The sequence below is a fragment of the Nicotiana tabacum genome, chromosome 2 (assembly GCF_000715075.1).
Source record: "Nicotiana tabacum cultivar K326 chromosome 2, ASM71507v2, whole genome shotgun sequence".
Lineage (NCBI taxonomy): Eukaryota > Viridiplantae > Streptophyta > Magnoliopsida > Solanales > Solanaceae > Nicotiana > Nicotiana tabacum.
The window spans coordinates 95,883,429-95,949,796 of record NC_134081.1 but is presented as its reverse complement, the minus strand read 5'-3'; the positions used below and the strand labels follow the sequence as shown (position 1 = coordinate 95,949,796).

The 66,368-nt window shown below is 37.9% G+C and overlaps 1 protein-coding gene, 1 long non-coding RNA gene and 1 pseudogene across 3 annotated transcripts; 2 read left to right on the top strand and 1 right to left on the bottom strand.

Moving 5' to 3' along the window:
- The first annotated feature begins 5,979 nt into the window (after positions 1-5,979).
- Positions 5,980-31,230, top strand: LOC142172732 (uncharacterized). 2 transcript variants are annotated; one of them, XM_075236408.1, is made up of 7 exons: positions 5,980-6,500; positions 14,972-15,021; positions 29,204-29,796; positions 29,881-30,007; positions 30,085-30,363; positions 30,440-30,559; positions 30,641-31,230. In XM_075236408.1, exons 2-7 carry the CDS (start codon positions 14,989-14,991, stop codon positions 31,199-31,201), a joined length of 1,713 nt encoding a protein of 570 aa, XP_075092509.1. In that variant the 5' UTR covers positions 5,980-6,500; positions 14,972-14,988; the 3' UTR covers positions 31,202-31,230. The 2 variants fall into 2 exon arrangements, with proteins under 2 accessions (XP_075092509.1, XP_075092507.1); XM_075236406.1 differs by lacking the exon at positions 5,980-6,500 and having other exon boundaries at positions 14,280-15,021.
- On the top strand, positions 15,029-19,265 carry LOC142172735 (uncharacterized). Its single transcript, XR_012701761.1, has 2 exons — positions 15,029-16,435; positions 17,034-19,265. It is a non-coding gene; the product is annotated as an uncharacterized LOC142172735 (long non-coding RNA).
- A 24,171-nt stretch (positions 31,231-55,401) lies between the features above and the next one.
- LOC142167441 (sinapine esterase-like) lies at positions 55,402-56,304 on the bottom strand (annotated as a pseudogene).
- Between the last annotated feature and the right edge of the window lie 10,064 nt (positions 56,305-66,368).

Below are 66,368 nucleotides of genomic sequence, written 5' to 3'. Positions count from 1 at the left end.
GGAATGTGTTAAAGATGTGTTAAAGATGGAATAGGGATCATAACACGGGACTAAAAAATAGCAATCATTAACTAATATAGCCCGTGGCAAGGCAGGACAGACTTTCCCTCACCATAAAAGAAGAAAACAAAAGATTTTATTTACATTAATCTTTTGACAGGAAACGGAAGGCCAGCATGTAGGAACACCACTACTTGCAGCTAGACATCATATGACCTAATACAAAAGTTCTCTAATAACTAAATAAGCCCACATACGTCAACTCTCTTGTTGGTTGAGATGTTAAACACGAAATGGAATACTTAATTGACCAAAAAGTGTAACCCTTGGCTCAAATAATTAAACTTATGTATTAAGGGGTTAAACCTAATTAATAATAATATTTCTAGATGCGAGTTTCGAAAGCGTGACTAATATTGGACAGATCCGGTAAAAATATAATAATGGTGCGCAATAATCATTTCAAGTGATGTGGGCAATAATAGAGCATTAAATAGCAACGACCAATAATAAATGGCATTTAAGTAAATAGAAGGAACGATTCACCCAATAAAGGGGGAACTAGGTGGTTATTTCTCCAGACAATGATAGATGACAGACAAATTCTTGAATGTTCGAATTATCCCCGGATCTGGTGGAAAGTATAGAATAATATGGACAAAAATCTTGGTGAAAAGGTGATATTTGTGTCTTAGTAAGAGAGAGAGAAAAGATCTTTTGTCAAAGTGTGTTCTTACAAAATGAATATCACATGCCTTACACCATTGTCTTCCTTTTCTATTTATATGAGTCATTTCCTTAACAAACCCTAATAGTAGAAGTGCAGAAGATATTCACTAGAATATTCTCTTTAATATCCTATTTTGAAAACTAGCCGTTACAACTTTGCAAACGGTGCTCGACGTCGACCCTTATTGACATCTCGGCCATGAAACTTGCTGCTTCCTGGTCGACCTCGACTGATAACGGCTTGAAGACTCTTCCTTTAGCATTATCTTGTCCTAAATATTCTAGGGCAGATTTTGACTTATACAGTTAGTCCCTCCGCTTATTAAGGTCGGCCTCAGGCGGGCTTGATGAGCGGATTCTGTTTGTCGTGGTCGAGATGATTGGACGAGTGGGCAACGTAGCCTTTCATGATCCGCAACTTTTGGGGTTACGTTGTTTCTGGATCAAAGTGACGTCGTGACGTCATACGTCATTTATGGTGCGTTTTTCCGATGCGTTGCGTCATTTCGCATGTGTTTATTGGTTGGATCTGTCACTTCGATAGTTGTGCTAAGTAATGATGACCTAATTTCTCAGTTTCGATGCCTAAGCTCTTACAAATAGGCATGTGAAGACACACACTCGAGTTTTACAGATTTCCCATATCGAAACCTTGTGCCTTCTTCTTCTTATTCCATTGTTGTGCATCTTCTTTCCCTGCCCTAGCAATCCCTGTTGTTTTTAACTCCTTGTTACTTTGAATACCCTCTCTTTCGTTATAACTATGTCTAATCTATCTTCTGTTCCCAGCGAGGAAAGTTACCCGGTACCTTTAGTGATGGTTTTCCCTACTCACGCAGAGGGCATCTCCGCTGCCGTCGAGGATGAGAACTTCCCTATAGTGGAGGAGATAGTTCCTTGTGGTGAGAAAGGCAGGTCTGATTTTTCAAAGGCTCCTGAAGCTGAACTCGAAATCTTCATGTCCGCGATGAAGGAGGCCAATTTATTAGAGTTTCACTATATTAGTAACAGAAACTGTGGATCTTTATACAAGTCATGGAAATAGCTGCACATAACCTGTCGCAATTGCAATGTCTAAAGTGACAAGGGGTGGAAGGACGACAAAATTTCCAATTGTAGCAAAGAATACTGAGTCATTCCTCTGAGAAACTTCATTCAAGTAGGCTTGTCTTTTGATGTTTCTCTTCTATGAAACAATTAAGAACTTGGTGCTAACCTTCTTCAGATTCTTCAAGGGAATGCTGAAGTAATCATCACGATCTCCAACCAACTTAGCAAGCTGATTACGAATTGTAGGGATTACAAGATCTACTATCACTTTCATAACCTGAACAAGGATCTAGTTAGTGATGGTAAGGAATAACTAAAGGGGTATTCCGCTCTCAATAACAAAAGCAGAAAGGAAGCAAAGATCTAGTCAGTTGCAATTCGTCTCACGTTAATATAATAAAAAAAGTATTTTAAAATATTGAATTTTGAGAAGCGAAAAACGACATAATTTGGGACGGATGAAGTATATCATACAATAATATTCTTTATACATGGGTGATGTTTGGCCATAATTCATTATTTACCTTACATTTTGGTGTTTTACTCTTAAATTGTGCGACACTTGAGCTTAATTGAGTTATTTTTATGTGTAGTGTGGGGTCCATCCCATGAATGTGAAAGGAAGACAAACTTCCTTTGACATAAAGTACCATGCTGCCAAATCTACAGGAAATGTGATTTGGGTTGGCAGATTTTTCATTGCTTTCACAAGGTGAAAGTTTGACATTTATATTATGATAATGTCATCCATGATGCAAGCAAGGAGAATTAGACGTCTATAAATAGATAGCTCCTGATTCAGTTGAAGATACACAAAACAAAGAGAGAAAGAAAGAGTGAGGTTTCATAAACAAGGTATAAGAAAATAGTCTGTGAGAAAAATAGAGAGTGAGCGATATTGTAGTAAGGTGGAAATATCAAAAGAGAGTTATTTCTTTTGAGTGTTGTAGTGGTCTTTGGAGTATTTTACTCGGACTTACAAAGTGTAAAATTTCTTGCTATAGTGATATCAATTGCTCGTCTCGGGGCCGTATAGAGTTTTTCTCTTACTCAAAAGGGTTTTTCACGTAAATATCTTGGTGTCGTTATCACTCTTTTATTCTTGCTAATTACCGTATCTCGGTGCTACATTATTATTTTGCTTTTATTACCGTTAATATTATTTCTGTAGGGAGTTTATTCCCAACAACTGGTATCGGAGCATAGGTTCTGCTCGTTAAATGAAATACTATTCACTGTCAGTAGTACTATACTCGGTGAAAAACAAAAATGTCCGAGTAAAGTATGATTTAACGGAGATAGCGATTTCTCAACATGACAAATACGGATGAGAGATTTTCTCATTCAATAAAGATTACACAAGGTACTAGATGCTGATGCCAAAATGCCTGATACCATGAAAGCTGAGGATTGTGCTGACTTGGATGAAAGGGCTGCTAGTGTAATCAGGTAGCACTTATAAGATGATGTGGTAAATAACATAATTGATGAAGACACCGCACGTGCCATTTGGACAAGTTTGGAAAGCCTATACAAGTCCAAAATTCTAACAAATAAATTGTACATAAAGAAGCAGCTATACGCCATACACATGGGTGAAGGTACGGATTTTTTGTCACATTTAAATGTATTTAACGGACTAATCACACAGTTCGCCAATCTCGGAGTGAAAATCGAGGAAGAAGATAAAGCCATCTTGCTATTGAACTCGTTTCCATATTCGTACGATAATCTGGCAACAACCATCCTGCACGGTAAGACTACCATTGAGTTGATAGATGTCACATCGATTCTTCTACTCAATGAGAAGATGAGAAAGAAGCCTGAAAATCAAGGACATGCTCTCATCATAGAAGGTAGAGGCAGGAGTTATCAAAGGAGTTCGAGCAACTATGATAGATCCGGAGCTCGTGGAAAGTCTAAGAACCGATCCAAATCAAGAGCGAGAAATTGCTACAATTTTGATCAACCAAGTCACTAAAAAAGAGATTGCCCAAATCCAAGGAAGGGTAAAGATGAAACTAGTGGCCAGAAGAATGATGACAACACAACCGCCATGGTGCAAAACAATGATAATGTTGTCCTCTTTATAAACGAGAAAGAGGAATGCATGCACTTATTAGCTCCAGAGTCGGAATGGGTGGTTGATACAACATCTTACCATGCCACACCGATAAGAGATCTTTTTTGCAGATATGTAGTAGGTGATTTCGGCCTTGTTAGAATGGGTAACACAAGTTATTCAAAGATTACGGGGATTGGTGACATTTGTATCAAGACAAATGTCGGATGCACATTGGATCTGAAGGACGTGCGACATGTACTAGATTTGCGGATGAACTTGATCTCGAAAATTGCTTTAGACCGAGATGGATACGATAACTATTTTGCAAATCAAAAGTGGAGACTCACCAAGGGATCATTGGTGATTTCAAAGGGAGTTGCACATGGCACGTTGTACAGGACAAATGCAGAAATATGCCAAGGTGACTTGAACGCGACACAAGATGAGATTTTTGCATATTTGTGGCACAAAAGAATGGGTCATATGAGTGAGAAGGGATTGCAGATTCTTTCCAAGAAATCACTCATTTCTTACACCAAATGTACAACGGTAAAACCTTGTGACTACTGTTTATTTGGTAAGCAGCATAGAGTCTCATTTCAGACATCGTTTGAAAAAAAAATTGAATATATTTGATTTGTTATATTCTGATGTTTGTGGTCTAATGGAAATTGAATCGATGGGCAGTAACAAATATTTTGTTACTTTTATTGATGATGCTTCACGAAAATTATGGGTTTATATTTTGAATACGAAAGATCAGGTATTTCAAGTTTTCCAGAAGTTTCATGCTATGGTGATAAGGGAGATAGGCCAAAAGGTAAAGCATCTCTGAAGTGACAATGGAGGTAAGTACACTTCAAGGGAATTTGAAGAGTATTGTTCGAGTCAGACATGAAAAGACAGTTCTTGGAACCCCACAACACAATGGCGTAGCCGAAAGGATGAACCGCACCATTATGGAGAAGGTGAGAAGCATGCTCAGAATTGCTAAACTGCCTAAGTCATTTTAGGGTGAAGCAGTTCAGACAGCCTGTTACCTGATCAATATGAGTCTATCAGTTCCGTTGGCGTTTGACATCCTAGAGAGAGTTTGGACCAACAAGGAAGTGTCCTACTTGCATCTGAAGGTGTTCGGTTGCAGAGCTTTTGCACATGTACCAAAGGAGCAGAGAACAAAGCTGGATAATAAATTTGTTCCTTGCATATTCATCGGATATGGAGATGAAGATTTCAGATACAGATTGTGGGATCCTGTAAAGAAGAAGGTCATCATAAGCAGAGATGTAGTCTTTTGAGAAAGTGAAGTTGGAACTGCTAATGATATGCCAGAGAAGGCCAAGAATGGTATAATTCTTAACCTTGTTACTATTCCTTCTACTTCTAATAATCCCACAAGTACAGAAAGTAGGACCGATGAGGTTGCCGAGCAGGGGGAGCAACCTGGTGAGGTTATTGAGCAGGGGGGCAACTTGATGATGGTGCCAAGCAAGTGTAGCACCCCACTCAGGAAGAAGAAAAACCTCAACCTCTGAGGAGATCAGAGAGACCAAGGGTAGAGTCATGTAGGTACCCTTCCACAGAGTATGTCCATATTAGTGATGAAAGGGAGCGAGAAAGTCTTAAGGAGGTATTGTCTCATCTATAAAAGAACCAGTGGATGAAAGCCATGCAAGAAGAGATGGAATCTCTACAGAAAAATTGCACGTACAAGCTGGTTGAACTTTCAAAGTGTAAAAGACCACTCAAATGCAAATGGGTCTTTAAACTCAAGAAATATGGAAATGCCAAGCTTGTCAGATACAAAGCTCGATCGGTGGTAAAAGGCTTCGAGCAGAAGAAAGGTATTGATTTTGACAAAATTTTCTCACATGTTGTTAAAATGACTTCTATTCGAACAATTTTGAGTTTAGCAGCTGTGAGCACCTAATTTTTGACTATGTGTGAATATTTTTCCACTCACACTCTTACTTTCCCCATGCACTTCCCTCACATAATCCCTCCACCAACACACATGAATACTTACAAAAAAAAAGAAGGAGATTCATCTCTAACCCAAACACATACAACAAAAAGTCAAAAGGGGAGGAGAAAAATCAAAAAGGGAGGAGGAAAGTCAAAAAGGGGAGGAGGAAAATAAAAAAGTGGAAGAGGAAAGTCAAAAAAGAGGGGAGGGAAAATAGAGGGACGTTCTCTTCGCAAAGGAGGGAGAAGGAATCGGATAAAAATTAGCAACTAAGAGCTAAAGGGGCATAAAAAACACAATAGGAGGAGCCGCGCTTTCTCTTCTTCCTAACCACACACTCATCTTCTTCCCTTCTCATTTTTCACCATTAACGTCAAAGCCCACAATTAAGCTCGTCATCTTCATATAAAATAAGTAACTTTCTTCTACTCCCCTTAATCACCAGCTACTAGTTTCAACCACAAAAAAGTCAAACAACCTCTCAAACCGAGCAAAAAACCAGTAGGAAAAACCCAATTTTTGGTGTTTCAAATCTGAGCGAAAAATATTACAACAAAAGAGTGGTCTCCGGTGGGATCACGTTTGAGTTCCGGCGGGCTGTCTTTGTTAGACTCCATTCGGCATCGATTTTAGTTGTTGTAACTTCATTGGAGGAGTTTGCTAATAAAGGAATATTTGTTGTTGCTAAAGGTTCAATCTCTTATCTCAAGTCTTTGTTTCACGTATCTGTTGGTGTTTTGCTTAAATGTGGGTTTGTGTTTATTATGGAGAAATTCTTCCCTGAAATATCCTGCTGCATATTTGCTCAAATTAACTATGTATTGCTTGGATGGTGATTTCGTTGGTTTACGCTTTAATCTATTAGTTTAGGTTTGAAGTACTTCCTTAAGAATTCGCTGTTTGAGCTTAGATTTAATTATTTTTTTTAACCTTTCCAATAATGACATGAATTTTTTATTGTTTAATGGATTTGAGTGGGTCAAGGTTCCTAGAGAGACATGATTTAGATTATATCTTTATATAAAAGTGTATTATTTAATGGGTTAGGAACTCAATCATTGACTTACACATTTATTCTTAGTTGCTGCTGTATGTCTAATTTGATACATTGATTTGAGAGTTAGTTTAAATAATTTAGTGTATTTATATTGTTAGTGGGCTTGTGGATTTCTATTTGTTATTTTACTAATGGCGTATCCATTTTCTTAATTAATAAAGAAAATTCTGTAATAAATAATCATCAATAACTAAATACTATATTTTTCCACAACTACTTCATAATTCACAACCTCACAATAATCTCAAAGTTTAGGAAGAATAATGAACACCGCTAGTATACTTTTAGGCGCGCTTTTAATCTATTATCGTGATTGTGTACACGTTCGCGGGACATAATTGTGATTCTCAAAATAAATCAAGGTACGCGTTCGCGCGACTTTGGCCAAACAATCTTAAGTAAGTGTTGTGAATTGTGTACACGTATGCGTGACATGATTCTTGACACGCCTAATGAGACGAGTACACGTACGCGTGACATGATTCTTGACACGCCAAATGAGATGAGTACACGTACGCGTGACTTATTTCAAGATTATTTTCGTAAATCTAATCAAGCAATAAAAGCGGACATAGGTAAAACATGAAAACTAATACAACACACTTTATCCAAAAATAATTAAAGCCAAATATAGTCAATAAAGCGACCGTGCTAGAACCACGGGACTCTGAGAATTCCTTACACCTTCTCCCCAGTCAACAGAATTTCTCCCCGAATTTTATTTTCGCAGACCAATAATAATAGAGTCAAACCTTCCTTTGATTAGGGATTCAAATAAAAGGTGACTTGGAACACCCAAAAACTCAATTCCAAGTGGCGACTCTGTAAATAAAACAATCCCTACTCAAGTTTGTCACTTTAATTGGAAAAACTCTTTAACCCACAATCCATAACTATACATCTTTTGGGGTAGAAAAGGGGTGTGACATCTCTGGCGACTCTGCTGGGGATATCAGAATTCGAGCTTGTAAATGTTGACTTTTATTTGCCTTTATTAATTTTGTATATGCTGTGATTTATTTGGGTCTAATGTGCTACTTGCCTGCTTTTTACTGCTTTGATATTATTGAACTGTATATATAAATTGTCTTCTCACGCACCCCCTCTAAGTCTTCTTGAAATTAAAATTGGGCATTTGCTTGACATAACCCGCTTTCTTTGAGATAGCCGAGGTGCTTGCCACCCGGTGAAGGATTTTTAGTCACACATATTTTAGGCAAGGAGCACCACCAGCTAAGACGAAAAGTAATGCTACCGGTACGGTGACCCTCCTCGGCTCGAGTTGTCCGTTCGAGTAAGCCAGTCTAGATACCTTTCTCCACTATGATTTAAACATAGAAGAACGAACCTCATGCGGGATCCCTAGTAGGTATGTTTGTTTGCATCACGTGCATTTGACTTTGGGGACTCAACACACGGGTTGGGTCCGTCTAGGACAGGTGTACCCAATTTAAAAGACCATCCTAATGCATTTAACGTGTTACTTGTGCACTTGTTTGTTTCGGCTTGCATGTTGAACATCTTCTAGAATAGGGAAAGAAAATCAAGAAAAAACAAGAGTGAGGAGAAAGAAACTTACCCAGTTCTAAAAAATCTAGGTATTTGAAAAGTCCTGAAACTCTGCCGTAATTTTGAAAAAAACAAAGAAGAGTCATTTAAAAAATAAGCCAAATATTTTAAAAAAAAAAAAACAAAAAGAAAATCATGTTTTCTGTTATGTCAACACCGACCAAACTACGCATGTCTGATTCTCACCGGATGTGAGATACGTAGGCAAACCTCATCGGTTCCGGTCCCCAATTTTCACAAATCCAAAAAGATATTTTCCTTTAATTCCTTCTTTAGAAGTTTTTCTTTGAGACGTTATCACAACCCGAAATTTTTCACCGACGGGATCGTGATGGCGCCTAACATTTCACTTGCTAGGTAAGCCAACGTTAGAGAATCATTAAACCAATTCCTTATTCCCATTCAGTAATTAACAATAATTAACAAAGATTAAATATAATAAGTGCAAAATATCATAAAACTGTATTAATTACTACCACCCGGATCTGAAGTCACAATTCATGAGCATTCTAGAATATTCTACAAGTAATGGTCAAAAAGAAATACAATTGTCTGAATGAAAGAAACAATAGAACAGAAAAGATAGACGAGAACTTCAAGGTGTGTGAACGCCGACAGATCTACCTTGAGTCTCCGGACAGCGGACCAATAGAAAAATCTCGATCAACCAGAGCCGGTATCAAAATCTGCACAGAAAGTGCAGAGTTCAGTATCAGTACAACCGACCACATGTACTGGTGAGTGTCGAGCCTAACCTCGACGAAGTAGTGACGATGCTAAGGCAAGGCACCTACAAATCAACCTGTACAATTTAACAGTGTATATACAAATAACAGAAATGAAGAACTAAATAGCAAATGTCGGGAGGAGAACATACTGTGGGGAATACAAGATAAAGAACTATAATAAAATGATCACCGAAGCAGTCAATATATCATGAATCAACAGGAATAGTGAATACGGTAAGGAAAAATGCACGACATCACTCTTCGTGCTTTTACTCTCAATCTCATCATAAAATTAATAGAAATGGCACGTCATCACCCTTCGTGCATTAACTCTCATATCATGGCACGACATCACCCTTCGTGCATTAACACTCACAATATGGCACGACATCACCCTTCGTGCATTAACACTCACAATATGGCACAACATCACCCTTCGTGCATTAACACTCACAATATGGAACGACATCACCCTTCGTGCATTGACACTCACAATATGACACGGCATCACCCTTCGTGCATTAACCCTCTCCCTTACTATAATGCAATGCATAAATAATAACAGGGAGATAGAATAACAAGTACAAACCTTACTTCAACATTTGGTTCCATAATATCAATCTCAACTTTGAAATAAAAACTCAATTATCACCAGAAAATCCGTAAACATGATAAGAACGATAAATTGAACAACACTAGTATAACACGTAGCAATTAGGCATAGGAATGAGACAATATAAGAAAAACAGAGAAATATGAAAAACAGGTAAATTGGCGGCGCATAAGTACTCGTTACCTCACATATACGCCGCTCACATGAATTTCACTTAGCAAGTAATCTAAGGTTCCTAATTCCCTTAAGTCAGGGTTAGACACAACACTTACCTCGCTTTGAAAGCCACTTAATTCTCAATCACAGCGTTTCCTTTTGAATTCACCTCCAAACCACTCGTATCTATTCAAAAATGACTCAATAAAATCAAATATTTCTAAAGGAATCAATGATATTTCATAAATTAAATTTCCCAAATTTTCCTCCAAAAAGTCAAAATATCGACCCCGGGCCAGCTTGGTCAAAACCCGAGGTTCGGACCAAAATCCATTTACCCAATCACCCCCGAGCCTGAATATATAATTGGTTTTGGAATCCGACCTTAAATTGAGGTCTAAATCCCCAAATTTCCGAAATTCCTAATTTCTACCCTAACCCTTAATTCTACCATGAAAACTCTAGATTTTAGGTTGATAATTCAAGAAATGTAATGGTTAATTGAAAGAAAATGGTTTAGAATCACTTACCGGCACTTTGGGGAAGAAAACGACCCTTGAAAATCGCTTCTACCCGTTTGGTTCTTGAAAAATGTTGAAGAAATGTCTTAAGCCCGTGTTTGATTCTGTTTTATGCACTGGGCGACAGTGTGCATCGCGTTCGCGAGGCCACTGTCGCATTTGCGAAGGGTACTGGCTGCCAAGCCTTCGCGTGCCCGAGACCCTACTCGTGTTCGCAATGGTTACTCTCCCCTGGCCTTCGCGTTCGCGATGAAGGAACGACCAACCCTCCCATAGGTCCCCAAGTGCTTCGCGTTCGCGATGAGCCGGTCGCGTTCGCGGAGGGTAAATCCCAATCACTTCGCGTTCGTGACCATGCCTTCACATTCGCGAAGAATAAATCTCAGCCTTACCAGTTTACTCTTCGCGTTCGCGAGAGGACTTTCGCGAACGCGAAGAAGGATATGTCACACACAAGAATCTGCAGAAAATCAAATTTTTTCCAAGACCAAAACATCCCGTGGCCTATCCGAAACTCACTCGAGCCCTCGGGGCTCCAAGCCAAACATGCACACAAGTCTAAAAATATCATACGGACCAGATCGCGCGATCAAATCGCCAAAATAACACCTAGAACTCCGAATTTAGCACCAAATCATATGAGATTCTCAAGAACACTTTAAAACTTTTATTTTCTCAACTGGACGTCCGAATTATGTCAAATCAACTCGTTTCTCACCAAATTTCACAGACAAGTCTTAAATATCATAATGAACCTGTACCGGGCTCCGGAACTAAAATATGGACCCGGTACTAACAATTCCAAATATCAATCATTTCTTTAAAACAAATAATTTTCAGACTTTTAATGTTCATCAAAAATTCATAACTTGAGCTAGGGACCTTCGAATTCGATTCCGGGCATACGCCCAGGTCCCATAATTTGATACGGACCCATCGAGACCGTCAAAATACGGATCCGGGCCCGTTTACCAAATATATTGACCGAAGTCAACTAAAATTAACTTTTAAGGCATAAATTCTTATTTTCATTAATTTTCAACATAAAAGCTTTCCGGAAACCTGTCTGGACTGCGTACGCAAATCGAGGGGGTAAAAATTAGATTTTTAAGGCTTAAGTGCGCAGATTTGAGTTCTAAAACATAAGATGACCTTTTGGGTCATCACAGACGTCAAATCCAAAAATTCAAAACTATTTTCTTCCTTTCAAAAAAAAAGAAAGTCTTTCTCCCAAAATTAAAATATAATTAAAATCCTAAAAAATATTTTCTTTCTTTTGAAATTTACAAAAAAAAAAAATTCAAAATCCAAAAATATTTTCTCTCTTCTTTAGAAGTATTTCTTTCACCAATTCCCAAAAAACAAATTAAAATTATTAAAGTTGCTAGGAGATTTTGTCGGATTATTTGTATATGAGTAAAAAAAAAGAGTTAGTTTATCTATTTTATTTTTGATCTTTCCGAACTACACAAGATCTGATTCATGTTCCCACATGATACGTAGGCAACCCACATCAGATTCGATCGAATGATTTTGAAAAAAAAAAGAAGAAAGAGAGGAAGAGTGTGTGCATTCTAACATGCTTGTTATTTTGAAATAAAAGCTAGTTAAATGTGGTTGGTTTATTGGTTTACAATGGTGAATCACGAAAATAATCCAGGATCACTCTATCATCTTCTCAACTGAAGGAACAAGAACCACTATTATTGATCCAACTAAGGTCACGAAAAGGCAAGTAGACAAGTTGGTGATAAAAATGAAGGCAAATGTTGGCTGACTTTTACCAGTTTTGAGCAACAAGACATGTTCTGCTTGGCTGATCTGTGATGATAGGGAGACATGCGAATTCGTCGAAGTCCTTTGGAAAATTAGTTATTGTGAAAGTTCACATGTTGTAAGTCCTAAAATCTGATAGCCAATATGGGGAGCGGTTTAATCAAAAGTCAAAATTTGAGTGCTGAATCCATAGCAATAAAAATGGTTGAATGTCGTAGTAATGCTGATGTGCAAGTCCGTGGTTAAGATGTCACTTAGTAACTGCAAAGTCACTCATCTTTTATCCATTAAGGAGACATGGTAGCTTATTTTGTCGTCATTTCTTCTTCTTTTTATGTTATCAGATCCCGCTATCCTTTATTCAATAAAAGAACAGTCAGTCAATTTGTGTCCATTTTGTGCATAGTTCTTTTCATGCTAGTCCTAGTGACATGACATGCAAGCGAAATATTTGGTCAGATCCTAGATAACTGATTTAGTCTTGAACTAGTTAACTGAGAACAAGACACTTTTAAGGATGAATACACAGTCGAAACACTTTGGAATTAAGCTAGGTTCAAATTCATGTGGAACTAGAATAGTCATACCCGTGGGGTTAATGATCTTTACCTTCAAATCATTGTGAAGATTGGGTTTGAGAAAGAATTAAATAAAGTTTGGTGGAAAATTTGACATTAATTGATGGAAAGTGTCTTTTGACCAAGACACACCAAAAAGACAGACATGTTCATCAATGTTGTGATCACAAAAGGATACTATATTTGGCGTTCTCGAGGCTGGGAGGCCCTTTTTCTGCTATTCAAACACTTTATACCCTTCGTTATCCCTTTTGAGCTTGTGTTATTTTCTTTGACCACCCTCTTTTGGAATCAAGTTTAGAGTCAAAAGTCAAAATAAAAATGAAATAAAAAAAATAAAAAGAAAAGTTCATGCCCCAAGAGTACAAACTGGGGAAACTCTTAAAAAGTTCAAGTGAAAAAAAAGAATAAGAAAAGAACAGTCAAAGATCCATGCCCCAAGGAAATAAAAGTTGGGGAAACTTATTTTGAAAAAAAAAGGAAAAAAAAAAAAGAAAAGAAGAAAAAGAGAAAAAGAAAAAAGGAAAAAGAAAGATAAAAAAAATAGTTAGGTCAGATGTTTGAATTACGTTTGACCTGACTCCTTAGAAAAAGGGATACGTAGGCAGCCTTACACGGTTCGGTCCAACTAAATAAGAACTCCAAAAATTAAAAATAAACAAAAAATCCAGTATCTAAAACTGGGGCATGAGTTTGTTTTAGTTTTTTTTTTAAAATAATCGATTCCAAGAGTTGTAAATGTAAAACCCATCATATTGAGTCTACTTTAAGCCTTCATGTAGTCCTTTCTTTCTAACTATATCCAAAAGCCTTCCAAACAAGACCTCCTGATCTGTTTTGAGAATGCCAATGGAAATCCGCAATGAGCAATGGATGTCATATGGAGGACATGGTCATCGTTCTCACTCAAGGAATCAAGAAAAGAAAAAAAAAAGAAAAAAAAATGAGAGATTCTTATTAGTGAAAACCCTCACAGGCACTGTAAAACGACGGTAAGTAGAGATAAATAAATGAGAGAGTCTTACTAGTAAAAACCCTCACAGGCACTGTAAGACGACTGTAAATAGAGATAAATAAATGAGAGAGACTTGTCGATGAAAATATCTCGGGGCACCACTAGTCGAAAGTAAGTCGTGAAACTGATGCAAAGAATTAATACAAACAAGCACGACTTCAAGGCCCGAAGGAATAACGGAAGGAATGATTAGATCAGTTTAATAGATCAGGCCGTTGAGTCCAAAATGCATGTCATGATCATTAAGGCTACTTACCTCATTGGCACGAACAAGCCCGACTTCAAGATCATAAGAATGGTAAAATAGAAGATTGGATTAGTTTGATAGATCAGGCCGTTGAGTCCAAAATGCATGTCATGATCATTAAGGCTAGTTATTAAAAAAAAGAAAAAATGTCATGATCATTAAGGCTAGTTACCTCATTCAAAAAAAAAAACAAAGCCTCTTCCATATATATATAAATTCTTCCTTCTTTCCTTCCTCATGAAGGAATCTCTTGTAAATATTGTTTCTTCCCATCATTATATCCTTTGCTTTGAGTCAGTCCTTGTCAAAACAAGTAAGAAAGGATTTCAAAATCTGCTACCAGCTTTTTAGTTTCACAAAGCAAATTCTCGCTTGAACATTCAAGATAACATTATCAGAGAAGTAACAAGCACACATAGTTGTTACAGTCGACAAGTCTTGAGGATTCGTGCTATACAAAGGTTCCCCGAAAGATATTTATGTCTGCCTACTTGTCAAAAACAAGCAAAGAAAAGATTGCAAGATTGATTACGGGTTCCCTGTAGTACTGGACAGAGACTATGAAGTGTGCACATCACGCAAAAGGCACATACCCAGTTGCGATTCTCTCTGACAAACAAATTGCTCTAAAAGCAAGAAGTTATTCAAGATATCAGAAAAGGTCACCTAAGCAAAGATCTCTAGTTGGGATAAGGCTGATTGAGCCACAAACACAATCAGGGTTGGTACAGAGAGCAAAAGTCTCTTGAAAGCAATAACAGAGTCTACCAGCAGTGTAGCCAACTACCAATACAGTCGGTCTTCCTGAAACAAATGGGAACAAAGCCAAGCTGCCAAAGACATCAAGGCCACAAACTAACCACCACTTCTAAAACTCACAATTTTCCTTTGTTTGAAGCAGGAACAAAGCAGTACAAAATGGCGATTCTTAAAGGACGAAAGTCATCAAAGGTAAGTTTTCGCAAAATCTTAATTTTTTTTATTTTCAGCATGCATCACTATTGTTCATACAAATCATTTTTTTAGCTTAACCCAGGTAGAACCATTTCGCCTAGGGGGATCCAGCTCATAATTCCGGGTAGAAGTACTCTTCGCTCAGGGTGTTTTACGTAGCTTAACTCAGGTAGAACCGTTTTGCCTAGGGGGATCCAGCTCATAGTTTCGGGTAGAAGTACTCTTCGCTCAGGTTGTTTTACGTAGCTTAACTCAGGTAGAATCATTTCGCCTAGGGGGATCCAGCTCATAGTTCCGGGTAGAAGTACTCTTCACTCAGGTTGTTTTGCTTAGCTTAACCCAGGTAGAACCTTTTCGCCTAGGGGGATATAGCTCATACTTCTGAGTAGAAGTACTCTTCGCCCAGGCTGTTTTACGTAGCATAACCCAGGTATAGCATTTTCGCCTAGGGGATCCAGCTCATAGTTCCGGGTAGAAGTACTCTTCGCTCAGGATGTTTTACGTAGCTTAATCCATGTAGAACCTTTTCACCTAGGGGATCCAGCTTATATCTCCAAGTAGAAGCACTCTTCCCTCAGGCTGTTTTACATAGTTTAACCCAGGTAGAACCTTTTCGCCTAGGGGGATCCAACTCATAGTTCCGGGTAGAAGTACTTTTCGCCCAAGCTGCTTTTACTAATATTTTTGACTGTGCGTGAATATTATTTCATTCACACTCTCACTTTCCCCATGCACTTCCCTCACATAATCCCTCAACCAACACACAAGGATACTCACAAAAAAAAGAAGGAGATTCATCTCTACCCCAAACACATACAACAAAAAGTCAAAAAGGGGAGGAGAAAAATTAAAAAGGGAGGAGGAAAGTCAAAAAGAGGAGGGAGGAGGAAAATAAAAAAGTGGAAGAGGAAAGTCAAAAAAGAGGGGAGAGAAAATAGGGGGACGTTCTCTTCGCAAAGGAGGGAGAAGGAATCGGATAAAAATTAGCACCTAAGAGCTAAAGGGGCATAAAAAACACAAAAGGAGGAGCCGAGCTTTCTCTTCTTCCTAACCACACACTCATCTTCTTCCCTTTTCATTTTTCACCATTAACGTCAAAGCCCACAATTAAGCTCGTCATCTTAACACAAAATAAGTAGCTTTCTTCTACTCCCCTTAATCACCAGCTACTAGTTTCAACCACAAAAAACAGTCAAACAACCTCTCAAACCGAGCAAAAAACCAGCAGGAAAAACCCAATTTTTGGTATTTCAAATCTGAGCGAAAAAAGTACAAAAAAGGGGGGCCTCCAGTGGGATCACGTTTGAGTTCCGGTAGGCTGTCTTTGTTTGAGTCCATTCGACATCGATATTAGCTGTTGTAACTTCATTGGAGGAGTTTGCTAATAAAGGAATATTTGTTGTTGTTAAAGGTTCAATCTCTTATCTCAAGTCTTTGTTTCACGTATCTGTTGGTGTTTTGCTTAGATGTGGGTTTGCATTTATTATGGCAAAATTCTTGCCTGAAATACCCTGCTGCATATTTGCTCAAATTAACTATGTATTGCTTGGATGGTGATTCCGCTGGTTTACGCTTTAATCTATTAGTTTAGGTATGAAGCACTTACTTAAGAATTCGCTGTTTGAGCTCAAATCTGATTGTTTTTTAACCTTTCCAATAATGACATGAATTTTTTATTGTTTAATGAATTTAAGTGACCAAGGATCTAGTCAGTGATGGTATGGAATAACTAAAGGGTTATTCCGCTCTCAATAACAAAAGCAGAAAGGAAGCAAAGATCTAGTCAGTTGCAATTCTTCTCACGTTAATATAATAAAATAAAAAAATTAAAATATTGAATTTTGAGAAGCGAAAAACAACATAATTTGGGACGGATGGAGTATATCATACAATAATTTTCTTCATGCATGGGTGATGTTTGGCCGTAATTCATTATTTAGCTTACATTTTGTTGTTTTACTATTAAATTGTGCGACACTTGAGCTTAATTGAGTTGTTTTTATGTGTAGTGTGGGGTCCATTCCATGAATGTGAAAGGAAGACAAACTTCCTTTGATATAAAGTACCATGCTGCCAAATCTACAGGAAATGTGATTTGGGTTAGCAGATTTTTCATTGCTTTCTCAAGGTGAAAGTTTGACATTTATATTATGATAATGTCATCCATGATGCAAGCAAGGAGAATTAGATGTCTGTAAATAGATAGCTCCTGATTCAGTTGAAGATACACAAAACAAAGAGAGAAAGAAAGAGTGAGGTTTCACAGAGAAGGTATAAGAAAATAGTCTGTGAGAAAAATAAATAGTGAGCGATATTATAGTAAGGTGGGAATATCAAAAGAGAGTTATTTCTTTTGAGTGTTGTAGTGGTCTTCGGAGTATTTTACTCGGACCTACAAATAGTAAAATTCCTTGCTATAGTGATATCACTTGCTCGTCTCGGGGCCGTAGTTTTTTCCTTATTCAAAAGGGCTTTCCACGTAAATATCTTGGTGTCGTTATCACTCTTTTATTCTTGCTAATTACCGTATCTCGGTGCTACATTATTATTTCTCTTTTAATACCGTGAATATTATTTATGTAGGGAGTTTATTCCCAACAACTGGTATCAGAGCACAGGTTCTACTCGTTCAATGAAATACTATTCACTGTCAGTAGTACTATACTCGGTAAAAAACAAAAATGTCCGAGTAAAGTACGAGGTAGTAAAATATAACGTAGATAGCGGTTTCTCAACATGGTAAATAAGGATGAGGGATATCCTCATCCAACAAGGATTACACAAGGTACTAGATGCTAATGCCAAAATGCCTGATACCATGAAAGTTGAGGATTGGGCTGACTTGGATGAAATGGCTGCTAGTGTAATCAGGTTGCACTTATGAGATTATGTGGTAAATAACATCATTGATGAAGATACCGCATGTTGCATTTAGACAAGGTTGGAAAGCCTATACATGTCCAAAACTCTAACAAATAAATTGTACATGAAGAATCAGCTATACGCCCTACACATGGGTGAAGGTAAGAAATTTTTGTCACATTTAAATGTGTTTAACGGACTAATCACACAACTCGTCAATCTCAGAGTGAAAATCGAGGAAGAATATAAAGCCATCTTGCTATTGAACTTGTTGTCATCTTTGTACGATAATCTGGCAACAAAGATCTAGCACGGTAAGACTATCATTAGGTTGAAAGATGTCACATCGGTTCTTCTACTCAATGAGAAGATGAGAAAAAAGCCTGAAAATAAAAAACATGCTCTCATCACAGAAGGTAGAGGCAGGAGTTATCAAAGGAGTTTGAGCAACTATGGTAGATCCGGAGCTCGTAGAAAGTCTAAGAACCGATCCAAATCAAGAGCGAGAAATTGCTACAATTGTGATCAACCAGGTCACTTAAAAAGCGATTGCCCAAATCCAAGGAAGGGCAAAGACGAGACTAGTGGCCAGAAGAATGACGACAACATAATCGCCATGGTGCAAAACAATGATAATGTTGTCCTCTTTATAAACGAGGAAGAGGAATGCATACACTTATCAGGTCCAGAGTCGGAATAGGTTGTTGATACAACAACATCTTACCATGCCACACCGGTAAGAGATCTTTTTTGCAGATATGTAGCAGGTGATTTTGGCCTTGTGAGAATGGGTAACACAAGTTACTAAAAGATTACAGGGATTGGTGACATTTGTATCAAGACAAATGTCGGATGCACATTGGTTTTGAAGGACGTGCAACATCTACCTGATTTGCGGATGAACTTGATCTCGAGAATTGCTTTAGACCGAGATGGATACAATAACTATTTTACAAATCAAAAGTGGAGACTCACCAAGGGATCATTGGTGATTGCAAAGGGAGTTGCACATAGTACATTGTACAGGAAAAATGCAGAAATATGCCAAGGGGAATTGAACGCGGCACAAGATGAGATTTCTGCAGATTTGTGGCACAAAAGAATGGGTCATATGAGCGAGAAGGGATTGCAGATTCTTTCCAAGAAATCACTCATTTCTTACGCCAAATGTACAACGGGAAAACCTTGTGATTATTATTTATTTGGTAAGCAGCATAGAGTCTCATTTCAGACATCGTCTGAAAGAAAATTGAATATACTTGATTTGGTATATTCTGATGTTTATGGTCCAATGGAAAATAAATCGATGGGCGGTAACAAATATTTTGTTACTTTTATTGATGATGCTTCACGAAAATTATGGGTTTATATTTTTAATACCAAAGATCAGATGTTTCAAGTTTTCTAGAAATTTCATGCTATGGTGATAAGGGAGACATGCAAAAGCTAAAGCGTCTACGAAGTGACAATGGAAGTGAGTACACTTCAAGGGAATTTTAAGAGTAATGTTCGAGCCATGGGATCAGATATAAAAAGACAGTTCCTGGAACCCCACAACACAATGGCGTAGCCGAAAGGATGAACCGCACCATTGTGGAGAAGGTGAGAAGCATGCTCAGAATGGTTAAACTGCCTAAGTCATTCTGGGGTGAAGCATTTTAGACAGCCTGTTACCTGATCAATAGGAGTTTATTATTTTCGTTGGCGTTTGACATCCTAGAGAGAGTTTGAACCAACAAGGAAGCGTCCTACTTGCATCTGAAGGTGTTCAGTTGCAGAGCTTTTGCATATGTACTAAAGGAGCAGAGAACAAAGCTTGATGATAAATCTGTTCCTTGCATATTCATCGGATATGGAGATGAAGAGTTTGGATACAGATTGTGGGATCCTGTAAAGAAGAAGGTCATCAGAAGCAGAGATGTAGTCTTTCGAGAAAGTAAAGTTGGAACTGCTGATGATATGCCAGAGAAGGCCAAGAATGGTGTAATTCCTAACGTTGTTACTATTCCTTCTACTTCTAACAATCCCACAAGTGTAGAAAGTAGGACCGACGAGGTTGCCGAGTAGGGGGAGCAACCTGGTGAGGTTATTGAGCAGGGGGAGCAACTTGATGATGGTGTTGAGCAAGTCGAGCACCCCACTCATGAAGAAGAACAACCTCAACCTCTGAGGAGCTCAGAGAGTCCAAGGGTAGAGTCATGTAGGTACCCTTCCACAGAGTATGTCCTTATCAGTGATGAAGGGGAGCCAGAAAGTCTTAAGGAGGTGTTATCTCATCCAGAAAAGAACCAGTGGATGAAAACCATGCTAGAAAAGATGAAATCTCTACAGAAAATTTGCACGTACAAGCTGGTTGAACTTCCAAAGGGTAAAAGACCATTCAAATGCAAATGGGTTTTTAAACTCAAGAAAGATGGAAATGGCAAGCTTGTCAGGTACAAATCTCGATTGGTGGTTAAAGGCTTTGAGCAGAAGAAAGGTATTGATTTTGACAAAATTTTCTCACCTGTTGTTGAAATGACTTCTATTCGAACAATTTTGAGTTTAGCAGCTAGCCCTAGATATTGAAGTGGAGCAGTTGGACATGAAAACTGCATTTCTTCAGGGAGATTTGGAAGAAGAGATCTATATGGAGCAGCCAGAAGGATTTGAAGTAGCTGAAAGGAAACACATGGTGTGCAAATTGAATAAGAGTCTTTATGGGTTGAAACAGGTACCAAGGCAGTGGCACAAGAAGTTTGACATGAAAAGTCAAACTTACACAAAGACATATTCTGATCCATGTGTATACTTCAAAAGGTTTTCTGACAACAACTTTATTATTTTGTTGTTGTATGTGGATGACATGTTAATTGTAGGAAAAAACAAGGGGTTGATCGCAAAGTTGAAGGAAGATTTGTCCAAGTCATTTGATATGAAGGACTTGGGCCCAACACAACAAATTCTGGGTATGAAGATAGTTCGAGAGTGAACAAGCAAAAAGTTGTGGCTATCTCGGGAGTAGTACATTAAACGTATACTGGAACGCTTCAACACTAAGAATGTTAAGCCAGTCAGCACACCTCTTGCTAGTCATCTAAAATTCAGCAAGAAGATGTGTCCTACAACAGTGGAAGAGAAAGGGAGCATGGCTAGAGTTCCTTATTCTCCAACAGTCAGAAGCTTAATGTATGCAATGGTATGCACTAGACCTAATATTGCTCATGCAGTTGGTGTTGTTAGCAGATTCCTTGAAAATCCTGGAAAGGAACAGTGGGAAGCATTCATGTGGATACTCAGGTACCTAAGAGGTACTGTAGGAGATTGCTTGTGTTTTGGAGGATCTGATCCAATCTTGAAGGGCTACAAAGATGCTGATATGACAGGTGATCTTGATAATCGTAAATCTACTACAGGATACCCGTTCACATTTACAGGGGGAGCTATATCATGGCATTCGAAGTTGCAGAAGTGTGTTTTGATCTCTACAACTGAAGTAGAGTATATTGCCGCTACTGAAGCTGGCAAGGAGATGGTTTGGCTGAAACGATTCCTACGAGAGCTTGGACTACATCAAAACGAGTATGTCGTCTATTGTGACAGTCAAAGTTCAATAGACCTGAGCAAAAATACCATGTATCATGCAAGGACGAAGCATATAGACGTGAGATATCACTAGATTAGAGAAAGAATATATGATGGATATATATAGGTCAAGAAGATCCATACAAGCGAGACTCCTTTGAATATGCTAACCAAGATGGTAGCAAGAGACAAGTTCGACCTATAAAAAGAACTTGTCGGCATGAAATCTATATGAAAAACTGGAGATACCTCCTTCAGGTGCATGGGACTGGAGGGGGAGATTGTGGGGTCCATCCCATGAATATGAAAGGAAGACAAACTTCCTTTGACATAAAGTACCATGCTGCCAAATCTACAAGACATGTGATTTGGGTTGGCAGATTTTTGATTGCTTTCACAAGGTGAAAGTTTGACATTTATATTATGATATTGTCATCCATGATGCATGCAAGGAGAATTGGACGTCTATAAATAGATTGCTCCTGATTCAGTTAAAGATACACAAAACAAAGAGAGAAAGAAAGAGTGAGGTTTCACAAACAAGGTATAAAAAAATAGTCTGTGAGAAAAATAGAGAGTGAGCGATATTGTAGTGAGGTGGGAATATCAAAAGAGGGTTATTTTGTTTTGAGTGTTGTAGTGGTCTTTGGAGTATTTTACTCGGACCTACAAAGTGTAAAATTCCTTGCTATAGTGATATCAATTGCTCGTCTCGGGGCCGTGGTTTTTCCCTTATTCAAAAGAGTTTTTCACGTAAAAATCTTGGTGTCGTTGTCACTCTTTTATTCTTGCTAATTACCGTATCTCGGTGCTACGTTATTATTCTATTTTTATTACTGTGAATATTATATCTCTAGGGGGTTTATTCCCAACAACTGATATCAGAGCGCATGCTCTGCTTGTTCACATAAATACTATTCACTATCGGTAGTACTATACTCGGTGAAAACCAAAAATGTCCGGAGTAAAGTACAAGTTAGCAAAATTTAACAGAGATAGAGGTTTCTCAACATGGCAAAGAAGGATGAGAGATCTGCTCATCCAACAAGGATTACACAAGGTACTAGATGCTGATGCCAAAATGCCTGATACCATGAAAGCTGAGGATTGGGCTGACTTGGATGAAAAAGGTTGCTAGTGCAATCAGGTTGCACTTATCAGATGATGTGGTAAATAACATCATTGATGAAGACACCGCACGTGACATCTGGACAAGGTTGGAAAGCCTATACATGTACAAAATGCTAACAAATCAATTGTACCTGAAGAAGTAGCTATACGCCCTACACATGGGTGAAGGTATGAATTTTTTGTCATATTTAAATGTGTTTAACGAACTAATCACACAGCTCGCCAATATCGGTGAGAAAATCAAGGAAGAAGATAAAGCCATCTTGCTATTGAACTCGTTGCCATCTTCGTACGATAATCTAGCAACAACCATCCTGCACAGTAAGACTACCAATGAATTGAAATATGTCACATCGGCTCTTCTACTCAATGAGAAAATGAGAAAGAAGCCTGAAAATCAAGGACATGCTCTCATCACAGAAGGTAGAGGTAGGAGTTATCAAAGGAGTTCGAGCAACTATGGTACATCCGGAGCTCGTGGGAAGTCTAAGAACCGATCCAAAGCAAGAGCTAGAAATTGCAACAATTGTGATCAACCAGGTCATTTCAAAAGAGATTGCCCAAATCCAAGGAATGGAAAAGGTGAAACTAGTGGCCAGAAGAATGACGACAACACAGCCGCCATGGTGCAAAACAATGATAATGTTGTCTTCTTTATAAACGAGGAAGAGGAATGCATGCACTTTTCAGGTCCAGAGTCGGAATGGGTGGTTGATACCGCAAAATCTTACCATGCCACACCAGTAAGAGATCTTTTTTGCAGATATGTAGCAAGTGATTTAGGCCTTGTGAGAATGGGTCACTACTAAAAATCTGCTAAAAACCGACCAACTATTTCCGACCAACGTTGGTCGGTCAAAAAATGCGACCAAAAATCGTCCAGGTTGGACGCAAACTGGGGAAAAAAATATTTACATTTTTTAAAAATAAAATACCGACTAACGTTGGTCGGTAAATTGGTCAATAGCTGGTCAGACAAGAAAATTTTGGATTACCGACCAACGTTGGTCGGTAATCTGGATCCAATTTTTTAAATTTTAATAATTATTTTATTATTTAAAATATTTTATAATATTTAAGAATTTATATTTAAAATTACCGACCAACGTTGGTCGGTTAAAGATTTTAATTTTTTTTAAAAAAAAAACCGACCAAAGTTGGTCGGTTTTTGGTCAAACGGTCAGCACTTAATGTACCGACCAAAATTACCGACCAACTTTGGTCGGTAATTCTAAAATCAGAGAAGTGAAAAACGGGGGAAACCCCCATTTCTCTGAAATTTTTCCCTCTTCTTCCTTCCCTTCTCTCCTTCTCCCAGCCCCTCCCCCTCACCGTCCAGGCCTCTCCCTCGCTGTCCAGCCCTCACCCTCGCCGTCGCCGCTGCCACTGCCACTGCCGCCCCTCGATCTCCTTCTCCATCTCCTATAAATTCTAGGTTTGAATTACAACCCATTTATTTATTATATCCAGGTTTTGTTAATTAGTTATGAATTAGTTTCAATTGATTAGTGATTCAATTATTTGAACATTGCATTTTATTGAGGATTAAGGTTTAGGTCTTGTTTTAATTAGTTTTGTTAATTAGTTTTATTAACTAATTAGTTTTGTTAATTAGTCAATTATTTATGAATTGGTTTAGTTTAGGGTATGGGTTGAATTTCTTTAGTTTAGTTAGTTTATGTTTAAACTCGTAGGATATGAATTAAAATTTTAGTTTTTAGGATTTGTTCTTGTGAATTGAACTTTTAGGATATGAATTGAACTTTTAAGATATGAATTGGACCTTTTGGATATGAATTGAACTTTTAGGATATAAATTGGTGTAATTAGGAAAAATAATTATCTTGAATTAACTAAAAAAGATATAATTAGTTTATAATTGTAGAATAAATTAATTTGTTCTTGTGAATCGAACTTTTAGGGTATGGGTTGAATTTCTTTAGTTTAGTTAGTTTATGTTTAAACTCGTAGGATATGAATTGAAATTTTAGTTTTTAGGATTTGTTCTTGTGAATTGAACTTTTAGGATATGAATTGAACTTTTAAGATATGAATTGGACCTTTTGGATATGAATTGAACTTTTAGGATATAAATTGGTGTAATTAGGAAAAAATAATTATCTTGAATTAACTAAAAAAGATATAATTAATTTATAATTGTAGAATAAATTAATTTGTTCTTGTGAATTGAACTTTTAGGGTATGGGTTGAATTTCTTTAGTTTAGTTAGTTTATGTTTAAACTCGTAGGATATGAATTGAAATTTTAGTTTTTAGGATTTGTTCTTGTGAATTGAACTTTTAGGATATGATTTGAACTTTTACGATATGAATTGGACCTTTTGGATATGAATTGAACTTTTAGGATATAAATTGGTGTAATTAGGAAAAAATAATTATCTTGGGGTATGGGTTGAATTTCTTTAGTTTAGTTAGTTTATGTTTAAACTCGTAGGATATGAATTGAAATTTTAGTTTTTAGGATTTGTTCTTGTGAATTGAACTTTTAGGATATGATTTGAACTTTTAAGATATGAATTGGACCTTTTGGATATGAATTGAACTTTTAGGATATAAATTGGTGTAATTAGGAAAAAAATAATTATCTTGAATTAACTAAAAAAGATATAATTAATTTATAATTGTAGAATAAATTAATTTGTTGTTGTGAATCGAACTTTTAGGGTATGTGTTGAATTTCTTTAGTTTAGTTAGTTTATGTTTAAACTCGTAGGATATGAATTGAAATTTTAGTTTTTAGGATTTGTTCTTGTGAATTGAACTTTTAGGATATGAATTGAACTTTTAAGATATGAATTGGACCTTTTGGATATGAATTGAACTTTTAGGATATAAATTGGTGTAATTAGGAAAAAATAATTATCTTGAATTAACTAAAAAAGATATAATTAATTTATAATTATAGAATAAATTAATTTGTTCTTGTTTTATTTGTATAGATGGAACATCGTACTTGGATGTACAATAGAAATTATCCTAATCGGCGGGGATTGCGGGAGGATTTTGTAGAAGGGGTTGATGACTTTATTAGACATGCAATGTCACTTCCACCATACCAAAGTGAAGGAGTAATTAGGTGCCCTTGTGTCAGGTGCGATTGTATGAAGTTTAAAAAATCGGAGGAAGTTAAGTTTCATCTTTATAGGAAGGGGTTTATAGAGAATTACTTTGTGTGGACTAATCATGGAGAGATCGATGGTAGCTGTGGGATATTTCATACATGGTTGTTGGTGAAAGTAGTAGGTCGGTGGAGAATACAAATCTTGATTCTAGAATTCAGGATATGGTTGCGGATGCTTTTGGGGGTGAGCCCAATGAAAATATTGAACAAACTCCTAATGATGACGCAAAACGTTTTTATGAACAGTTAGAGGAAGCTAGTCGTCCACTACGTGAAGGAAGTCCGCACTCTGGGCTGTCTGTTGCAGTTAGATTACTAAGTATCAAATCTAATTGGAATATTTCTCAAGCATCCATGGACTGTTTCATTGACCTTATGAGTGAACTAGTTGACCCTAATATCAACTTACCTGGTGATTTCTATAAGGCGAAGAGATTGGTTTCTAAGTTAGGACTTTCGTCAATGAGAATTGATTGTTGTGAAGATGGTTGCATGTTATATTATAAAGATGATGCAACTTTAGACAGTTGTAAATTTTGCAAAAAGCCTCGTTTCAAGAGGCTTTCCAGCGGGAATATGGTCGTTGTCAAGGCAATGCATTATTTACCTCTTATACCTAGGTTAAAGAGGTTATATGCGTCGATGAGTTCTGCTCCTCATATGAGATGGCATTTCGAAAATAGAAGACCACCCGGTGTTATGTGTCATCCTTCAAATGGAGAAGCTTGGAAGAACTTTGATAGGACATATCCAGATTTTGCTAGTGAACCAAGGAACATTCGGTTAGGTCTGTGTGCCGATGGCTTCACGCCTTTTTCTATATCTGCGATACCATATTCATGTTGGCCTGTCTTTCTTACACCTTATAATCTACCACCTGAGTTGTGTATGACTAGTCCATATATATTCTTAAATTGTATTATCCCCGGTCCACGTAATCCGAAAAGTTTGATTGATGTATATTTGAAACCTTTGATTGATGAGCTAAAACAATTGTGGTATGATGGTGTTGAAACATATGACATATCAACCAAGCAGAATTTTAATATGCGTGCTAATTTAATGTGGACTATTAATGATTTTCCTGCGTATGGAATGTTGTCTGGGTGGATGACTGCTGGGAAGCTAGCTTGTCCTTATTGCATGGAAAATAGTAAAGCGTTCACTTTGAAACATGGCCGAAAGCAATCATGGTTTGATTGTCACCGTCAATTCTTGCCTGATGATCATGAGTTTATAAGGATGAATAATGCATTCAAAAAGAATAAAGTGGAATATGATTCTCCACCTCCGATACTTTCAGGTGAAGAAATTTGGGAGAGGGTCCAGAACTTCAGTAAAGTTACTGAGGCTCCACCTTATAGATTCCCCGGATATGGTGTTAATCATAATTGGACGAAACAGAGTATATTTTGGGAGTTGCCTTATTGGAAGGATAATCTTCTCCGACACAACCTTGATGTCATGCATATTGAGAAGAATTATTTTGATAATTTGTTCAACACAGTGATGGATGTTAAAGGTAAGACAAAAGATAACCCGAAGGCTAGAATGGACTTACAAGAATATTGCAGGCGACCTGAATTATACTTGCAGACAACAAACAATGGTAAGGTTTTCAAGCCCAAAACAAGTTACACATTCACTTTAGAGGAAAGACGACAAATTTGTGATTGGGTTACGAAATTAAAGATGCCTGAGGGTTATGCGTCGAATCTTGGAAAAAAAGTAGATATGGAGGTAGGGAAGTTGAGCCATTTGAAAAGTCATGACTGCCATGTTTTCATGGAGACCTTAGTGCCTATTGCATTTTGTGGTTTGCCTGAAAGAATTTGGAAACCCATCACAGAGATTAGTTTGTTTTTCAAAGACTTGTGTTCTACCACATTAAGGGAAGAAAACTTACTTCGGATGGACCAGAACATCCCTGTAATTTCTAGTAAGATGGAAAAAATATTCCCATGTGGTTTCTTTGATGTGATGGAACACCTTCCAATACACCTTGTACACGAGGCACGACTTGGAGGGCCTGTTCAATGCAGATGGATGTATCCCTTTGAGAGGTAATATTATAAGTTTGATGTAATATTCTATTTTATTTGAATGTTATTGGCTAACATGAGATTATGTAGGACAATTAGCAAATGCAAATAATTTGTTAAGCAGAGGAATAAGATTGAAGGATATATATGCGAAGCCTATCTTGCAAAGGAAACTGCACATTTTTGTTCTTATTATTTTGAGAGTAACGTGCCATGTTCTAGGAATAGGCCCAATAGGCACACGGTCGAATGTGTAAATGATCCATTATATCCACCAATGTCCATATTCAATCAACCAGGCCAATGTTCTAATGATGTTAGAAAGAGAAGTTTGAGTGATATGGAGTACAAGTCAGCTACACTTCATGTGTTGCTAAATTGTCCCGAAGTTGTACCATTTCTCAAGTAAGTATTGATTTATTAGTTATCAAAATGTAAAATTTGCTGTGACTACATATTGATGCAACTACTAAAAATATTTGATATGTCACAGTCACTTCGTGGGTTAATTTGGCTATGATGCTGTATATACGAGATTTGATACGTGGTTCAAACAGTTTGTAAGTGTATATATATATACATATGTAGTGAATGTATAAAAATTGATTCATAAGTTGTGCTAACTTATGACTTTTTTTAATTCTATGTAGGTAAATAATCCAAATAATGGTGTAAATCAATTTTTGAAAGATATATCTTGGGGACCTGAGCTTTAAGTCACAACAATGTCTAAGTACGTAGTGAATGGTTATAAGTTTCATACAGAGGATTGCTCTAAAAATAAAAATAGCAACAACAGCGGGGTGTGGGTTCAAGGTGGTGATGGCAACCAAGTTGGAGATATTGATTATTATGGTGTGGTCAAAGAAATATTATATCTAGAATATACAGGTTGGCCATATAAGATATTGATACTCTTTAGATGCAAGTGGTTTGACCCAAATCCAACAAGAGGTACAAGAGTACACAACCAATACAACATAATTGAGGTTAATCATACGAGGGAGTATGATCGCTATGATCCTTTCATAATTGCACATAACGTTAGGCAAGTGAATTATGCATCCATTGCGGAGGAATAAGTCCAATTGGTGGGTTGTAATAAAAACTAAGCCTGTAGGTAGGGTGGAAGTCGAGAATGTGTTAGATGTTGCATATCAAAACGATATCTCCAATATTCACCATATAGTGGACGATCAGTTAGAAAATGATTTGGAACATCCTGAACACATATTGGAAGAAGTTGATATAAATGAAGTAACAATTATAGAAAATGAGGATGAAGAATCAACTGATGAAACTCAAATAAGTGAGGACAAAGAATTCTCGGACGAGGAACAATACGTCGATGAGGATTAAAAAGTTGGGTTTTTAAAGCACTCTCGTTTTATAGCTAGTTTCTTATATGTTTCAATCTAAATGTGTGTTATATTATGCAGATGGCAGGCAAGGGTCAAGGTAACAATGACCCTACTAGTTCTCGGGGTCGAGAAAAGGGTAGGAAGGGAAAGAGGAGGGTAGAAAATAATACTCCCTCTTGTCCACCCTTTTCAGAGATGCCTATGTCTTATCCTCCATCACACGGCTATACTGAGCTGCCACAGCATCACGAGCCGTACACCTTCATTCAGACACCCAGTCTTCCATCACAGGGCCACAGGACTATACGTCCGACATACAGTCCAGCTGCCTCACAGCCATCTGCATCACATCCACATGGATCACATCCCTATATATCACAGCCACATAGATCGCATCCACCCATGTCAAAGCCACTCGGGTCACAGCCACTCGGGTCACAACCATCGGTATCACATCCACTTGGGTTGCATCCAGCTATGTCGCAGTCACAGGGATCGCAACCATCTTCATCATCGACTCCATCTATTGCAGGCCTTCGCTTGGGAGGCATTAGCTCTGACCCGCCTACACCGTCTTCACATGCCTCTGATACACATGCTTCGGATGGTGATGACGAGGTAGTGCATTATGATCGATATGGCAGGATCATCATAGTCCCTGAGGGTGATGGGTAAGTGTTATTCATTATTTTTGCGTCTATTGATTTGTAACATTTTTACTAAGATATTAATATATTTTTATTGTTAAATTGCAGGTTCAGGCCGGGTAATAAGACTACGAGGATAATCACCAATGCCATCAGAAAGCTTTATGATGGCCCTTATGCGACTTGGACTGATTGCCCATTCTCACTGAAGGAGCAAATTTTCAATCAATTTAAGGTATAAATGTTCTTTTAAACAGTTTAATAATTTATATTTATGATATTTCCATCTAATATTTAACTTTTGAAATACAGAGCAAGTGTGTATGGGAAGACCGCTATAGCGCGGAAGTGGCTACAAATTTTCATCATAAAGCTCGCAAGAGATTGGCGGATGCTTTCTCGGATGCTAGAAACAAGAACAAGAGGCCTGGCTGGTTACTTGAGAATTTGTGGAATGATTTGCAAAGACAATGGCTTACCACAGAGTTCTTAGAGAGGAGCGAAAAAGGAAAGAAAGCTCGCGCATCCGAGAAGGGAGGCTCCTTGCACACTGGAGGTGCGATCAGCCTAGGGACAATAAAAAGAAGATTGGTACGTAATTGCTTAAATTATTTTACTTTTCTAAGTATATCTATTCTGTTTATTAACTAAATTAATTTGTTTTTAGGAAAAGAAGTATGGGCGTCCAATGAGTCATAATGAGCTATTCAAGGAGACACATATTGTGAAGAAGAAGAAAGAGGGGGATCAAGATAGGTGGGTCGAGGACCGGGCCTCGACTGCATATGTAATCTTTCAATTTTATTTAAGTATTATAATTTACTTTTATACACAACTTGAAATACTGATTTAATTTAGAATAATATAGGGTCGCTACCAAAGTAACGTGGAGGAATTCATCCGTAGTCATCCAGCTAGTGAATCGGGTGAGCCAACCCAACCTTCGGACGAGGATGCTGAAAGAATATGGTTGGAGTCTGTTGGCGGCCCAAAATGGGGGAAGGTATACGGGCTTCCAACTAAAAACTTCCATCGCTATAAGTGTGGAATGCGAGGAATAGGGACTTCCTCGCAAGGCGAGCAACTTAATAGGGAGAGACTCTCCGCTATGCGGGAGACAGTGACAAAGCTCACATCAGAGCTAGAAGCGGCCAAGGAAAGAGAAAGGCTTAGAGATGCTCAATTCCTTGGCATGCAAGCTCAGATCAGAACTCTCCTATCTAGTGGAGCTTTTCCGTTGCCCCGATCTCGTGAGTCATCTCCAGAGGGTCGACCTCCATGTGATCGTTCCTCCCGCCCTGCTCGTGATCGTTCCTCCCGTCCTCCCCGTGATCGTGCTTCCCGTCCTCCACAAGACCGTTCTCTATATCGTCTTGTAGATGAAAGTTCATCAGACGGTGATGATGATATTGTACAAAACACCCCTTGACTTTTATATACTTTGAACTAGACAAATAGAACCAGTTTTGAACTAGTTGTAATTAGTTTTAACTTGGTTTTAACTTGGTTTTGGATTTTTATGTTCAATTGAACTTTAATTTGTTAGTTTTAAAGTATTTATTGAATGTTTTGGTTGTTGTTGTTGTTGTGTTGTTGTTGTTGTTGTTGTTGTTGTGTTGTTGTTGTTGTGTTTTTGTTGTTGTTGTTGTTGTTGTTGTTATTGTGTTGTAGTATTGGTATGCTGGCAGGTGGTTTAGCTGCCAAAACAGGCATTTTATGCCAAAATTAATCCCAGAAAAACCGACCAACGTTGGTCGGTTTTTAATAAAAAAAAAAAAATTATTCCAAAATACCGACCAAAGTTGATCGGTTAATGAACATTGAATTCCCAGAATTCAACACTACCATCCAACTTTGGTCGGTATTTTGCTTGCATTCTTGAGATTACCGACCATAGTTGGTCGGTAATGTTTAATTTTAATTAGTTTTAAAAAATATATATTTTCAATTACCGACCAAAGTTGATCGATTTTTTTTAATTTTAATTTTGGTCGGTAAGCCATTCCGACCATCAAAATATCGTCCACACCGTAATGGTCGCATTTTGGTCGGTAATTTGCCATAACCGACCAACGTTGGTCAGTATTTTTTGTTAGTTTTTAGCAAATTTCTAGTAGTGGGTAACACAAGTTACTCAAAGATTGCGGGGATTGGTGACATTTGTATCAAGACAAATGTCGGATGCACATTGGTTCTGAAGGACGTGCAACATGTACCTGATTTGCGGATGAACTTGATCTCGGAAATTGCTTTAGACCGAGATGGATACGAGAACTATTTTGCAAATCAAAAGTGGAGACTCACCAAGGGATCATTGGTGATTGCAAAGGAAGTTGCTCATGGCACATTGTATAGGACAAATGCAGAAATATGCAAAGGTGAATTGAACGTGGCACAATATGAGATTTTTACAGATTTGTGGCACAAATAAATGGGTCATATGAGCGAGAAGGGATTGCAGATTCTTGCCAGGAAATCACTCATGTCTTATGCCAAAGGTACTATATATTATGGGCAGTTCGCAAGGAAAAGAATCGCATATGCTTCGATGATCATAGTCTAGTTGCTTTTGCTTAATAGCTAGATGCAAGCAAATGTTAAATTCCCGATCTAAGTTGACTTTTGTGGATGATGTAAATTTTATCTTCGCTTGTAAATTGATATTATTTAAGACCTCAAATTCAGAACTCATATGTCCTAAAGGCAGTTCGGTGCTCTAAGCTCCCGCTATGCATGGGGTCCGGGGATGGCCGGACCACAAGGCTCTATTGTCACAACCTTACCCTGCATTTCTGCAAGAGGCTTTTTCCACAGCTTGAACCCGTGACCCCCTGATCGCATGACAACAACTTTATCAGTTACGCCAAGGCTCCCCTTCTGCTTTATAATATAATATTTAAGTCAAATAATGCATGAAGAAATGATATTAAGAACAGTTAGTGAAGTCTAAGCACACTAGAGTAAGTGGGAAGTACTTAATTAATTTCAAAGACAACTCCAAATTGTATTCATGTTCAAACACAACTCTAATTGTCAAATATCATTTTCACTTGAAAAACATTTCACTTGAAAAACATTTCACTTTATAGTTTTCTTTGATTATGATGTTTTTGAATATCTATAATTATAAAAATTATGTACTTTAACTGTTTATTAATTGGTTTTGAATATGTAAGTTTCATTCATAAAATAATACACTAATAATTATGAAAATTAGATGTAATGGTTATTATACTCAAGAAACATATTCTTTGATGGAAATTACTCTTCTTATAGTCTACAGTCATAGCTAAGTTTTGTTTTGATTCTTGTGATATCTTGTTAAGTACATTTAATCTTTGATTATTTAACATGTGCACTGTTAGTCTATCCACCTATGAAATTCTTCAAACATAACATCTAAATGGTTAACTACTATATATTATACTAAATTTCTACTTTACGTCATATTTGAATGTATATTATATATATATATATATATATATATATATATATATATATATATATATATATATATATATATATATATATCTCCGTCCCAAAATATGCATCACTTTTCCTTTTTAAGAGTCAATTGGCTAATTGTGGAAGCAAAATTGGATTAGATCGGCTCAATTTTAAACTTTAAATATAAATATTCAAAAAATTATATACAAAAATTACTATCGATTGCAATTCTTCTCATGTCAATATAATAAAAAATATATATTTTTAAGTATTGAATTTTGAGAAGCGAAAAATGACATATAATTTGGGACGGATGGAGTATATCATACAAAAAGTTTCTTCATACACGGGTGATGTTTGGCCATAATTCTATATCTTTAATTTATTCTATTATTTACCTTACATTTTGATATTTTAATATTAAATTGTGCGACACTTGTGTAAGTTTTTTCCTTTATTGCCCACATCACTTGAAATGATTGTTGCGCACCATTATTATATTTCTATCGGATCTGTCCAATGTTAGTCACGCTTTCGAAACTCGCATCTAGAAATATTATTATTAACTATGTTTAACCCCTTAATATATAAGTTTAATTATTTGAGCCAAGGGTTACACTTTTTGGTCAATTAAGTATTGCATTTCGTGTTTAACATCTCAAGCAACAATAGAGTTGACGTATGTAGGCTTATTTAGTTATTAGAGAACACTTGTATTAGCTCATATCATGTCTAGATGCAAGTAGTGGTGTTCCAACATGCTGGCCTTCCGTTTCCTGTCAAAAGATTAATGTAAATAAAATATTTTGTTTTCTTCTTTTATGGTGAGGGAAAGTCTGTCCTGCCTTGCCACGGGCTATATTAGTTAATGATTGCTATTTTTTAGTCCCGTGTTATGATCCCTATTCCATCTTTAACACATCTTTAACACATTCCACGGGCTTTATCAAAAAAGTGATGTCACGACCCGAAATTTTCACATTCGGACCGTGATGGCGCCTAACATTTCACTTGCTAGGCAAGCCAACGTTAGAATAATATTATCCATTTTTAAAATAATTTTAAATTGATTAATAACAAAGAAACAAATGCGGAAGCAAAGTTTGAAATATAGTGAATAATCCATAAAAATAACGGTGTCTAAATACCATCCCAGAAATGGTGTCACAACTGCACGAACTTCTAGAATAATACAAATAAAGGTCTGAATAAAATAAAGTTGTCTGGAAATAAACACACAGCTAAAGTAAAATAGACGGGGACTTCAGAACTGCGGACGCCATGCAGTTATACCTCAAGTCTCCTCCGAATAGCTGAAATCCGAGCAAGTCTATGGCACGCCGCTGGGACCAACTCTGAAATCTGCACAAGAAGTGCAGAGTGTAGTATCAGTACAACCGACCCCATGTACTGGTAAGTGCTGAGCCTAACCTCGACGAAGTAGTGACGAGGCTAAGGCGGTTCACTTACATTAACCTGTACGCAATATTAATAACAACAACAAATAATAGAAATAAATCAGGTAACTCATTTATAATAATTGAAGCTAACTCAGCAGTCATAATCCATTATTATTTCACCCAATTCTGTTGCAGCGTGCAACCCGCTCTCACAATATATTCACATTCAATTCTGTTGCAGCGTGCAACCCGCTCTCCCAATATATTCCTTTTAATCAAGTCTGTCATATATTTATTTCAATCAAGTATATATATAGACTTTTAAATAAGTCTGTTGCGGCGTGCAATCCGATACCCTAATATTGACTTTTAAATAAGTCTATTGCGGCGTGCAATCCGATCCCCAAATATTGACTTTTAAATAAATCTATTGCGGCATGCAATCCGATCGTCCAATATTTTCATTTACCAATAAATTCTTATAGAATAAATTCTCCAATAAATGCAACAGTTAATATAAAAATCACAAGACAACAAGCATACAATAATTATGATTTAATTATGAAGCAACCAATGACAAATAGCAATTATTATGAAAATCAGGGAGCAAATAGGCAATTTAATATGCTAAATGTCAAATAATAATTAAGGCACATAATTCAAATAACATGTAACAATTAATGCAGGAATTCAAGAATTAAAATTTGACAATGAATGAGAGAGAAACAATTATTATAATATTTAATTTATGATTAAAAATAATTTATGATTTTTCATGTAAGCAGGCAAACAATTAATTTGACGACGTATAGACACTCGTCACTTCGCCTATACGTCGTTTACATGCAATTCACATAACAAACAATTTAAGGGTTCTATTCCCTCAAGTCAAGGTTAACCCTGACACTTACCTCGCTTTGCAAATTCCAATCAATTATTCAACCACAACTTTTCCTTTTAAATTTGCCTCCGAAAGCTTCAAATCTATTCACAAACAATTCAATACTAATCATAGGAATTAATTCCATATGAACTTATAAATTTTCCGGATAAAAATCCAAAATTCATTAAAATATTCAGCAATGGGACCCACCTCTCGAATCCTGAAAAATAATCATGAAATACCAATACACGTTCTGATACGATTTCAACCATTCCAAATTTGTCTAATTCCGATATCAAATGGACCTTCAAATCTAATTTTTTTGTTTTACAAAAATTCCAATTTCGTCCATCTAAATCTGAAATAAATGATGAATTTAGACATGGATTTGTGAAATATAATCACTTTATGATAAAGAACATTTACCCAGTTCAAAGTCGTGAAAATCCCCCTTCAAATCACCCAAATCCGAGACTCAAAACTCAAAATTGAGTAAAAATGGCTAAGACCCGATTTTATGTATTCTGCCCAGCATTTTCGCATCGGCGGTGCCTGGGCTCGCACATGCGAGCTCGCATCTGCGAAAAGGGGCTGCTAGGTGAGGTTCCGCATCTGCGGACAAAATGTCACACCTGCGACGTCCGCTTGTGCGCAAAAGGGCCGCACCTACGAAGGCCGCATCTGTGATGGAAGCCTTGCTTCTGCAAGCTCGCACCTGCGGTCAAAATTCCGCAGGTGCGATTATACCAGAACCCAAATTTCAGATTTTTGCTTAAGTCCAATTCTTGTTCCGATTTCAATCCGTTTCACTCTTGGGGTACTCGGGACCCCGCTCGAATATACCAATAAGTCCCGTAACATAATACGGACTGACTCGGGGTCTAAAATCACATCAAACAACACTGAAATTACAATTCACACCCCGATTCGAACTTTGAGTTTTAAACTTTTAATTTTCAAATCTCGTGCCAAAACATATTAAATGAATCCGGAATGACTTCAAATTTGGCACACAAGTCATAAATGACATAACGGAGATATTCAAATTTTCAGAATCGGATTTCGGCTCCGATATCAAAAAGTCAACCCCGTGGTCAAACTTGGAATATTTAGCCTTTAAATTGCTAGTTCTGTTAAATGGTCATAACTTGAGCTAGGGACCTCCAAATTAAATCCCGGGCATACGCCCAAGTCCCAAATCACGATACGGAGCTACCGGAACTATCAAAACACTGATCCGGGTCCGTTTGCTAAAAATATTGACCAAAGTCAACTCACTTGAATTTTAAAGCTCTATTTCACATTTTAATTCATTTTTCACATGAAAACTTTCCAAAAAATTTTACGGACTGTGCACGCAAGTCAAGAAATGATAAAAACGGTGCTTTTCGAGGTCTTAGAACACATAATTACTTATTAAATTTAAAGATGACATTTTGGGTCATCACATTCTGCACCTCTAAAACAAACGTTCGTCCTCGAACGGAGTTAGAGAAAAAAAAATACCTGAGCTGGAGAAAAGGTGTGGATATTTACTCCGCATGTCCGACTCGGACTCCCAGGTAGATGCCTCTACCGGCTGACCTCTCCATTTCACCCGAACTGAAGGATAACTCTTTAACCTCAACTGTCGGACCTGCCGGGCTAGAATAGCCACCGGCTCCTCCTCGTAAGTCAAATCTTTGTCCAATTGGACTGAGCTGAAATCTAACACATGGGACGGATCACCATGATATTTACGGAGCATAGACACATGGAACATCAGATGAACCGCTGATAAACTAGGTGGTAATGCAAGCCTGTAGGCTACTTCACCCACCCTTTCAAGAATTTCAAAGGGTCCGATATACCTAGGGCTCAACTTGCCCTTCCTTCCGAACCTCATTACACCTTTCATAGGTGAAACCAGGAGCAATATTCGTTCTCCAACCATGAATGCAATATCACGAACTTTACGGCCTAGACTGAGCTATACGAAGTCGATCCTGAATAATCTTGACCTTATCCAAGGCATCCTGTACCAAATAGGTACCCAACAACCGAGCCTCTCCCGGTTCAAACCAACCAATTGGTGATCGGCATCGCCTTCCGTATAATGCCTCATATGGATCCATCTGAATACTCGACTGGTAGCTATTATTATAAGCAAACTCCGCAAGTGGCAAGAATTGATCCCAAGAACCTCCAAAGTCTATAACACAAGCGCGGAGCATATCTTCCAATATCTGAATAGTGCACTCTGACTGTCCATCTGTTTGTGGATGAAATGTTGTACTCAACTCTACCTGCGTGCCTAACTCATGCTGTACAGCCCTCCAGAAATGTGAGGTAAACTGCGTACCTCGATCTGAAATAATAGACACGGGCACACCGTAAAGGCGGACAATCTCACGAATATAAATTTTAGCTAACCTTTCTGAAGAATAGGTAACTGCCACTGGAATGAAATGTGCTAACTTGGTCAGCCTGTCCACAATGACCCAAACTGTGTCAAATTTTCTCTGAGTCCGTGGGAGCCCAACAACAAAATCCATTGTGATACGCTCCCACTTCCACTCAGGAATTTCTAACTTCCGAAACAAACCACCAGGTCTCTGATGCTCGTACTTAACTTGCTGAAATTCAGACACCGAGCTACATGTGCAACTATATCCTTTTTCATTCTCCTCCACCAATAATGTTGCCGCAAATCTTGATACATTTTTGCGGTACCTGGATGAATAGAATACCTGGAACTGTGTGCCTCTTCAAGAATTAATTCACGAAGCCCATCCATATTAGGCACACAAATACGGCCCTGCATTCATAGAACTCCATCTTCCCCTACAACAACCTCTTTGGCATCACCGTGCCACACTGTGTCCTTAAGGACAAGTAAATGAGTATCATCATACTGCCTCTCTTTGATGCGCTCATATAAAGAAGACCGAGCGACTGTGCAAGCTAGAACCCGGGTTCTGAAATATCTAACCTCACGAACTAATTAGCCAAAGTCTGAACATCTGCAGCTAATGGTCTCTCACCAACCGGAATATACGCAAGACTGCCCATACTCACAGCCTTTCTACTCAAAGCATCGACCACCACATTGGCCTTTCCGGGGTGATACAAAATGGTGATATCATAGTCTTTCAACAACTCCAACCATCTTCTTTGCCTTAAATTAAAATATTTTTGTTTGAACAGATACTGAAGGCTACGATGATCAGTAAATACCTCACACGAGACACCGTAGAGGTAATGCCTCCAAATCTTCAGCGCATGAACAATGGCTGCCAATTCTAGGTCATGAACATGATAATTCTTCTCGTGAACTTTTAACTGACGCGACGCATATGCAATTACCTTGCCATCTTGCATTAATACTGCTCCAAGCCCAATGTGAGATGCGTCACAATATACCGTATACGATCTTGAACCTATGAGTAATACCAATACTGGCGCCGTAGTCAAAGCGGTCTTGAGCTTCTGAAAGCTCAACTCACACTCTTCTGACCATCTCAATGGAACACCCTTCTGGGTTAGTCTGTTAATGTGCTTGCTATAGATGAAAATTCTTCCACGAACCAACGATAATAACCTACCAAACCCAGGAAACTCCATATCTCTGTAACCAAAGTAGGTCTAGGCCAATTCTGAATAGCCTCAATCTTCTTAGGATCCACCTTTATGCCTTCTGCCGATACAATATGTCCCAAAAAGCAACTGAGTCTAACCAAAACTCACATTTTGAAAATTTGGCATATAACTGATTATTTTTCAAGGTGTGAAGCACATTTCGAAGATGCTACTCATGCTCCTCTCGACTGCTGGAGTAAATCAAGATATCATCAATGAATACAACCACAAAAGAATCCAAATAAGACTTGAACACCCGATTCATCAAATCCATAAATGTTGCTGGAGCATTTGTCAACCCAAATGACATCACTAGGAACTCGTAATGCCCATACCGAGTCCGAAAAGCTGTCTTAGGGACATCAGATGCCCTAATCTTCAACTGATGGTAACCAGATCTCAAATAAATTTTCGAAAATACCTTGGCACCCTGAAGCTGATCAAATAAGTGATCAATTCTTGGCAGCGGATATTTGTTTTTGATACTGACCTTGTTCAACTGCTGATAATCTATACACATCCGCATAGAGCCGTCTTTCTTCTTTACAAATAATACTGGTGCACCCCAGGGCGAGACACTGGGTCTAATGAATCCCTGATGAAGCAAGTCTTGTATTTGCTCTTTCAATTCTTTCAACTCTGGCGGGGCCATACGGTATGATGGAATAGAAATGGGCTGAGTGCCCGGAGCCAAATCAATACAGAAGTCAATATCTTTGTCGGGTGACATCCCCGGCAAATCTATAGGAAATACTTCTGAAAATTCACGAACAACTGGTACTGAGTCCATAGAAGGGACATCCGCACTGGGATCGCGAATATAAGCCAAATAGGCTAGACACCCTTTCTCTACCATACGCCGAGCTTTCATATAAGAAATAACCCTGCTGGCAGAATGGCCAGAAGTTCCTTTCCACTCTAACCGAGGTAACCCCGGCATAACTAGGGTCACTGTCTTGGCTTGACAGTCCAATATAGCATGGTAAGGAGACAACTAATCCATACCCAAGATGACATCAAAATCTACCATATCAAGAAGTAGAAAGTCCACGTTAGTCTCAAGATTACCAATAGTAACCACACATGAATGATAGACATGATCTACTACAACAGAGTCTCCCACCGGTGTAGATACACACACAGAAGCACTCAGAGAATCACAAGGCACAACCAAATATGAAGCAAAATAGGAGGACACATAGGAATAAGTAGATACTAGATCAAATAGAACTGAAGCATCTCTATGGCAAACTGGAATAATACTTGTGATCACAACATCAGATGATTCGGCCTCAGGCCTAGCTGGAAAAGCATAAAATCGGGGCTGGCCCTACCACTCTGAACTGCATCTCTGGGACGGCCTCTAACTGGCTGGCCTCCACCTCTAACGGTCTGACCTTCACCTCTAATGGCCTAACCTCCACCTCTAATGGATGACCTCCACCTCTAACTGCCTGACCCCTACCTCTAGCTGGCTGAGTAGGTGGTGAAGCAATCGGTGCGGGTATGATAGCACAAGAATTTTGCCGAGATCTATTACTCGCCAATCTAGGGCAATACCTCCTGATGTGACCAATGTTCCCACACTTATAACACCCATCCTGATGCCGTGGCTGCTAAAGCTGAAGCTGACCCAGATGGGCCAGATAACCACTGTAGTAACTCTGGAGTGGTGGTGCATTGATAGGAGCTGAATGTGCACTGAATACTGGCTGCCCACAGTAAGGCATAATAGGACCGTGACTCCCTGAAGCACCGGGAGATATATGAAGTGCTGAATGAAATGGTCTGGGAGGATGACCCCTACCAAAATTACCCCGGCCTCCAGACGAGGCACCACTATAACCACCAAACTGACGAGGCCTCTTATCGAACCCCTGCCCTCTTTCCTATGCAAGAACCATCTCGATCCTCCTTGCGACATTAGCAGCCGCCTGAAAAGAAATCTCACTTTCGGTCTCCTTGGCCATCTGAAGTCTGATAGGGTGAGTGAGGCCTTCAATGAACTTCCTCACTCTCTCTCCATCCGTAGGTAGTAAAAGGAGAGCATGAAGGGCCAAATCTACAAAACGGGACTCATAGTGAGTAACAGTCATACTGCCATGTTGTAGACGCTTGAATTGCTTGCGGAATTCCTCTCTGAGTGTGATAGGGAGGAACTTCTCCAGAAATAGCTGAGAGTACTGCTCCCAGGTACGTGCAGGTGATCCGACTGGTCGGGTCAATGTGTAATCTCTCCAACACCTCTTGGCGGAACCCATCATCTGGAATACCGCAAAATCAACTCCATTAGTCTCAACTATACCCATGTTTCGCAGCACCTCATGGCAGCGTTCAAGATAATCCTGTGGGTCCTCAGAAGGTGTACCACTGAAGTGAACTGGAAAGAGCTTAGTGAACTTATCCAGTCTTAATAAGGCCTCAAAAGACATGGCGGGCCTATCACCGGTCTGTGCTGCAACAACTGGCTGAACTACCCCAACTGGCGGGGCTACTGGAGCCTGATTCTAGGGAGCCATCTGCTCCAGAGCGGGAGTAGTGGGAGTTTGTGCTTCTCCCCCAGCATGTGAGACGGCTGGTGCCACTGGAAATATACCATTCTGAGCCACGCCCTCCATAAGACTTACCAAACGGACTAGAGCATCCTAAAGTACTGGAGTGACTATGAATCCTTCCAAGACCTGAACTGGTCCAACTGTTACATTCTCAACTGGGACCTCATCCTGAAGGTCTACCTGAGGTTCTACAACAGGTGCAGTTGCTTGAGCTCTGGGCTGAGCTCTACCTCGGCCTCTGGCTCGGCCTCTAGCACGACCTCGGCCTCGACCTCTACCCCTGGCCATAGTTTCCACCGGGAGTTTTGGTCCCTGTCCATCGGTATAGGTATTACGTGTTCTCACCATCTGCGAGAGAATAAGAGTAGAATGGTTCAATCATCGATGATAGAATAAAATCGCACGACAGAATAAGAAAGAAGTGATATTGTTCCTAAACTTCGTAGCCTCTGAGAGATAAGTACAGACGTCTCTGTACCTATCCTTCAAACTCTACTAAGCTTGCTCGTGACTCGTGAGACCTATGTAACCTAGTGCTCTGATACCAATTGTCACGACCCGAAATTCCCACATTCGGACCGTGATGGTGCCTAATATTTCACTTGCTAGGCAAGCCAACATTAGAATCGGACTAGAGCGTCCTGAAGCACTGGAGTGGCTATGAATCCTTCCGGGATCTGAACTGGTCCAACTGGTTTGAAATATAGTGAATAATCCATAAAAATAACGGTGTCTAAATACCATCCCAGAATTGGTGTCACAAGTGCACGAGCTTCTAGAATAATACAAATAAAGGTCTGAATAAAATAAAGTTGTCTGGAAATAAACACACAGCTAAAGTAAAATAGACGGGGACTTCAGAACTGCGGACGCCATGCAGTTATACCTCAAGTCTCCTCCGAGTAGCTGAAATCTGAGCAAGTCTATGGCACGCCGCTGGGACCAACTCTGAAATCTGCACAAGAAGTGCAGAGTGTAGTATCAGTACAACTGACCCTATGTACTGGTAAGTACTGAGCCTAACCTCGACGAAGTAGTGACGAGGCTAAGGCGGTTCACTTACATTAACCTGTACGCAATATTAATAAAAACAACAAATAATAGAAATAAATTAGGTAACTCATTTATAATAATTGAAGCCAACTCAGCAGTCATAATCCATTATTATTTTACCCAAATCTATTGCAGCGTACAACCCGCTCTCACAATATATTCACATTCAATTCTGTTGCAGCGTGCAACTCGCTCTCACAATATATTCACATTCAATTCTGTTGCAGCGTGCAACCCGCTCTCCCAATATATTCCTTTTAATCAAGTCTGTCATATATTTATTTCAATCAAGTATATATATAGACTTTTAAATAAGTCTATTGCGGCATGCAATCTGATCCCCCAATATTGAATTTTAAATAAGTCTATTGCGGCGTGCAATCCGATCCTCCAATATTTTCATTTACCAATCAATTCTTATAGAAGAAATTCCCCAATAAACGTACCAATTAATACAAAAATTATAAGACAGCAAGCATACAATAATTATGATTTAATTATGAAGCAACCAATGACAAATAGCAATTATTATGGAAATCAGGGAGCAAATAAGCAGTTTAATATTTAATATGCTAAATGTCAAATAACAATTAAGGCACATAATTCAAATAACATGTAACAATTAATGCAGGAATTCAAGAATTAATATTTCACAAAGAATGAGAGAGAAATAATTATTATAATATTTAATTTATGATTAAAAATAATTTATGATTTTTCAAGTAAGCAGGCAAACAATTAATTTGACGACGTATAGACACTCGTCACGTCGCCTATACATCGTTTACATGCAATTCACATAACAAACAATTTAAGAGTTCTATTCCCTCAAGTCAAGGTTAACCCCGACACTTACCTCGCTTTGCAAATTCCAATCAATTATTCAACCATAGCTTTTGCTTTTAAATTTGCCTCTGAAAGCTTCACATCTATTCACAAACAATTCAATATATTCAATACTAATCATAGGAATTAATTCCATATGAATTTATAAATTTTTCGGATAAATATCTGAAATTCATTAAAATATTCGATAGTGGGACCCATGTCTCAAATCCGGGAAAACTCACGAAATACGAACACCCGTTCCGATACGAGTTCAACCATACCAAATTTGTCCAATTCCGATATCAAATGGACCTTCAAATCTAAATTTTTCATTTTTGGAAAGTTTTACAAAAATTCCAATTTCTTCCATCTAAATCCGAAATAAATGATGAATTAGACATGGATTTGTGAAATATAATCACTTTATGATATAGAACACTTACCCAGTTCAAAGTAGTGAAAATTCCCCTTGAAATCGCCCAAATCCGAGACTCAAAACTCAAAAATGAGTAAAAATGGCTAAAACCCTATTTTATGTATTCTGCCCAGCATTTTCGCATCTGCGATGCCTGGGCTCGCACATGAGAGTTCACATCTGTGAGAAAAATCTCGCATCTGTGAATAGGGGCTGCCAGGCGAGGTTCCGCATCTGCGGACAAAATGTCGCACATGCGACGTGCGCTTCTGCGCAAAAGAGTCGCACCTGCAAAGGCCGCATCTGCGATGGAAGTCTTGTGTCACGACCCAAAATCCAAAAGGTCGTGATGGCGCCGGACACCACTGTCAGGCAAACCAACCATAATCAATTGACTTAATTACCCATTTTAGTATTTTTGAAATAAAAAAAAATTCTTTAATAAAATTGTAGAGATAAAAACTCATAGAGTAAATGATAAATATTTTTGCAGATAAATTTCTAAACAATTCACAACCATTCCCAAAACCCGGTGTCACAAGTGCATGAGCATTTACTAGGGAATTAAAATAAAATACAGCATCTGTCCAGAATACAAATTAGACAAGAAAATATAATAACTCAAGGAGATTCTGTTAGTTGCGGATCGTAATATAGAATGCAGCTCACCTATGTCCCCACAATTTTTATAACACCTCTGCGCCCACAAGGCCGCTATACATATATTTACCTGCACAATAAAATGTATAGCAAGTGCAGTATGAGTACGAAAACAACGTGTACCCAGTAAGTATCAAGCCTAATCTCGAAGAGGTAGAGACGAGATGGCCGACTATGACACTCACTATGGGTCAATAATATTAAATAATCATGAAAATAGAAATATTTATATCAACGATGATTCACATAATTAACAATAATTTATTGAACCAGTAGAAGTAATTAAATTTCTTCAATTCCAATAATTCTCAGTATAATAATTAAATTCCTTCAATTCAAATAATTTCTAATCTATTAAGTAAATCCTTCAATTTCAATAAAAAAATTCCAGTTTATCAAATAGCTTTACAAGCTACAATTTAATTTTAATAAATTTTCAATTTATCAAATAACTTTACAAGCTGTAATGAACTATCCAAGTATCGTGTAATTATTATTATTATTATTAAGCACGATTTCTGCCGAGGACGTACGACCCGATCCAGAGTGTCGTGTACACTGCCGAGGGACGTGCGGCGTGATCCATAGATGAATCTATCTTGCCGAGGCGTTCAGCCCGCTCCACAAGAAAGGAGGACATTTTCTTATGTGCCTCCGGAAGGACAGTATGTTTATTATAAGATAAATTTGGGAGGAGAACAATTTCGTTTTAACAATTAATTGATTTAAACAAAAATTAAGCATATGAGATTTCCATCCTTTAATATCTTTATCTAACAATTCACAATATATTCATATAGATATCAATTAATATAAATAAATCAAAGAATACAAGCTACACAAGTAAGGCATGCTTTGAGTCCTAAATTACCCGAACTTTAGCATTTAATTGTAGCTACGCACGGACTCTCGTCACCTCGTGCGTACGTAGCCCCCCACAATTAGCAACAATTATTTAATTTTTAATCACCTAGGAGGTAATTTCTCCCTCACAAGATTAGACAAGAGACTTACCTCGTCTTGCTCCAATTTAATCCACTATAAGGCCTTTTCCACGATAATCCAACTCTGCCTGGCTCGAATCTAGCAAAAATAATTTGATACAATCACTAAAAATTATAGGAATTAATTCTATAAGAAAATACTACATTTTTAATAAAAATCCCGAAATTAATAAAAATTCATCCGTGGGGCCCACATCTCGGAATCTGGCGAAAGTTATGAAATCCGACAATCCATCCAATTACGAGTCCAACCATACCAGTTTCACTCAAATCCGACTCCGAATCGATACTGAAATCTCAAAAATTCGTTTCTATGAGATTTCTAAAAAAATTCAAATTTCAATTTCAAAACACTAATTAAATGGTGAAAACAATGATATATTTGTGTATATAGTCCAAATCCAAGTTGGAATCACTTACCTCAAATGTCTTTCCTTGAAACATCTGCCAAACGTCGCTTCTGCTCAAGCTCAAGTTTGTCAAAAATGGCAAATGGGTCGAATGCCTCTGTTTTTATAACTTAAAGATCTGCCCAGTTCGATCTTGGGAGCTCGATCTCGGGAGCTCGATCTCGGGGAGCTCGATCTTGAGAGCTCGATCTCGGGAGCTCGATCTTGGGCTCGATCATAGCCCATAATTTCCAGCAGAAGAGAAAAAATATTGCAGTCGCTGTTTAAGTCCAATTTGTTATCCGTTAACCATCCGAAACTCACCCGACGCCCTCGGGACCTCAACCAAATATACCACCAATTCCTAAAACATCATACAAACTTAGTCAAAGCTCTAAATCATATCAAACAACGCTAAAACCAAGAATCATACCCCAATTCAAGCTTAAGGAAACTAAGAATTTTCAACTTCTACATTCGATGTCGAAACCTATCAAATCAACTCCGATTGTCCTCAAATTTTGCACACAAGTCATAAATTACATAACAGAGCTATGAAAATTTTCGGAACTGTATTCCGACTCCGGTATAAAAAAGTCAACTCCCCGGTCACACTTCCTATTTTTAGCCATTTCAAGCCTAATTTCACTACGGACTTCCAAATAAAATCCCGATCACGCTCCTAAGTCCAAAATCACCATACGGAGTTGTTGGAATCATCAAAATTCTATTCTGGGGTCGTTTTCACATAATTCGACATCCGATCACTATTTGAAGTTAAATTTTAATTTTTTAATCAAAATTCCATATCTCGGGCTAGGGACCTCGGAATTTGATTCCGGGCATACGCCCAAGTATCAAATCACGATACGGACCTACCGAAACTGTCAAAACACTGATCTGAGTCTGTTTGCTCAAAAAGTGACCAAAGTCAAACTTGGCCTTTTAAAGCCAACTTAAGGAAACAATAATTCCGATTTCAACCCAAACACTTCTAAATCCCGAACCAACCATCCCACAAGTCATAAATCATTTAAAGCACATACGGGAAGTTTTATTTAGGGGAACGGGGTTTTAAAAGTCAAAACGACCGGTTGGGTCATTACATTCTCTCCCACTTAAATATACGTTCGTCCTCGAACGTGCTAAGGAGTGTTACGGAGTTATCCAAAATTACTGTGGAACACCTCGTGCACCTACCCGTGCTACCACACCCAGTTGAGCATATTAACTCGAGCCAATCTTAAAATTCTCCCATTTCTTTAGGCAAATAAGCCTTAGAGCCCAATTCTAACATTCAACCATGTCTGTCTCCAACCTATGAATGTCGTAACAATCACTACACGATGCACTAATACAGGATTGCATACCTTTGTTGAATTTAGACCATGCACCGCATCTTTCACATGACCATAATAACATTCTCTGATAACAATAGCCAAAATTCCATGAATCTGATGTTCACAACACACCTCATGATACATATAAGTCATGTTCCAACTCTTGAAATGCTTCCACGATGGAAGAAATGTGTAGAAATTCATAATCAACTGCCGAGTCAACAATTATTGAGTTTCTCCTTCTGACAAGAACCATTGCCTCATTATAACCAAATAATGGTATTTGCTATTTATTACACTTCATATAATCCGATCGCATTGATCCTGAATCCAATAATCTCGTCTCACCAAGTATAAGCTGCTCAGGCAATAAACCACCTCAGACGCGATCAAAAAGCCTCATATGTCGCCATAATGAGCTAATAAGCTACAGACTCGATTACGATACATAAGAAAAATGAACTCTGTAAAGGATTTCTCAACCCACGTGACTAATTAGACAACTGAAAAGGTGTCATGAACCTTCCTTAGAAAAAGGGACACAAACACACAAAATAGAATATAGGAGACTGTACTCAACATCACATTATTGCGACATGCAACCTAATCCACACATGATACCGTTGCTGCGTGCAACCCGATCCAAACAACATACCCGTGGCGGCGTGCCACCCGATCCACACAAAATAAATCTATAAGAAAATACTTACCGAGCTAAAATGCTCATTACTACAAAATATCCGAATATCGGACACAAGCACGCTCAGTGCATAATATCTTCCCTGGAAGGACCGACACCGCCATACGCTACAAAACTCAAGCACAACTAAGGTACGATATATGATCTGAATCTCGAGAGCCATCCTACTCACATAACACTATCGCTATGCAGAACCTCATCACATAAGAAATTTATCAAGCCATTTCATAACTCACACGGCACAATATAGTATTACATGAAATAACCGACGACAAAACGACATCCCACGTCCGAATACTCCAACATAGGGAGCTTTTATGCTGAAATAAACACATCCGGCCTGATATAGAGACACATGTCACTCTGATATAGGGAGCTTTCATACTTGGTTTCAATCTTCACTCAATCAAGTGACTACATGTCACTCTTACACAATATTTTCGTGAGACACGCTCCCACGACCTTTCGCACCAGGTAACAAGTCTGCAATTCCATGCTACCGGTTACATTAATGCTGTAAAGCATATCAAAAATCCACAAATCAATACACAAGGTCTCTTACACCTGACATCGACCTTAGATGATGCCAAAAACAATACCATCTTACTTTAAACATCTAAATCCCTTTCCTGTTCATCCGAGCTCATGACATCCTTGTCAACACCGAACCGAAATCGTAAATCCTCAACTTTCGAATCCCATGCTACTTAGTGCACTTAACCACGCCAATGCGCAGGAGTACAAGAATTTCATCATGACTCCCGAACCACTAATAGAGTAAACACTTCATCATATAGAAACCTTCTTCTTAACTCATTTCAAGAGAACCATTGCAACACATGACTGAATTCCCATATCCGTAGAAAATACCGACCTCAAGTAGTGGTCTAAGCCACCATAACTTTTCCGGGATCCCTCTACACATAACATGCCATAATACTTGAATTCCTCCAGATAAAATCAATTATGGCAGCCGCCAAGCCTCGCACGTACCGCCACAAATTACATGCATAACTCTATGCGCTGAAGGAACTGGTCATTGCCACCATCATGCCGATTCAACCGTTGTTAGACGACCCGTCTTTTTCTCAATTTATTCTCAACTTGCCTTAGAAATAATAATAGCTTCATTCATTACATCACGAACTCAAATCCGCACTCATCCCAAGTGACCTTATTTCACGAGACCACGTTGTTTCAAAATCCACAAATCATCTCATACCCCTCCTTGTGCGCACTTTTTCATCTTCAACTGTTACACCCATTCTGATACTTCTTTTATGAATCCAAAGTTATTTTCTTCCGTTTCTCAAATGCTACACCACAACCTAAAGATAACGCAGAGTACTCCAAGCCCTGTTTCATAATCTACTGTAAAAGCTCGATAGTCAACCATACTACGAACTCGAGATCCTTAGACACCGCACTTTAAATTTTTGAACCCGCAAAGACCGTTATTGAGAGTCACTTGCTCTGACATGTTCCCAAACATGATCAATTCCAAGGCCCCGCTAGCACATGGGCACTTTATCAAGGAAACATCCGACTGTCTCACTTTCCTTTGCATTACATCTACATGAAGCATAAACTCTGAGCCTTCCAAAAACCTGAATATGAATTGATAAGGCCAAATATGGCACACATTCCCCAAATCCTTTGCTCAAATTACCACTTGATGTTTTTTTCCTTAGTTGCAATGACCCACCAATACACCGATAACCAGAAACCGCATAACTTAACACTACGCAATCCAATCATAGACGATAGGGCTCTCCCATTTAGCTTGAAGCTACAATTACAAAATTCTGGAATCCACCGATATTATTTCTTTATCGTTGACATGATCCTGCACAGGCAACTCGCCAAATTTTCTTGAAATCCTTTTATTAACCTTTAATAAACACTCTGAACCACTAGCAACATTTACATACTAAATCTCTTACCGGGTAGGCAGTAGAATTCTTCGCAGAAGCTTCCTCAACACCACGCGACTGCTAACCTGCTCACAGGAGATAACCCACCTGTGGAAATTACATGCCGACATATTCCAACGTCGCTGCACTGGGTGCAATTACTACGAAATCAGTAGATCATCCTGAGTCCGAGCTCATTCACTAGCTGCACCAGTCCGTTCACTCGTCATGGACGTCAACTAAAGGTGCGACAATACATTCCAATCCAGAGTCATGTTGTATCCTTCTTCATATCAAGCAACTCCCTCCTATTTTATCCAATCTTCTTCAATATAGCAACCAATATTCTAAATTAAGTCCATAGACCTAGTCACTGTCCATTTTACATCCCAAACCACTCAAAATGTTCCTCAAGACATGTAATCATCCTACCACGTAACCCATGTGCTACCTTGCCACTCTCCCACTTTGGTCAACCATCTCCTTTAAGCAACTACTCTGCTTCTGTTTTCTTACACTTGGCCTTTTCGGAACCTAACCACCGCAAGGCACCTTCCACATGTCCTTCCTCATCCTTCGCTGCCCAGTTGTTGCCTTAACTCAAAATCCGTCTCTATAGCATTTGAACCAATAGCTCGTTACCAGCTTTAAACCTTTCTGACGATCATCCTTCTCGAGACATCAATACTAGAAATGCTGCTTCGATCCTGAATTACTGCACACCGCGATCTCTAACGACTGCTTCCCCTATACCAATTCCTAACACCCCGTCATGAAGGCGAGTTGAAGAAAACCATAACACTGGCGAACCTTAACGCATTTTACAAGGCGATGACACCACATCAAAATTGAGAATTCTACCACACTCAAAAATATCAAGCTTCGTTACTCCATCAACCCCCAACATGAACATTCATAGTCCGGTTGCCTTTTCTCCGCTGGAATTAAAACATGGAACCTCTGAATCATGTACTGAGAAAACCTTCTTTCAAGTCGTTTACTGCCCTGACACATAGACATGCATTTTTCCATTTCATAAACACTGTGCGATAACAACACACGAATTGTCATAACAATCAATGCCAAATCTCAAACCTTAGGTAGTGCTGATATTTAATTTGAAATGACAGAGCGGCCTTTTGCAAGGCGATGACAATAGCCCAATTAATTACACAAGGAGAAGTATCTTGTACTACATCTGTAGTACCATTAAAAGTTTCCTCGATCCTAAATGTATAACAAGCGCTTCACGTCGCATAAGATTAAATAGGAAGGAAATGTAGGCATAAGCCTCAAAGGAATTGAATCACACGATGAAGAATCAAAAAGGGAAGTATTTCTAACAACCTTGTAGCCTCTCAAAGATAAGCACAGACATTTTCGTACCAATCCGCAAGACTCTACTAGACTTGCTCATGACTCGTGAGACCTAAGTGAACCTAGTGCTCTGATACCATGTTGTCACGACCCAAAATCCAAAAGGTCGTGATGGCGCCGGACACCACTGTCAGGCAAGCCAACCATAATCAATTAACTTAATTACCCATTTTAGTATTTTTGAAATAAAAATTTTATTAATAAAATTGTAGAGATAAAAACTCATAGAGTAAATGATAAATATTTTTGCAGCTAAAATTCTAAACAATTCACAACCATTCCAAAAACCCGGTGTCACAAGTGCATGAGCATTTACTAGGGAATTAAAATAAAATACAGCATCTGTCCAGAATATAAATTAGACTGAAAAATATAATAACTCTGAAGGAGATTCTGTTAGCTGCGGATCGTAATATAGAATGCAGCTCTCCTATGTCTCCACAATTTTTATAACACCTCTGCGCCCACAAGGCCGCTATACATATATGTACCTGCACAATAAAATGTGCAGCAAGTGCAGTATGAGTACGAAAATACCGTGTACCCAGTAAGTATCAAGCCTAATCTCAAATAGGTAGAGACGAGATGGCCGACTATGACACTCACTATGGGTCAATAATATTAAATAATCATGAAAATAGAAATATTTATATCAACGATGATTCACATAATTAACAAAAATTTATTGAACCAGTAGAAGTAATTAAATTCATTCAATTCCAATAATTCTCAGTATAATAATTAAATTCCTTCAATTCAAATAATTTCTAATCTATTAAGTAAATCCTTCAATTTCAATAAAAAAATTCCAGTTTATCAAATAGCTTTACGAGCTGCAATTTAATTTCAAAAAATTTCCAATTTATCAAATAACTTTATAAGCTGTAATGAACTGTCCAAGTATCGTGTAATTATTATTATTATTATTATTATTAAGTACAATTTATGCCGAGGACGTACGGCCTGATCCAGAGTGTCGTGTACACTGCCGAAGGACGTGCGGCGCGATCCATAAATGCATCTATCCTGCCGAGGCGTTCGGCCCGCTCCACAAGAAAGGAGGATATTTTCTTATGTGCCTCCGGAAGGACAGTATGTTTATTATAAGATAAATTTGGGAGGAGAATAATTTCTTTTTAACAATTAATTGATTTAAACAAAAATTAAGCATATGAGATTTCCATCCTTTAATATCTTTATCTAACAATTCACAATATATTCATATAGATATCAATTAATATAAATAAATCAAAGAATACAATCTACACAAGTAAGGCATGCTTTGAGTCCTAAATTACTCGAACTTTAGCATTTAATAGTAGCCACGCACGGACTCTCGTCACCTCGTGCGTACGTAGCTCTCCCCCCCCCCCAACAATTAGCAACAATTATTTAATTTTTAATCACCTAGGAGGTAATTTCCCTCTCACAAGATTAGACAAGAGACTTACCTCGTCGTGCTCTAATTTAATCCACTATAAGGACTTTTCCACGATAATCCAACTCTGCCTGGCTCGAATCTAGCCAAAATAATTTGATACAATCACTAAAAATTATAGGAATTAATTCTATAAGAAAATACTATATTTTTAATAAAAATTCCGAAATTAATAAAAATTCATCTGTGGGGTCCACATCTCAGAATGTGGCAAAAGTTATGAAATCCGACAACCCATTCAATTACGAGTCCAACCATACCAGTTTCACTCAAATCCGACTCCGAATCAATACCGAAATCTCAAAAATTCGCTTATATGAGATTTCTAAAAGTTTTCAAATTTCAATCTCAAAACACTAATTAAATGGTGAAAACAATGATATATTTGTGTATATAGACCAAATTCGAGTTGGAATCACTTACCTCAGATGTCTTTCCTTGAAACATCTGCCAAACGTCGCTTCTGCTCAAGCTCAAGTTTGTCAAAAATGGCAAATGGGTCGAATGCCTCTGTTTTTATAACTTACAGATCTGCCCAGTTCGATCTTGGGAGCTCGATCTCGGGAGCTCGATCTCGGGGAGCTCGATCTTGGGTGCTCGATCTTGGGCCTCGATTTTGGGCCTCGATCTTGGGCTCGATCATAGCCCAGAATTTCTAGCAGAAGAGAAAAAAATTGCAGCAGCTGTTTAAGTCCAATTTGTGATCCGTTAACCATCCGAAACTCACCCGAGGCCCTCGGGACCTCAACCAAATATACCAACAAGTCCTAAAACATCATACGAACTTTGTCGAACCTCTAAATCACATCAAACAATGCTAAAACTACGAATCATCAATTCAAGCTTAAGAAAACTAAGAATTTTTAACTTCTACATTCAATGTCGAAACCTATCAAATCAACTCCGATTGTCCTCAAATTTTGCACACAAGTCATAAATGACATAACAGAGCTATAAAAATTTTTGAAACTGTATTCTGACTCCGGTATCAAAAAGTCAACTCCCCGGTCAAACTTCCTAACTTAAATTCTTGTTTTAGCCATTTCAAGCCTAATTTCACTACGGACTTCCAAATAAAATTCCGATCACGCTCCTAAGTCCAAAATTACCATACGGAGCTGTTGGAATCATCAAAATTCTATTTCGGGGTCGTTTTCACATAATTCGATATCCGGTCACTATTTAAAGTTAATTTGTTTTTTTAAAATCAAAATTCCATATCTCGGGCTAGGGACCTCGGAATTTGATTCCGGGCATAAGCCTATGTCCCAAATCACGATGCGGACCTACCGAAACTGTCAAAATACTGATATGAGTCTGTTTGCTCAAAAAGTGACCAAAGTCAAACTTGGCCTTTTAAAGCCAACTTAAGGAAACAATTGTTCCGATTTCAACCCAAACACTTCCAAATCCCGAACCAGCCATCCCACAAGTCATAAATCATTTAAAGCACATACGGAAAGTTTTATTTAGGGGAATGGGATTCTAAAAGTCAAAACGACCGGTTGGGTCGTTACATCTTGCTTCTGCGAGCTCGCACATGTGGTCACAATTCCGCAGGTGCGATTATACCAGAACCCAAATTTCAGATTTTTGCTTAAGTCCAATTCTTGTTCCGATCAATTCACACCCCGATTCGAACTTTGAGTTTTAAACTTTTAATTTGCAAATCTCGTGCCAAAACATTTTAAATGAATCAGGAATGACTTCAAATTTGGCACACAAGTCATAAATGACATAATGGAGCTGTTCAAATTTTTAGAATCGGATTCCGGCTCCGATATCAAAAAGTCAACCCCGTGGTCAAACTTGGAATATTTAGCCTTTAAATTGCTAGTTCCGTTAAATGGTCATAACTTTAGCTAGGGACCTCCAAATTAAATTCCGGGCATATGCCCAAGTCCCAAATCACGATACGGAGCTACCAGAATTGTCAAAACACTAATCCGGGTCCGTTTGCTGATAATATTGACCAAAGTCAACTCACTTGAATTTTAAAGCTCTATTTCACATTTTAATTCATTTTTCACATGAAAACTTTTCAGAAAATTTTACGGACTGCGCACGCAAGTCGAGGAATAATAAATGGTGCTTTTCGAGGTCTTAGAACACAGAATTATTTATTAAATTTAAGGATGATATTTTGGGTCATCACAGAAAAAGCAGCATTCTCTCAAGTCTGTGTCAATCTTGCAAGTGATTCTCAAGGGCATCAAGAACAAAGAACAACATAACAAAGGACCAGCTTCTTGTATTGAGTCATCACATGTCCTTAGTTGTGTTGCACCTTTGTTAAAGCACTTCAATTGTAATTCCTACTTAGCTTGTTTAGAAGCATTGCGTAGGAAACCCTTTATAAATCATAAACCCTTGTGTTTCTATCTTGGCTAGAGTTAGTCGAGCTGTAAAGTCTTTGTAATAGAGTTATTTCAAAATGACTTGTAATCGAGTGTTGCAAGATAGTGAGGGATTAAGAGGTTAATTCCTAGGTTACATAGGTTGTAATCTGCAAGTTGCTCAGTAGTGAAGTTGAAATCCTACAAGGGTAGGTCATGGTTTTTAATCCCGTTCAGCTAGAAATTTTCCACGTAAAATTCCTCCTGTCATTTACTTACTGCAGTGTGCGTGGTTTTTGTGGGAACTTATATCTATGGGAACTAATAGAGAACCTAGTTCTCTATATAGTTTGGTGGACCCTTGAATTCTATCACTTAGTCTTGAATCCCAAGAACGCATGATTGCGTAGAATTGTCATAAACGCCTTAAAATAATCTGCATATATGATCTCAACTTCAGGGAACATCAATCGTAGCTCCTCCAACGCTTGCCATAGATGATCATTGTGCAATGTTGCAAAAAAATTTAGTCCTTTGTGACATTGAATTTTCCTGCTATTATCGGGAAACATCGTTCGAAAACCTGGAAGGCAACCAATTGGAATAATTCCAGAAACCACAAAGTGTTTGGCCTCTGCATCTTTGATCAGTTGTTCGATAGAACTTTTGATTGTCTCCACAACATCAGGGACAAGTTTGGACACTTCGGAAATAGATTTTGTATGCAAAAGAGAGTGCTTGTAATCATTAAAACCAGACTGAACCATAAAGACGATAGCTTTCTGAAGAACCTTGTTTCTGCCTCAGTCATGAAAAGAAAAGCAATCCTTATAGAAGAGTTTCATAAAGGCAGAAATCTGCGAGTGATGAGACTGCTGAGGCACTTGGGATGCCATTCTTTATGAAGGAAAAGGGACTCATAAATGTTGCTCCAGGCGTCATGAAACTAATACCGGACTCAAACTCAACGCCTTCTTCGGTGTAATGTTGTAGAGAAGGCAGACCAAGCACAACGGCTAAATGATCAGAAGCAGAAGCAGAATCACTGTCTCCGAGGCTGTAAATAGAATAAAACGGGAAAGTTTCAGCCTGCGCGTAAGCGGAAGAAGGAGCAAAAAAGAAAGAGGAGATCACTAATAGAAAGATGAAGAAACAATGGTTGGTAAGGGAAGCCATTGAAAGAGAAGAAACAACGATCAGGGAATTAAAGGAGGTAGGGAAAAACTTAGTTTAGGTTAGTGGTAGTATTTATATATGTCCCTCATCCGTGGAGTTAAAGCAATGTTACAGAAACCTAGTAGTAATAGGAAAAATTCTGACTGCCGCAGATTTCCATATATTCTTTATGTTCTTTCTTTTGCTTCAAGTTTCTATTAGAGAAACGCTTGAATTTGCTTGATTAAAAAGGCCTACGATTTAGGTAGGAAGGTTGATGTTTCCATATTCAATTTTGAAGCAGAATTTAAAACTATAAGGTAACTTTATTAAATGCCAAGAATTAGGAAAAGAATTCTGAATGGATTTCATTTAGGGAAACTTTCATAAGTATCACATTTTTAAATAATAGTACATACAGAATCCTAACATCATTAAGTATATATCAAATGAGGCAGTGTATTATTTACATTTGTAGATACCTAAAAGAATTTGGCATCTTCTTAATGTCCGAGAATGTCGCAATTTCATCCCAAAAATCTCTCCTAAAAAATTAGGACTTCACTTTTATCTCCTTAATTCTTGCCATCATCTCCTAAATACATTCATTGCCAAAACATCATTCCCCTGCCGCCCATAAATCATGTTTAACTTCTCCTATATTCTTTTCCAATAGCCTCTTAATAAAATGTACAAAATATATTAAGTATATTATACATATATATCCGTCTATTATATGTTCATATATGCATCCATATCTTCCATTTTCACACCCAAACTCAACACCAAGTATTATACCTGTCACGACCCAAAATTTTCGAAAGGTCGTGATAGCGCCAGGCACTATTGTCAGGCAAGCCAACACCAATAATTAGTAAATTCTGATTTTAATATTTTTGAAATCATAGATATTCCCCTCAATTAAATAGCAGAAGATGTAGTTTACAAAATACGTAATAATATCTTAAAAAATTTCCAATACAGTGCAACCCATAATCATCCCAAAACCCAGTGTCACAAGTGCATGAGCATTTAATAAGAATGTAAAATAAAATACAACAGTTGTCCGGAATACAATTGGACAGGAAAAATGTAAGTACTCTGAAGGAGACTCGATTGACTGCGGAGCGTCGTATAGAATGCAACTCACCTAAGTCCCCTCCATAATCGCGCTTCTGCGCCCACGAGGCCGCTAAACATAGGTGTACCTGCACAAAAATGTGCAACAAGTGTATCATGAGTACGTAAATCAACGCGTACCCAGCAAGTATCCCACCTAACCTTGAAGAAGTAGTGACGAGGGGTCGACTCGGACACTTACTATGGGCTATAATCAATATACCAATGATATGATAAATTATGGATTTTTATGATGTAACGGTAAACACAATAACATGAGACAATTAAATAATTCTCTTGTTAATAGGGGATTTCCAAATTTATCTTCATCTTTTAACAATTTAAATCTCCGGCCAATGAGGCCATATCAATTATCAATAATTCCCCAAACAATCAATTAAGTCATGCGCAAATCATGCCGAGGTCGTACGGCCCGATCCAACAAATATTTAAAATTTGCACTGCCAGAGGGTCGAATGGTGCGAACCATAGATGCATCTATTTACTACCGAGGCGCTCGACCGGATCCACAAATAACAATTATTTTCAAGAAAACACAAGTTTCTCATTTACAGTCAAGTATCTCATACAAACCTTCAAGTGAGTGAATTTAACCTTATACAATTCTTTTATCAATTTCTATCATGACTAAGTGATTATATTAGCAAGTAAGGGCACAAACATTCTAAGTATAGCATGATACATGTCCTAAGCTACCCGGACAATAGCATAATAGTAGCTACGTACGGACTCTCGTCACCTCGTACGAATGTAGCCCCCACACTTAGGTACAAACATTTATTTAATTCACCTATGGGGTTAATTCCCTCTTACAAGGTTAGAAAGGAGACTTATCTCGCTCCGAAGTTTTATAACCGGCTCCCAAAACATTCAATCAACTCAAATCGATTCCCAACGCTCCAAAACTAGTCAATAAATGAGCAAATCCACAAATATATACTCTAATACTCATTATAATCCTATTTATAACAATTTCCAACTCCGTTCGAAAAGTCGATAAAATTACCTCGGGCCCACGTACCCGAATTCCGAAAATTTTCGAAGAAAATCATTATCCATAACCTTATAAACTCAAATATATGATTTATTCCCAATTTCATGCCCAAATTCGTGGTCAAAATCTAAAATACCAAATTCTAGATTTTTCTACCAAACCTCCCCACAATTTATACTAATTTCCATATTTGAATCCACATAAAAACCATGTATTTGACTCAAAATAGGTGGGAGTTACTTACCTCATAATAGATGATGAAATCCCCTCTTCAAAAGCTCCAAAATCGCCCAATCAAAATGAAAAAATGGGTGAAACGAACCTAAACCCCGATTAAAAGCATTCTGCCTAGCCCGACCTTTGCACCTACGGTCCAATAGCCGCTCCTGCGGCTCCGCAAGTGCGGTCCAAATTCCGCTCCTGCGGTCCTCACTGTCCAGCCAAGACCTCGCACCTGCGGAAGTTCTTCGCTTCCACGAGCATCGCAGGTGCGACCTGCTATGCGCATCTGCGCAATTTACGCACCAGCGGTAGCTGCCTCGCGCCTGCGCACACGCAGGTGCACTTCTCCAGTCTGATTCTGCGGCTCCCCCAGCTCCAGTCCCTTATCGCTTTTGCGAGCAATTTGCTGCACCCGCGATCTTGCACTTGCGGCCACGCAGGTGTGATTACAGCAGAAGCATTAAGCTTCAGAAATTCTTAAGTCCAAAAATCGATTTGTTAACCCTACGGAATCCACCCGAGGCCGTCGGGACCTCAACCAAAAATACCAACACGTCCCAAAACATGTTACGAACTTAGTCGAGTCTTCAAATCATATCAAACAACGTCGAATTCATGAATCGCACCCCATTCCAAGCTTAATGAAGTTTAGAATTTTAACTTCTACATTCGATGCTGAAACCTATCAAATCACGTCCAATTTACCTCAAACTTTCCACACAAGTCATAATTGACATTACGGACCTAATCCAACTTCCGGAATCAGAATCCGACCCCAATATCAAAAAGTCCACTCCCGGTCAAACTTCTCAAAATTATCCAAATTTTTAACTTTTGCCAAATGATCCCGAAATGACCTACGGACCTCCAAATCCACTTACGGACACGCTCCCGATACCGGAATCAGCATACATAGCTATTCCCAGACTCAGAATCCCAAACGGACATTGATAACATTGAAATGCACTTCAACTTAAATTAATGAAATTCTTCCAAAATGCTAACTTCCGCAATAGGTGCCAAAACGCTCCCAGGAAATCCAAAACCCGATCCGAACATACGCCTAGGTCCGAAATCATCATACGAACCTGCTGGAACCTTCAAATCCCGATTCCGAGGCCGTTTACTATAAAATCCAATCTTAGTCACTTCTTCCCACTTAAAGCTTCCGAAATGAGAATTTTCTTTCCAAATCAACTCTGGACTTCCGAAATTTCAATCCCGACCACGTGTACAAGTCATAATACCTGAAGTGAAGATGCTCATGGCCTCAAACCGCCGAACGACGTGCTAGAGTTCAAAAGGACCGGTCGGGTCGTTACAATACCTAACCCCAAGTAAATGTTAATCAAGTTGCAGATAAAGTGCATACCATTTTTATATCTTCCATTTTCACACCCAATCTCGACACCCAAGTATTATACCTAACCCAAGCAAATGTTAATCAACTGGCAGATAAAGTGCATACCATTTTTATACCTAAACACAATTAAGTAAACAAAATATCCATGTATTTTTAAGACGAAGTACATACCATTTTTATACCTAAACACAATTAAAATCCATGGTATATTTTGCTTATCTAATTGTGTTTAGGTATAAAACTTTTATGTACTTTGTCTTCAAAATATCCATTAGTATAATTTTAGTATGATTCGATTCACTCTTCATAGGACCATAGATAACTTCCACGAGTTTTTCAATATAATTTAGTATAATTTATTATATTCAAGTATAATTTTCGTATAATTTATTATATTCACAATATACCTTCAATATAATTTATTATATTCACAATATAATTTTTATAAAATTTATGATCCATAGTAAAATTTTAATATAATTTTTATACCCAGTGTACAATTTCAAATACGATTCAATTAAATAAACTCCCCAAAGATTTCAATTGTATAATTTGAGTGTAATTTAATTATATTCACAATATAATATTAATATAATTTATTATATCACATTAATTATTCTAATTATGATTTTTGAAAGATTCTAAAAGTCTTTACTCGTTAATAAGGATAAAAATAGATTTCGTGATTGGTGCTTTGTCTCATTAATACTATGCATAATCTTTAATTCATGCTAGGATTGTAAAAAAATGTTGTTTATGGAATAAACAGAAACTGATGTTCTTTGTTTAAGTATATTTTAAAAAGTGGATTAGGCGTGTAAACATCTCTTCATTTATGTTAATGGGTGTATGGAAATGTTAGTAGTATATTTTTAGTTTCGTCTCTAATAGGAATAATAATTTATTTAAACATTGGCTTAAGAAAGGAAGTTTTATATATGTCCCCCTTGGTGCATAATGATATATCATTAAAAAGGAGTTTAATCTTCGAGAAGTTTAAGCAAAGGGAGATTCACATTTCAAAGTCGAGTTATGAGGAGACTTTTGTAATTGGAGAAAACTTAAAGAAAGGTCTTAAATTTTTATCTTTTTAATTTAATTAATAAACATTCTGTTGCATGTTTAGCGATTATTATAAAATTTAAATGTAGAGTGAGTTCATTCTATATCAAAGCTTTTTATAGAGCAAATATTCCTCTACTATGTTTCAGTTGATAGCTTACAGCAAGAGAGTCATTACCTTTTCATTGCAGTTGTTGAGTACTGTTCTCTGAAAGCATTCTGCTAAACAAAAGAAACGTTGGACATTTGTTAATCAAGTAACAAACTGTGCGAGCTGCTTCACCCCAAAATGACTTAGGTAGTTTTGCAATTTTGAGCATACTTCTCACTTTTTCGGCAATGGTGCGATTCATCCTTTCAGCTACACCATTGTGTTGTGGGATTCTAGGAACTGTCTTCTCATGTCTGATTCCATGGCTTAAGCAGTAGTCTTCAAACTCCTTTGAAGTATACTCTCCTCCATTGTCTGTCTTGAGACGCTTTAATTTTTGACTTGTCTCTCTTTCCACCAGAGCATGGAATTTCTGAAATACTTGAAATACCTGGTCTTTGGTTCTCAAGAAATAAACCCACAATTTTCGTGAAGCATCATCCACAAATGTGAGAAAATATTTGTTACCTCCCATTGATTCTACATCCATTGGACCACAAACATTTGAATATACTAAATCAAGTATATTCGATTTTCTTCCATGAGTTGCTTGAAACGATACCCTGTGTTGTTTTCCAAATAAACAATAATCACAAGAATTCACAGTTGTACCTTTTGCAAATGATATAAGTGACATTTTTGATAGATCTGTAGTCCCTTCTCACTCATATGGCCCAATCTCCGGTGCCATAAATCTGCAGGCGAATCATCTACAGCCGCATGTAATCCATCTTCACATATCTCAGCGGTTGTCTTGTACAATGTGTAGGGAGCAACTCCTTTAGAAATTACCAATGATCCCTTGGTGAGTCTCTACTTCCTATTGGCGAAGTGATTCTCGTACCCGTCTCGATCTAGAGCGATCCCTGAAATCAAATTCATTCGCAGATCTGGTACGTGCCGCACATCTTTTAAAACTAATGTGCATCCGATATTTGTCTTGATACAAATGTCGCCAATCCCCACAATCTTTGAGTGACCGGTATTTCCCATCTTGACCATTCCAAAGTCTCCTACTTTGTACCTACAGAAGAATTCTCTTACCGGTGTGGCATGATAGGAAGCTATTATGTCAACCACCCATTCTGACTCTTGGATTGCTAAGTGCATACATTCCTCCTCCTCGTGAACGAAGAGAACCACCGAATCATCGTTGTGCACTGCAGTAGTTGTGTTTTCATCATTCTTCTGGCAGAAAGTATTTGGCCTCTGCATCTTTGATCAGTTGTTCGATAGAACTCTTGATTGTCTCCGCAACATCAGGGACAAGCTTGGACACGTCGGAAATAGATTTTGTATTCAAAAGAGAGTGCGTGTAATCATTAAAACCGGGCTGATCCATAAAGACGATAACTTTCTAAAAAACCTTGTTCCTGTCATGAAAAGAGAAGCAATCCTTATAGAAGCGTTTCATAAAGGCAGAAATTTGCGAGTGATGAAGGAAAAGGGACTCATAACTGTTGCTCCAGGCGTCATGAAACTAATACCGGACTCAAACTCAACGCCTTCTTCGGTGTAATGTTGTAGAGAAGGCAGACCAAGCACAGTAATATTTCACTTAAATAAACTCCCCAAATATTTCAATTGTATAATTTCAGTATATTTTATTATATTCACAATATAATTTATTATATCCACATTAATTATTCTAATTATGATTTTTGAAAGATTCTAAAAGTCTTTACTCATTAATAAGGATAAAAATAGATTTCGTGATTGGTGCTTTGTCTCATTAATGCTATGCATAATCCTTAATTCATTTAAAATATTTAATCTTTTCAATCGTTAATTAATGCATATTTTGCTCATTCAATTCTGATTAAGGCAATGGTTAGATTAATGACAATCTACTGCATATATTATTTCCACGTGGCAAGGATATCACAGATGTCTCTTGGTATCAAGTAGACTTATTAATTGTTAAAACATTCACAAACGTATACCTCATGGTAAGAAATTCAGTCTTCTAATTTTGTATATAGAGTAAAAGATTAATTGATCTTAAACTACTTAAATATTAGGACTTCTTATCTAGTCAATAAGAAAAATTTTAATAATAAATTTTTAGTTGATATTTAATTCCTAAATATTAGGAAAATAACTTAAATTACTTTTTTGTCCCATATAAAAATTATTTTTAAAGGGTAAAAAAAGCGAACAACATTTCGCTAAAAGTTTTCGTACTTTTAATATAGTATAGATAATTCAGTTGGTGATCTCATATTCCATAACTAGCCGTCTAAATCATGAACAAAAATTTATTATTAAACATCATCCATATCCTACTAAAAAGTTGAAAATTTATTTTTCCTTCATTTTTCCATGCTCGTCAACTTTCCTGTAATCTCTTTGAGTATCAAAATTAGAAAGTATGATGGTGTTAACATTTGTATTTAGGTCCTTTTGGTTGTCTGGTAAGCAAAGTTGTCCAATATTAATGCTCAAATTTGGATTCCTGACCCAGAAATTTCTTTGTTTATTTATCATTATCATTTTTTATCATCTGTTACGTTCTCTTCCCCCCTCTAATCTATCTAGTTCCTTCTTATACCATCATATGATGAAGTCTCATCAAATGTGTGCATTTAGAGAAAATGAGGATATTGCTAAATTTTTACGTACTTTATTCCTTGTGATTTTCGACCAAACACATTAATCTCTTCAATTAATGAGAGCGTAAGCCCTGGCTGGGCGCGAGCACCATTTCACCTCTGGCCAGGTGAGGCGAGGTCTGGGGCGAGCTCCTCCTTGCCTGATTTTTTCTTTCGTGCTCTTTTCTACTATTTTCAAGATCCTTTTGTGCAACTTTCATTCCTCTTCACATTCCCATGGTCCTACATGTTGGGAATAAACCCCCCCTACAGAAATAATATTCACGGTAATAAAAGCGGAATAATAACGTAGCACCGAGATACGGTAATTAACAAGAATAAAAGAGTGACAACGACACCAAGACTTTTACGTGGAAAACCCTTTTGAATAAGGAAAAAACCACGGCCCCGAGACGAGCAACTGATATCACTATAGCAAGGAATTTTACACTTTGTAGGTCCGAGTAAAATACTCCAAAGACTACTACAACACTCAAAAGAAATAACCCTCTTTTGATATTCCCACCTCACTACAATATCACTCACTCTCTATTTTTCTCACAGATTATTTTTTTATACCTTATCTGTGAAACATAACTCTTTCTTTCTCTCTTTGTTTTGTGTATCTTCAACTGGATCAGGAGCTATCTATTTATAGACGTCCAGTTCTCATTGCTTGCATCATGGATGACATTATCATAATATAAATGTCAAACTTTCACCTTGTGAAAGCAATGTAAAATCTGCCAACCCAAATCACATTTTCTGTAGATTTGGCAGCATGGTACTTTATGTCAAAGGAAGTTTGTCTTCCTTTCACGTTCATGGGATGTACCCCACAATCTCCCCCTCCAGTCCCATGCACCTGAAGGAGGTATCTCCAGTTTTTCATATAGATTTCATGCCAACAAGTTCTTTGCATAGCTCGAACTTGTCTCTTAGAACCACCTTAGTCGGCATATCTGAAGGATTCTCGCTTGTATGGATCTTCTTGACCTGTATAGATCCATCGTCTATTCTTTCTCTAATCCAGTGATATCTTACGTCGATATACTTCGTCCTTGCATGATACATGGTATTTTTGCTCAGGTCTATTGTATTTTGATTGTCAAAATAGACGACATACTCGTTTTGATGTAGTCCAAGCTCTCGAAGGAACCATTTCAGCCAAACCATCTCCTTGCCAGCTTCAGTAGCGGCAATATACTCTTTTTCAGTTGTAGAGAGTGAAACACACTTCTGCAATTTTGACTGCCATGATATAGCTCCCCTTAAAAATGTGAACAGGTATCTTGTAGTAGATTTAAGATTATCAAGATCACCTGTCATATCAGAATTCGTGTAGCTCTTCAAGATTGGATCAGATCCTCCAAAATACAAGCAATCTCCTATGTACCTCTTAGGAACCTGAGTATCCACTTGACTGCTTTCCACTGTTCCTTTCCAGGATTTTCAAGGAATCTGCTAACAACACCAACTGCATGAGCAATATTAGGTCTGGTGCATATAATTGCATACATCAAGCTTCCGACTGCTGAAGAATAAGGAATTCTAGCCATGTTCCCTTTCTCCTTCACTGTTGTAGGACACATCTTCTTGCTCAATTTTAGATGACTAGCAAGAGGTATGCTGACTGGCTTAGCATTCTTCATGTTGAAGCGTTCCAGGACACATTTAATGTACTTCTCCCGAGACAGCCACAACTTTCTTCTTGTTCTCTCTCGAACTATCTTCATACCCAGAATTTGTTGTGCTAGGCCCAAGTCCTTCATATCAAATGACGTGGACAAATCTTCCTTCAACTTTGCGATCATCCCCTTATTTTTTCCTACAATTAACATGTCATCCACATATAACAACAAAATAATAAAGTTGTTGTCAGAAAACCTTTTGAAGTATACACATGGATCATAATATGTCTTTGTGTAAGTTTGACTTTTCATGAATGAGTCAAACTTCTTGTACCACTGCCTTGGTGCCTGTTTCAACCCATAAAAACTCTTATTTAGTTTGCACACCATGTGTTTCCTTTCAGCTACTTCAAATTCTTCTGGCTGATCCATATAGATCTCCTCTTCCAAATCTCTGTGAAGAAATGCAGTTTTCACGTCCAACTACTCCACTTCAAGATCTAGGCTAGCTGCTAAACTCAAAATTGTTTGAATAGAAGTCATTTTCCAACAGATGAGAAATGTTTTTCAAAATCAATACCTTTCTTCTGCTCGAAGCCTTTTACCACCAATCGAGCTTTGTATCTGACAAGCTTGCCATTTCCATCTTTCTTGAGTTTAAAGACCCATTTGCATTTGAATGGTCTTTTACCCTTTGGAAGTTCAACCAGCTTGTACATACAATTTTTCTGTAGAGATTCCATCTTTTCTTGCATGCCTTTCATCCACTGGTTCTTTTATGGATGAGACAACACCTACTTAAGACTTTATGGCTCCCCTTCATCACTGATAAGGACATACTCAGTGGAAGGGTACCTACATGACTCTACCCTTGGTCTCTCTGATCTCCTCAGAGGTTGAGGTTGTTCCTCTTCTTGAGTGGGGTGCTCCA

Excerpts from the sequence above, each read along its gene's own strand:
- LOC142172732 (XM_075236406.1), top strand. The coding sequence starts at position 14,884 with ATGGGAACAAAGCCAAGCTGCCAAAGACATCAAGGCCACAAACTAACC. Across the intron at positions 15,022-29,203 it reads AAGGACGAAAGTCATCAAAG|ATGGCAGGCAAGGGTCAAGG; the intron begins GTAAGTTTTCGC and ends TATATTATGCAG. Across the intron at positions 30,008-30,084 it reads AAATTTTCAATCAATTTAAG|AGCAAGTGTGTATGGGAAGA; the intron begins GTATAAATGTTC and ends TTTGAAATACAG.